Source organism: Chanos chanos, chromosome 3 (genome assembly GCF_902362185.1).
Source record: "Chanos chanos chromosome 3, fChaCha1.1, whole genome shotgun sequence".
Taxonomy (NCBI): Eukaryota; Metazoa; Chordata; class Actinopteri; order Gonorynchiformes; family Chanidae; genus Chanos; species Chanos chanos.
Window position 1 is genome coordinate 10,736,940 of NC_044497.1, and position 72,089 is coordinate 10,809,028.

The following is a 72,089-nucleotide window of genomic DNA, read 5'->3' on the forward strand; positions in this document are numbered from 1 at the left end:
CTTCTCAATAAACAGAGTAATCCTCCTTCTTCTGTATCCTGGATAAGGGTACTTTTTTACTCCCACTTATGGTGTAATTTCATCTTTTGCCTATTGGCTAGACCTTGGCTTTGCTTGAAAGTGCCAGTATTTTCAATTTTCAATCTGCAGATGACGTAATCTCTCCATGGATATACATTACATACATATATCTCGCACACGCACACACACACACACACCCACACACACACACACATATATATATATACATACATAGATACACACACATACTTACATATACATATGTAGGCCTTGTTGGAAATTTGTGTTGAAACTGTTGACTGACCATTGAGTTAAGCATTTTTGTCTGAAAACACAATGTTCAATGATCATTTTTTATCCTGAATGTTTGTGCTGATTTGTTTCTATATGCATATAATTAGAATACATGAATGTATGCTCGGATGTCCTATTCCCTAGAGCACTTTTAATAACAAATTCAGTGGGGCAGTTCTGCCACAGCGGTTATCTCAGTTGAATTGATAGAGATTTCACTGCTTTAATTAAAAACAACCTTTTTTTTTGAGTATCCCAGAATGAATGGTTTTCTTCGAGGTGTTTTGCATTCCTTGACATTAACGGTTTTTCATGCCGGAGCTAAGCTGGGCCAGCTCAATTCTGCGGATGTGGTGTTGCATACAGTAAGCCAGATGAGCCCTCATTTCAATAATTGTCATGTTGTCATTATTCAGTTCACAATTTACAAGCTAATGAGCTGAATTTTGAGTTGTTTGGTCACATGGTTGCTTTTCTCCTCATGTTTCTCATTGATCTGAAACATAAATAATATCTAATAGGATTAGACTAAAGTTGCATTTAGATATAAATCCCTTTTTCAGTATTCTGGTTATGTTAAAGTGGACACAAATTGCCGTCTGAAAGATTCTGTCGTCCTGCACACTCTACCGTTCTTTGATCATCGCAAAAAAAAAAAGAAAGCGGAAGAACCGGTGCAAGCAAATGGCAAAAACATGGCAACGCCAAAGCAAGTCTATCCTTACGTTACACCGGAACATTCTCAATGTCAAAGTTTGCATTTTCACAAAGCCCTATTAGAGAGCATGCTGTTCCATTATCAGCTCAGTCACCCAACACAGCTGCTGTGTGCCAGGACACTGAGGGAGGTTTGTTCCCTCCAGTTTGATTCATTCAGTGTTTCTTCACTGTCAGGTCAGTTTTGCCCGTGACACAAAACTGTGTGAGACTGCCTGTGAGCTTGGCACTACACAAAGCCCTTGATGCATTGGAGTACTGTCATATTTTATACATATCAGTGTTTGCATACAAATGTGTTTATTAGCATGCATACAGGAGACTCAGGTTCAAACCAGTCATGGATATTGTTACGTGAATGCTAGAACACGGAAATTGCTCATAGGTTACGAAATCTTTTTTTTTTCCTTTTTTTTTCAGCATGTAATGCAATGCATACCTCTGAGTCATTCTGATCGCCTGTGTCATCAAATATGACGATGACTAAACTCCTCTGGTCTCGGCCTGGATAAAAATCTTTGACAAAATATTGTTAAAATTCAAATGGAAGGATTCTTTTATTTGCCGATTCGTACTCATTAATGTATCATCGAAAACTTTTTCAAGGGAGAATAGCTAGAAAAAGCTTGATGTCAGAAAGGTCTACCAGGAGAGCAATAAGAAAGTGTAAAAAAGGAATGTTCAGAAAAGGAATCTAAATAAAAGTCACAGACATAGCTGCAGTGGTTTAGTTGCATACCGGTACACTATTTGTAATTCAGCTGTCTATGGCCTTGGGTATTTCTACATAAATTGTATAGTGATTCATTTCCTGAACAAAAAGAGTTTAAAAATACATTTGCCCTAACGTCAACTATTTGCAGATTCACAAATTTATCAAGGTTTTCTGTACCTGGCCAATGGTGTGTTGAGCTGTATTTAGGTATTCATGGCATGCTGATCATTTATATAAATCCAGGTAATTCCTAAAGAAAGAAATGATACAATTTTATCTTTTGATTTCAAATTGGTTGCAGAAAACTTATGTTTTCAGTTCAATCTTTTTGCTCACCCCACTACAATATAACCCCTTCAATAGATCAAGTGTGGGGGAGGGGGATACCGCAGTGAAGAAAACATGCCATCGAGGTGGTGGACGTGAAACGGTTTATAGAAACGGTAGTACCAAAAAAGGTGACTGTTCACACACATTAAAAAAAGAAAAAAATGCACAAGAAAAGACCCAGGGTTAAAAGAAAACCACCCTAAGTGCATTGCCTTTTCTTCCATTTATGCTGAGCTTAATAAACAGGAAGCTCACTTTTGTTTTAAGGAAATCATTACTGCACACATCAGCAGAAAGTTAGTAATTTGATTTTTAGGGCACCGTATTAGGGATAAATTAATTTTGCAGTTAATTAATCTATTCCGTCGAACTGTGGTGGGGAACGTGTTACTGAAAATAGGCTTATTCACTAATTTTCAGAGCTTGCATCAATACATTGTGAATTGATGAATGAAGTTACCACTTTTACGGCGCAAAGAAAAGACACTGCTTGTTCGTGAGGATAGTAGCTCACTTATTTGACCCTCCTGCTCCCGAATGGATTTATTGTGTCTTCATGCCTTGGTACTTTCTATTCCGTCCAAAACCCGCCATGTTCGCTAGCTACAGATTGTCCCTGTCAGTTCAGTGCTGCAGGTGCTGTTGCTCAGAGTTGCTGATGGCCGGGCGTCTCCTGACATCTATCTCCTCAGATTGTTTCTTCCATTTCCTCATAGAGTGCGTTTTCTGCTTACCTCTTACATTTTGCTGTGCTGCCGCTGTCTGAGGTGCTGGATCCTGCAGTCTGCCTGGGTTTGCGGTGCTTCTTAAAGAAACACCCTTTACTTTTACTCTGATAATTTAACGTCGATTTGGTTGGAGTAATGTTATGTGGTAATTGTTATGTTTTCCATACGTGACAGCGGGTTATTAAATGAATGGACGTAATTTGAGAATTAATGAATGACCAAGTGCCGGAAAGCGATAACGTGAATTAACTCTTTGTGGTTTTGAAGACCAAAAGCTGACTGACTGGAAGAGGCTTTACACATTTTACCGCCGGGGATCGGGAGAAAGAATGAAATAAACAGATTTCTTCATGTTACGAGTTTTGTTATCGAAGTTGGGTGTCCTCAGCATGCTGCGAACAAGTGAAACATCACAGAAAATGTGTTCCAGATGGATATACAAGATTCTCAAGGATTCTTCCTGAAATGTGGATTGAAGGATTGCCAAACACTCTTTTTATGAATATTTTCACCATAAGGTTGTAAAGGTGGAGCGATTAGAAGAAACTGATGACGGATCTATTAATCCATTTCGTGTATCAAAATCACCAAAGGGTCTTGGTAACGTTTGGTTTGAAAACAGGCGAATGTTTAGACCATTTGCGGGTTTATATGAAACTGGTGAATAATAGTTGTTGCTTTCTGTGGAAATCTGTTCTCCCATTCATCAGCAATTTGGGGGATCAGTGATTTAATGTTTAGTCTGATATTTGAATCTTAATCCTGAAAATTTGAAAATATAAGTCGTTTCATCTGAGATATTCCTTTATCTAAATGGAATTAGTTGGGATCGAAGCCCCTTGTAAGAGGAACAGACATGGTTCATGGACACAGTTTTCTTCACGGTGAGTCTAACTGTTAGGTACTTCTGCGGAATATATAATACAGTTTTCTTAAATATCTTTGACAATATACTCACCAGGAAGAGAGTTAGAGTTCAAATGCGCATTACACAAGTATTTTTGTGTAACCCCACGTAACTCTTCGCAGGCATTGTAATATCAGTGCAGTACTTGACATATGGTCTTATTTGATTTCACTCTTGATATGCACCTGTATATGCCAAATAGGAATGCTCTTTATTTGATGCCGTAATATAGTATGTCAGGGAACCGCCAATGAACGATCCGTCTTCAGTAAGTATCAACAGATACTTAGTGAGGCACAGTCGTGGATTAATAATATTCTCTTGGACACAAAGCATTAGCTCTTCCTCCAATAAACCTTTTAAAAGTTATGAAACAGTGATTTATGTGTAAGATGGACTTTGCAATGTCTACCATTTTTTGCCCACCATAATATTTATGTTATGTTGCAACGAGATGAGGTCATAAAACTGAAACGTACCTCTTCCTTGCAGTACACCAAGTAAATTCACGATTCTTGAAACGTGGCCCTCACCAACCTAGAGTTCTGCATTTCTGAGGACAAGTTTGAGCTCGAATAAAGTATAATTTAAGTTGAATTGTGTGGCAAGTCTCGGCTATTCAGAGCAATTTCATAAATCACCAGGAGAAATAGAGCAATAATATAAAGAATAATACAGAAGATATTCATTTTAACTGTCATTGTCTCTCATCTGTTACATATGAATGAAAGAGCAAATTACAACCTTCGCACCCCTTGGTAAAGTAAAATGATCTGGTTTTTTTATTTGCAGTTGTTGCAGTTGTTCTTATACTTGGGTTGTCTGGGGAAGCAAAGAAAGAAGCAGGTAATATCCCCCCCCCCCCCCCCCCCCCCCCCCCCCCCCCCCATAAAGTCATTATGTGATCCTTATTTCTGTTGTCTCCTCTCACAATCTGACATTTAATCTTACTGTTTTCAGTGAAAAATAATTCAGGTATCCAGCCAGCAGGTCAGTGTGGAACTTGGGTAAAGGAACCAGAGGGAGGATTGTTCACTTCCCCGAATTACCCCAACAAATACCCACCAGAGCGAGAGTGCATCTATATTATTGAGGGTAAATATTCTCATACATTTCAGATACTCCTTGTCTGAATCCCAGTCTTTGCACCATAACACTTAAATGTTTGTACCTTGTTTATTTATTTACTCCATTCATTCATTGGTACATTGGTCTTCGGAGGTATATATAACTGCAGTGGTCATAATACAAGCCCTCATCTTCAGATTCAATTAACTCTTAGTATATCAACAAGAGAATTATTTATGTCAGTTCCTTTGTTTGCTCTATTCTGAATAATTATGCTTTGTTCAGTGCAATCCATCTAGATGTCCTGTGATGTGATGTTTATGATCCAAATAAAACCAGACAGCAACCAATGTTTTTCAGTCTGTTTTGTTTGAACTGGAGGATACTGGGGGAAGTGGGGAGATTATGTTACAGTGGCTGTTTACATGATTAAATTACATGTTCATAACTGTGAATTTAAATGTTCACAATTTGCAATGTTTAAATAATAATATCATGTATTGCATGCATTTCTATATCTTTTTAAAGACAAATACGTTTCTTTTGCTGTTCTAGCTCCCCCGAGACAGTGTATTGATCTCTTCTTTGATGAAAAGTATTCAATAGAGCCTTCATGGGAATGTAAATTTGACCACATTGAAGTACGGGATGGACCATTTGGCTTTTCTCCAATAATTGGACGCTACTGTGGCCGGCAAGTTCCTCCATATATCAGATCCAGTGGCCGATACCTTTGGATAAAATTTGTCTCCGATGGTGAGCTGGAGGCCATGGGATTTTCTGCAAGCTACAACTTCACAGCAGGTAAAAAAACCAAAAACAACAACAACAACAACAACAAAAAACATTTTTTATGTACTTTTATCAGTCTGCTTGATTGACCATGTCGTCACAGTTTTATGACTCCAGTTAATGTACCCTCTTAATTTACTGGTGTTGAGGACATTAAGATGGCAGATAGTTTGTGGTCTTGCTGATTAATAGTAAAATGCTGAGATTTTTTGAACGAGGCTGGCTTGTCTGAGGCCCGTTGACATATTGAGACAAGGTCTAACACACTGAACCCAGGGCACAGTGTCATTTCTATGCCGTTGTCTTAAAGTCTTGATGTTATCGGTAACTGCTTGTCATCTTCACAGCAGGTAATATGTATGCCTGCATCAGCTGAAGAGTACACTGAGCACAATCTTTCTTTTCCATATCAAAACCCCTAATTGACCTTTAGTCTTTTTTCCTAATTGAAGATAAAAGTAAGTAATCTATCATAATTTACATAATCTTTTGACTTTCTACCGTAAAGACACGCTCAAGATTTGACCCTTATTAACACTTAAACCAGAGTACGTTCCGGTGTCTTATGATCCTGTCAGGTTCGACACATCATGGTTGCTAAATTAGAATAAGCTGAACAAATTAAATTTGTGAGCGTGTCCTGAGTATACATGTATAGCTAACAACAGAAATCCTCACGATAACTTAACACATTAATTTGCATTATATTCTGGTTGTCATCCTGAGTCATGTGTAGTGATTTATAGTGCTCTGTCTCAAATCGTAACCATGCATTATTAATGGTAGGTTTTACAGAGGTTGTGGAGAAAGTTGAATAGTGAAGCTGATAACTTCTGCAAAAGGTGACTATTTTTAAATTTATTACACACAGTTTAAAACGTTGCACTGTACACAGTGCCAGGGTTGCTGTGATACAGACAAGCCTCGGAGAGATGGATTGTGAGGGCATGGGTTAGATTTTTTTTGTTTTTTTTTTCCTTTTTCCTCATCATTTATAATGAAATTCTGACTCTGGCTTTGAGAAACTATTCCGTGTGTGCAGCTGGCTCTGTCCAGCTTGCTAGGGGAAGAAGCATAGCTTTCCTGTTTTGATAAGGAATATCTGTGGCATATGATTTACATAATTAAGGAGATAAAAGTCCTGAATTCACTCCACTCCATGTTCCGAAAACTGGAGAGTACATCTGCTGTAGTTCAGCCAATGGTAACACATGCTAATGCAGATGGCACAACAGATGAATGAAAAGCAGGGGAGAGGAAGAACATAAATCAAATCGGATGTGTCACACTTTTGGTCCCCGCATTCATGCCTTGTTTCAGTAGTCCTCAGAAACCTCAAAACTGGGTGCAATTGGAACTACACATTACCTCCTCTTTGCAAATGAAAGTGAGAACTAATGAATCATCGGTGTGAATGAACCAGACCTGAATACTCTGGAGACTGAGTCATGCTGTGTTATGACTCCAAATATTTGGTAGACATAATCTGCACTGCATTGCCTTTCCTTTTGTTCGGATGAGTAAATCGAACCAGACCTGTAAAAAGGAGATATTACTTCCAATACTAGATTCAGCTCCATGAACCAACCATTGTTGTCATTCATCCAGTGATGAAAATGCCTGAAAGGAAAGACCATATGAAAGTCTATATGAAATGCATCAACTGTCTTTGAAACCACAAACTGTCATAAATCGAGAGCCTGGCCTGTGGAGATTTGTGGTCTGAACAGCCGACCCGCTGTGATCATACAGCTGTCATCATCAGTATTCTGCTGAGAGTAAACCTTGTCATGAATCTGTGTTGTTCTCAACCATAAGAGCTGTGGTAACTGGCTTATGTAACAGGAGGCATGCGATACCAGCGTGCCGGGGACTGGGTGACTGTCCGCGTTGTTGCAGTTCCTCCCCGTAGTCTCACTCCTCCTCCGGGGCTCCGCTGACCTTACTGCACTTGTCGTTCTCGCTGAGATAAAGCCACGTTACAAGATAAGATCTAGCTGGGTTAAATAAAAGGGAATGCTTTCTCCATCATGCTTCCTTACACAGCTTATTGGGTGTTTGAAGACTTGCTCGGTGGTAAACAGACACAGCGGTAAAAACAAGAATCCAAGGGACTGCTGTCTTTATCCAGTGGCCATATAATAGTCTTGTCTTGAAAAGCCTCATGCGGCCTTTTCAACTTTTCAACTACTCTGCTCGGTAACAAAAAAAAAAAAAATCTCTCCAGTCAGTGTTGCTTTCAAGAAAGGAATGCAGATATAAATAACACTATATCAGCACTTTTAACAGCCATAACGTTATTCAGTGAAGTTTTGTCCCATAGAAACAAACAATAGCATAAGAAAAACACATGTTCACTTGTTTTGTTTTTTTTAGTTGAAGTTATGTGCAAATGGAACTATTGCTAATATTCCAATAATGTATAGACATCAAGCACAGCTCTAATGGATCATGGATGAAAAAAGCCTCTGCTTTTCAAGGTGCTACATGTACATCATTCCATTAAGAATTCCATAATGGCTTAGATTCTCAGCATTATATTCATCTTTTACACTTATGGTCTCTCAATACAGCACACATTCCTATGTGTTGCTTTTCAACCATAAGAAAAGCTAGTTTTCTACTCTTTTCATATATTGTGAATGGAGTATATTTGGAAATAAATAACCTCATATACAACAATCATGATAAGACCATGACTGAGTGAAAGCATTTAATCTCATAACTCGTGTCCCAAGAATCGTATTGGATTTAAATCTTTCTAATGACATTTGATATTACACTCAGAGTGGAATATATGGTCCCACTGTGCAGGAGGCCATTCCATAACATTGAGCTGTGATGGATTCAAACTGGAAAATTGAAAATTGAACCAAAGGAATGAACAACCCCCCCCCCTCACCATCACCACCACCACCACCACCCCCCTTTCAAGTTGTGCCATCTCAGCGCAGTTTGATTGGGTGGTACCGAAGTAGGTTTTTCTCAGTTTCATGATTTTCTGTGAAATGGGCAAGAATGAAGAGGTCTACTCTCCACCTGACTTTCAAGATCCTGGAAGTTTTAATAAATGATCTGAGTTAGCGGCAGTGACACTCCAAACTTTGGCACGAGGCACCGTAATCAGTCACAATTATTTCAGGAAGGGTGGACTCACTGGTCCCTCACCCCTGTTAATTTGGGAGATGAAGGACAGTACGCTGAATGTTGCTAAACAAATCAAGATGTGGAACCTGTAAACCACGCCTCAGCTTTAAACCTCTACATGTTCTCTGCCAGCAAAGTCTGGCTCAAGGGCTTAAAGCACAGCAGAGCGTGAAATGCTATCAGCACATAAAGTCTTCTCTAGGTTTCAACATTAATGTATGCTGATAATGTCTGGTTCTAATTCAGGTTTGTATTTACACAAAATTGGCAAAATTGTTTCACCATAAATATGGTATGTACGCTGTTATATCTCTACATCTACATTCTTTGAAAAACATAATCTTTCTTATTTACTAATTAAGCACTCATTTACTTCTCATGTTCCCTTTAGTATAGGGTCTCTGTTCCAGAATGCTGAAATAGAAAGTTTGTAAAGAACCTTTAGCAATGTGGTATAGAATATCATTCTGAGAGGCTATATGGAGTGTGGAGGTTGAATTTTACCAAGAGCATGGGGTGTAACACAAGCAAAATAGTTTCCCTGAAATCTCCACTAATCTGAAAAGTTGAGCATAAGGAATCTGTATGCTCAGAATGGCCCGCTATAATGATGTTCAGTGCAAGTTTTAAAATAGTTTGTCCATGTAACAGGGTTGTCTTTTATCTAGATGCATGGCTTACCCATATGCTTTTTCTTGTCTTGTCATGAAAAATGCAGGTGTGTCATGCAGTGGAGTTATGCTCAGTGGATGCCCAGCAATGTAATTTGCTAAAAAAAAAAAAAAAAAAAAAAAAAGCTATCAGCCTGAGATGTTTGGCACTTCAGATGTTTGGTAAGCAAGTTGATGCAGCCAAGGCGGGAAAGAGCACTCCCAGTTCTGTAGTGCCGTTTATCATTCTCCTACCTTTTTTGTGCCTGCATAATTTCAATAAAGTGGAGGGGCAGGTGCAGTCTAGACAGGCAAATGGACCATTGGTTTGGTTTAAAAAATAGGGTTCTCTTTTGTAATGTGAAGAAGGCCTATCAACCTTTCTGTTATTTCGTGATATATAATGCTTTCTCCTAATTTCATCTCTCAGAAGCAAAGCATCGTTGTTTGGATCTGGTGAACATCAAGTCTGTATAGAGAGATGGTGTTAAACAAATGGCCATGTGCTGTAGTAAGGAGAAATTGGTTGTGTTAGAATTGCAAGCACATCCACGCCAGCTGGAGCAGAGAGGTCATCTCCCATACTTACCTCTGTAAGCACACGGTCTGTTTGCAAGCACAAAATGTACACTGCCTTATCAACCCCAAACCATCACTCAAGGCAGATCCAGTGTGCATTTATCACCCCTGAGAACCTAACTTAAAGTAAGATTTTATTTGGGCCTTCCAGGTTTTATCTCTTTTATTTGCTATTCTTTTCTTTCTTTCTTTCTTTCTTTCTTTCTTTCTTTCTTTTTTTTTTCCTACAAAAGCCAATTACTCCAAAATCAATCTGTGAACTAGCACAGCACAAGCAGTCAGGCAGTTGTTGGCTTGGCGTAGAGCCAGTGTAGTGGAGGGAGAATTTTGCTGTGTGTCAAAATGATGTCATGAAGAAGATGTTGAATATTGATATGTCGGGGAAAAAGTTCAATATCTGAAGTGACTGTTACGGTATGTCTGGTCTGCTGTCCTGTAAAATGTCTTTCAAATGATTATGTTTAAGAAATGACAGTTACTTTCTCTAATATGAAGCAACTACCTTAACCATCACTAGTATATATATATATATATATATATATATATATATATATATACTTCCACCTTAACAGACTATGCAACGCAACATGAGGCTCAGTTTGGCTCCTGCTCAGACTTGCTCTCCAGTTTTCTCCAAGAGTACAGAAAATGTTTTGTTGCCCTGCAGTTAGGAGCCTTTGCAAATGGATCTTTTAAACTAATACAGTACTTGGCTTTTTATCCTTCAAGACATAATAGCTTGCCTGCAGTGCTCTCTCTCTGATTATCCTTCTGCTGTGTTCCGTCTCAGATTGTCATGCAAGAAGCTGTCTTTCTCCATTAAGCTTTATTAGGCATTTCACTATGTGTTTTAGCTCCACTTGCATTTACCAGTGTTTCTCCATCAGCAAATTACTCCCAAACATGTTTGAAGGTGGTGACTACCTGATTTGATTCATTTAGACTAAATATGTTTCAACATCTGTGACAGTCAGTGTTGTGCTATACGTACTCAGTAACATTTACGCTCTGGTTAGTTCATGGCTCAAATTGAGGAGGATTTCAGATGTAAAAGAAAACAAAATTGCATTTGACAGAAGGATAACTCAATATAAACAGCTTGCTTATATAATGGTCATAGGGCATTACATGGTAATCAAAGTCATGAAACTGAGCAAAGTACGTCGGTGATCTAATTATGTTTCCCTACTCCGTAACAATCATGATTGTACATTAAAGAAGCATACACGATGTGATCTTTAAGTGAAACCATAACTACAAAAGATTCTGTACTTGTAGCTGACAGTTGCACAGATATAGACATACTAATGTTAGAATGGTTGTGCACATTTTCACCCTACAAATAATAATGATAATAATCATCATCATCAACATCATGATCGTCATCATCACAAGTATTAATTAGTGCAGTACTGTGCATTATCAGACTGTCAATATTTATTTTCTTGTATGGTATTTCTATATGTTAAGCATCGTTAAAGGGCGAAATATTTGTCCTCAGATACTGTTCATATCTCCTGAAGTTGGAACACATATCCTTCTCTCATCATAGCACTGACACAGGTTGTGTCCGTGCACCATCCAGGTACTAAACGGTGAAACGTGAGTGGAGAACTCTTGTACTTGATATGTTATCTGAAGCTATTTAGGTTTTCCACTGAAAGAGATGAGTCTTTTTTGATGAGATGAGGTTTTTTTTGTTGTTGTTTTTGGGTTTTTTTTTAATCAAAGCTTTCTCCACTGCCCTGAAGTGGGTGAAGAGAGCCCACAGCATCTGGACCAGCCTGAAGCTCATTCATAATCATGATGGCTTACTGCCCAGTAGGGGTTAAGGCCTTGCTAAGTATTCTCCCATATGATGTGCCTTTCTATATTGACATGAGAAAAAGGAATACCCAGTGAATAACTTTATTGTGTTTGTAAGACGGTGCTAAACATTGTCACGGTATGATTCAGTGAGAGTGTGCGGGTTTTTTTTTTTTTTTTGTCATTATGCATAGTAACAGTAGGGAACGTGTGAATTTAAAATGCCCTACCTGAGCTGCTTATGCTGATTTTCTCACCGTGAATTTAACACTAGCAAGGGTTTTCCCCTTCTCGGCATCATTGCGCGTATTATCCCGAAACGGCAGTGATTCTTTTTTTTGTTTGTTTGTTTGTGTGGATGTTAGTGACTGGCTGTTTATGAAAGCGCAAATAGTCATTTATGCTGTCATTAGCTGTTTTCTCCTTGGCCACTGACCGTTAAGCGAACAAGTCCAGAAAGTCAATTAAAACAGAACTCTCCCAGTGGGAATATTAAGTCCCCTGAAGCGGAGCAGTGGGAGCAAGGACCCGGAGAGCCCCATCCTGATCATGTGAGCTCATCCTTCTTTACACACAAACACACACACACAAAAACACTAAACAAACCACTGAACAATATGGCTCTCCCGACATTTCATTTTCTGTTTGCCAAGCTCAATTAATCACACCAGTCCAACAGAAATCCAGCTCTCCTCTTCCTATTATTTTTAGTCCCTGAAAATATACAGCCATTTAAAGAGAGGAGCAGCGCTGTGCGGAAGAGTGAAAGTGCCTGATAACAGTTCCGGGCCAGTGTGTGCTTCCCCAAGGTCCCTGCTATCTGAATATTCATAAAGCTGAGCTGAGTGCCTGCACCATTTGTAAAAGGACAACTATCAGTTTTTAACATGTGGCTGTAAATGGGGCCAGCATGCCTCAACAACTGCACAGAGAATAAGCCCGGAAAAGTTATCTGCACAGCAGATATGTCCTGTTTAATGCAAATCATGAAAACACAATAGATTCTCTTAGTTTGACTGCTGCTTCTTTGCTTTCTAAACAAATATTTACAGTGCAGTCCATTCATTCAATTTATTCATGAAGACATAAGAACTATCATAGCCCACTGTCTTGATTTTGACCTACATAACATATTTGTAAGATTTACAAACCATTCTATTGTGTGTCTGTTTATTCACAAACGGTATTCAGTCTGGTAGATTAGCCCAGGAAAAGCTTTCAGATTTCCAGAGAGAAATGTTTTATTATACAGCAGGGCTTATGATTGTCTTTGACGCATTTAATCATGCATTTTAATCATCAGCAATTTAAAATGTATTTAAATGTATTTACAATATTCACAACATGTGGATGAGATGAGGTTCATACTGTAAACAATTGCTGAAGATTTTGTTTGTGAAAAGCAGGGGGGTGTAAAAGATAGATGAAAATACCCAACAATAATGCTCATAAAGAGTTTGGCCGTTCTTTCCTTTCGGAACAGTTTCTGTTCCTTTTGGAATTCTTTTATACAAGTTCTGAATTGTTTCTAGTGGGATACTGGACGACTTTTTAAGGAGGAAAGCCTCTTTGAGAGATAAAGGAGGTACAAGTATATTCTGTGTTCTGTGCTCCAAAATTTTCCATAAAGGTTAAGTCTCCCCTAATGTTTTTTTATTAGGGGAGACTGTATATGGAGAAAACTGAGACAATCTTCCATTTTGAACATCCAAAAAAAGGAATGAAAAAGAATATGAGGATGATGTTTAAAACTGCACCATCTGTTGACACAACCACCTCTCAAATCACCCTCATTTCATCTGTATACCCAAATGTTCTGGATATTATGAAATGTCGTGTATATAGATTCTCTGGAAATGGAGTGAATATACCGAATACTGGCATGTATAATAACCAAGGATTAAGTTGCAGCTTTGTGAAGTAAAGTATATACGGGGAGCACTGTATATACAAATATAAGATTAGAATTGCGTGCCATGTTGTATGCATGAGCTCACATTACACAGTATGTGAACATTTGACCTTATCATGGTGTTCATGAAACCATTCTGGAATCCCTGCAGCAGCATGTATGGGGCCATTATCATCTTGAATTATATGCACATTTTGAGAAAACAGTCTTTGAACCATAGGTTGCATCTGTTTACCTAAAATGGGGATATATTCCTCATCGAATCCAATGGCTCCCTCAAAATGACTTCTCATATAATAACAGATTCATGACCATGTTTAGCAGCTGGTAACAGCCAATATGACTTGAGAGTATCCTTTGGCTTTCTTTGAATATAAATCCATCTTGAAAGAGACTATAAGATGACTCATCAGACCGAATGACTTCTTCCCAGCATTTGGGGGTACAGATTTTTGTGCTCACTAAACCAAGGCAATCGTATGCATTGGTCATGGTTTTAAGCTGGTACAATGGCACCCCAACCATAAATACTAATTTTCTGAGGCTCATAATATATGGTTTTGTTTTGAATGGGTGAAGTGTACATTCAGTACATTGGGTGAAGTGTACATTCAATAACCCAAAATGAGGTAAATTTTTAGGCTGCTGTTCAGTGTTTTTAGCAATTATCCTCTTATGTGTCTATATATATATTATAGTCAGAGACATTTGATTCAGGACCACTCCTCCATGATTTTAAATGTAAGTTTAAATGTAAACTTTTGTGGTGATTTTCACTCTTAGCTATGCAACATTTAATAAGATGATCATCTTTCTAACCAACACTAACATATTTGACCTGTTTCAACCTTGAATCTGTTAGAGATCACATAGTACTTTAGAGACTGCTGATTGTCAGACCACTTTTATAGAAACATATTGCTAATTAGTAAAACTTAATATGATACACCTGCATAGTTGCCTCTGTTGGTTTGGTTCGGTTACTTTGAAGTTGAGTCATTTTTAATTTATCTCAGACACCCCCAGATGTCCACCATTTGCAGCAAATACTACAAAAATAGACAGGACTTGGGATTAGTGTCATAGATGACACATTTGCAGCATTATTCAAAAGATTTATCACTTACTACATGCACTGTTTCTATATCATGGCCTTTTCTCAAAACAGTTTTATATATAAGGGTTTGATTGACTTAAATTAGGATAAGTGGCTTAGATAATAAGAGAGAATGGGTGGGTGAATTGTACAGGCATCGATAGTAGAATTTACCATGCTAATATCATCTTGAAATCTTCACATGGAAGATAACACAATGTCTAAGATTCTTAGAACAATTTAAACATACCATGAGTTAAACTGTGATGTGAACTCACTACATGTGCTTACCAATATCAAAACTGAGTCATTTTGCAAGCAACCAGTATATCCTGGTAGTAGGCATTTGTCTGAACGAACACAAAGCTATTTCAAAACTATTTGAAATAGATCCTTTTATTAACAAATGGAGGTACTGTCTTCTGATTTAAAACACTTTTGCAATATCTGAGAGTGTTATCAGTCATTTCAACCAATAATTACATGATTGGATTGACAACATTGCCATGGCCAAAATCTTTGATTCATGTAGCCTCATATCACCCCATTCTTTCAAGCTGAGGAGGCTACGTGAATGTTAGCATGTAAGCAAATTCAGCCATCAAAGCCAGTGGAATGCATGAAGCCCCCATCTACACACTTGTTTTCAGGTGATGATGAAATAAAATGATGAAACCAAAGAAAATTGGTGAACTCTTGATTTTAAAGTGAACGTGCCACAAAGAACAACGCGTATCGTATCCCACAGATATACCCTGAGGACACAGAGCAGACAGTGAGCAAATCATAGTTTACCAGTCAAGAGTTTTCAGCTGGGTTACTTTGAGGACATGAGACACATATGCATCAAGATTTTGTAAAATAGCTTTGGGCTGGCCCCGTGGCTCAAAGACAAAGATACATACATGGACAATATCACCAGGGGCATGGACAGACAAAGCAAGCAAAGTCTAGCACCCACAGGGCAGTGCTGTGGTTAATTTAAAAGTTGGAGTTACCGCAACCTGAGGCAAGCTCTCAGCCAGAAACTCTGTTGCTGGTTCTTACATTCTGAAAATAGCTTCACAGCTTCAAACTTATTTTTTAGTGTGCGTCATATAACGATCAATAATTGATCATTCGTCATGTACTGATATGAAGAGTACCACAGATATTTCAATGAATGTGTTTTAAATATTAAAATGTTTGTATGTCTTTTTTTTTTCCTTAGTGTAAGGTGCACCTTATGACTCAATTTTGATCTAGCTGATTGAAGTCCAAATAGGCCATTAACCATGAACTGTAACGCTAGTCAGTGTAACAAATACTTCCTCTTACAAATAGGCACAAAGATCAGAGCCTATTCATCTGAAATAGTTCAACATGCTGAGAGCTCTGCTGACATGTAAAGCAATGAATGTATTAGTGCAGGAAATGTGTGCCTCTCTATGATGGCATACCTGAACTTATGTCATTAGACAAACGAGTTGTTCATGGTTATGTCGTATAGAGAGTGTGGGTAAATTGAAAGAGCAAGGAGAGAGAGAAAAGAAAATGGAGAATAAACTGCATTACTTATAGTCCTGTGTACCAGGCATTTTTCCTGTTGCGTAGAAAGAGACACTGTTGTAATCAGAAAGAAATTACGCTAAATGAAAAAGCAAATGACGCAAATAATGCTCTTTTAGTCAGGGTCATTTTTGTATTCCAGCCATGTTGCCTTCGACATTATATAGGGGAGTGAAGGCACTGAGCAGGTACTGAACAGTCTTACAACAGAGTACTGCTTCATCTGTAACTGGCCATAATTAGAAACACTGGGAGACTGCAAACACTGGGAAACTGAAAAGTATAATAATGGTAGTTTTATATGAAAGAAAAACTGTATCTTTATTCATTTGTAAATGCCTCTAATCATGTGCTGCTAGGAGCAGGGGCTTTTTCACAGACAGCATGTTTTCCACATCTCCGTGCATACAGCGGTTGACGACAAAGCCACACTGAAACAAAGAAATATTTTGATTCCGCCTCCGCTGTATAGGAGCAATATATAAGAAGCAGTGTATAGAAAGAGAATGTTGAGAGAGAAAGAGTTAAATGATTTTTTAAATGAGTACATATGTTTGTGTGTACTATATATACATTTATATGCCTCCCCTCAACCACATACACACACACACACACACACACACGCGCGCACACGTACACAGACAGACATATGTTCTTTTAAAAGAATTGTACATCTGGTCTTGGTATTTGGAATAACATTGGCTCAGCATGCATACCAAAGGATTGCCAAACCTCTCTTCAGATCCCCTATGGCTGTATTGATCAATTAAATATTGTATACAAGAGGTCAAACCCTGCTTGTCTGAAAAAATGGCTCACGAAGCAAAAAGCTGAATTTATTCCGGAAACGTCATGAATACGCCTGAAGGGAATTGAGCTTGTATTCAGATTAATGTTGCAACTGATGCTGAGTGGACATCTGAGATGCTACAACTAGTGTCTCAACCTACCTAGTTTTACATTAGCTAAATACAAATAAATTATATAGATGTTTTTAATCATTTGCCTCTATGCTTTATCTACTGGCAAAACCAAAACCAGCTATTGTTTTCTGCTTTTTCATTGGCTCTAAACAGTTAGGCTAGATATAGTAAACAATTTAACATGGAAAAGGAGGTACAACTCAATTAAAATGAACAGCTCACCCAGAGCAGAAATAGACGGATAGATTTTTTTCTGATCCCTTTGAAGGACTCTTTTAATTTCAGCATAATCTTTATTCCTACTTCCTAGTTAAGCAGGTACCTTAAATTAAAAAAAAAATTAATTCAAAGAAAAAAAAAGTAAAAAGTTTTAATTTTTTAGAGGAATATAGTTATTTTTAATTCCCTGAGACATTTCTGTGGAACATAGGTGATGTATAACCACTTCCATTAACTTTTGCTCCTCTGGTTGGTATAAATATGCTATTCAATTTAGATAGTGCAGTGAATCCTGAGTGGTTGTGCTTCACCATATGCTGGCTGTAACCTGCAACACTTCCCTCTCTGTGATGTATCGCCGCACATGACATGAGCTGATGTTCACCTATCATTCTTCAGAAAGCCATACTGAAATAAATCGAAAGTGTAGCACACAGCAACCAACGGCCCACAATAGCCCCCCCACCCCACCCCCAGCCATATGTAAGCATTAATAATGATTTGCTGGAGAGAGAAAGAGAGAGAGAGAGAGAGAGAGAGAGAGAGAGAAACAAATTTTGAGAAACATAGCCAGTCTCTCTCTTCTTTTTTTTTTTGGCATTCTGCAGCCAGTTAGTACCAGTGTATCATGTCAGAAAGTGGGAGAGAGAGAGAGAGATAGAGAGAGAGAGAGAGAGAGAGAGAGAGAGAGAAGTACAACAGGCCTGACTCTCTCTGATCTGAACAGCCTCGGCTTAATGCAATGTGCAAACAGTACAGTGTTTCCCCTCTATCCTCTGAGACTGCCAGATCCGCCAGTGGAAACACACAGTAATGGGCTCTATCAAAGTCAACCTGAATACTCAAACAATCTGAAACCCAACATCAAAGGCAAGTCAAAGAACTGGCAATTGTACTGGACGTCAGTTGTACGGAGTAATATGGGAAAGCTTAAATTAATGTAATTGGGCAACGGCTGGTTGTTTTTTTTCATTATATATTTACATTATGATACTGATGGAAGAGTGTTATAACTGTGAGCTGGGAACTGATATTGGAATACATACTCTGTAGTGCTTATTGTTTCAAGGAGAAGACCTGTGCATCATTTCTTCATGATGACACACTGACTTAAGGAAAAGCTTGAGCTGAATATGACAAGCTTTATTTTGATATAGTAAGTTGAACACTGCGAAATCTTTTGATGTTTGGGGTGATGACCTCCCTCTGACGTGTGCCATCCATAGAAAAATCGGTTTAATCTTGTGTTAATGTTGCGCTTAGAGCCAAAAATTTACTATGCTGATACACTCTTAACCTCAGCACTTCACTGATAGACTCTTTGTTTGTCTATGGACTTTTCTGTATGTGTGAGTGTGTGTGTGTGTGTTTGTGTGTGCATTAATGAATGGAGGTATAATTATGTACGTATAATTGAGAGTAAGAGTGAAAGAGTCCACCCCCAGAAAACACAGGGGCTGTGTGATCCACATCAGACATTCTCAACAGCTCGCATCAACACACATTCTCTTGTAATTGATTACACTTCTCTGTAGATTACTGAAAGAACCATCGCGCATTGAATTTCTGTTTATGCTATGAAGATTACTTTTCTATTTTAGGTAGACAAAATTAGAAATAATTACGTGCAGTTTTGCTGGGAAAAGCATAATTCAATATTGTAACTTGCCATCTATTTGTGAGAACAAATTGTTCTGACCTGGAAAGAAGGAAAGAAAATGAATAGACAGCTAAATTACATGTGTCTGATCACTGCAGTTTTATTATTAATGCCCTAATTTCACTCCCTTAATGAAAACATTATAAAACATCTCATTTAGTGTCTTGTAGACCTCCTCTGTGACAGCACTATTACCAAATGAACAGCCCCAGAGAGCTTGCAGTCACTCAAGTAAATGCACATACGCACATGCACACACACACACACACACACACACACACATACACACACACACTCACACTGTATTTATGTATTGATCTCGATAGGAATTGCTTGCTGTCCTGCAGCAGAGGAGCCAGTCTTGTTGTGATCTGTTCTAGCAGGCATGTGATGTTCTTGTTGGTTGTGTGGCTGACTTTGTGTGCTTGTTTAGCACCTGCTTGTGCTCGCCACACTGGAGACAGCGTTCGCTCTGCAACCTGTCACCTCCCCCACTGCCACTCAGCCTCTTGCTCGCCAGCAATTATCACCCAACCAGGCCAGTCAGGCAGGCTACAGGCCACCGCTGTGTCGCTCTGAACACACACTGCAACATGTACCCACTAGCCGAACCTGAAGTTACGCCAAAGCGCGTGCACAGTCATCCATAGCTGCGAGACACTCGGAAATACTGATGATTGGAATTTTGTTTTGTTTCGTTTTGTTTTTTTAAATTGAGAAATGTTAATTGTTTAATGTACTGTTTCCCCAGTATAGAAAGGGTTTACATTAAAAACTCCAGCTTTTCAACCATTTGGAAAATGCAGTCAGTGTGACTGGGGGATTATGAATAGGTAATTTCATAATTTTCTCAGTAAAAACGCACCCATTTCCTATTCCCCCATTAACTCAAATAATCAGCCTCATCTAATTGTCACCTTTGTCCTCTTACAAAGAAGAAATTGTTATACGAAAGCAGGTCCACCACATACAGATGTAGCAGCATCATAAGATTGTAGCTCTAGTGCTTCCTGAATGGCTCAGCATCACTGCAAAGCAATGCTGGCATCTTTTAGACCACAGGGACCAGTCATTGCTATTCAGAAAGTTAATGGCTTTATTCATTTAATGATAATCATCATTTGGTAATACAGTCCACAGGAATAAGATTGTTCTAACAGAGAATTCTCAGTGGCATTTACCATACATAAGACCACTAACCTTATAATTGTTGAAAACTCAACAAGGCGTAATAGAAGGCTTTGTCTGTTAACGTTACAGTTCGGTTTAGAGAGGTAGCGCTGTGTAACCGTGTTAGACAATGACTATAGAAATAACTTGCCAGTTTGAACAGAGCAACTAAATAAAACCAAAGTTTACTCTCATATTATCAACACATCAGCCCAGTGTAATTAGTCATCCGAACAGTGTATACCATACTACAAGCTCTTTCATAAGGAGAGCACATTTTTAAAGAGAGCAGGCAAAGGAAGAAGGGGCTCTTGCCAAAGCTGCATGCAGGCTGAAAGTGACAGGTATTTGCAAAGCGTGTGTTAATAATGTCATCATTGTTTCCGTCTGTAGAAAGGGGTGTAACGGTATTTAACTTCAAAAGCTAGGGAATTTCTGTGGGATCATTCTGACAGACTGTTTCTCAGAGTGAGGGATCTAACAGGCTTGGAAAGGACATCCCACACTTCTGTCTGTGTTTTTCACACTTCATACAGCTAGCGTGAGCGGCAAGCAAATGTCACATGCACTCTTGTACTCACAAAGAATCACTTTTAACTAAAGAAAAATGCAGACGTACGTGAACTTTTCTCTAGACCTTCACCCTGATGTTGGGAAAACACAAACAGTTTGGCTCACATGAACTCGTTGATAAAACTATGGGAGGTAGTCCCTGCCAAAATTGAAAGGAAAATGAAGACGGTAAAATGAAAGTTCAAACCCCGTTTTGTAAATTCTTTATCAATACCTGTGTGCACATATCCTGCCAAAATGAAAAATGAAATTAGATAACTCGATTTTCATTTTCATTTTCATGAGAAACACAAGTCTTTTCTGACAAAAATAAAAAATAAAATAAAAGATCTTTTTGTCATTTCACTGCATTAGTTAAACTTTTTCCTTCCGACAGATTTAGCGGTACAAATCAGACGAAATGCAAGCGAAAAGACAAAGTTGATAAACCTGTGGCAAAGTCCCAGTTTGCGATTTAATTTTCGACCTCAACACGCTATATCTGACAATATGAAAAGGCAAATGCAAATGAGCATTGCGTTTTCGTTTCCCACTTTGCCTTTTCATTTTCCAGCTCGCCCACACGTAGATATATGTAAATATATGTTAATTAGAAATGGGCATTGTTCAAAGCCACTGCAGCGACTGACTTGACCATTGCTACCTGCAGTACGTTAAATAAAGACAAATTATTTATAGTCTTCAAATGATCAATTAGACTATCACAGAAACAGAGATACAGCTGTGAAAAAATCTTGAAGTACTAAAGCAAATGAACAAATATCTTGCTTATGAAAGACTGCGACTTCAGCCACTATTGTACCTTGCGAATTTCGACCTACCACTGTTCGCTCTGGGGGCATGGTCACGAAACAGTAAGCAAGTTACCTTACTCAAAAGTTTGCGTGCTTAAATGAAGGTCTACGGTGATCTGTTTGCCCCTGTTCTGATGATTTGTCCTACCTACTGAGTGGTACTACTGCACATGCGCACATCACAATTATATCATGTGACTCAGGATTAGTGGGAAACTCATCATTTCATCCTATTTGGTGGAACGCTAATTGTTAGAAGGTTACCTGTAGGTTTATGTTGGTAGCACTCTCTGATAAGCTCTTTCAGATAATCAAAATACAATTCCTGTCGGTTTGTGTTGGTAGCACTTTCAGATAAAATAATTCAGACTATCAGAACATTCTATGATTATATCCTGGTAGTCTTTCTACGACGGACTATAAGGGCCACACTGAGGGGAAAAAATCTAAGATTTCAAGAATAAAGTTGTAATATTATGTGAAAGAAGTTGTAGACCTAATATTACAAGAAGAAAGTCATAATTTCCCAAGAAAAAAAGTCATAATATTACGGAAATAAAGTAATTTTACAAGAGAAGTCATAATATTGTGTGAATAAAGTCATAATTTTAGGCTGCATGTTATTTTAGAGGGGATGTATCAGAAGTGCAGCCTGCTGCCTGCTTTAAAATGAGGAACATGGAGCATCTTGTGAAGTTATACTTTTAGTATAGTGTTCACAAATAACAAAATACTTATATAACATCAGCACCATATTATCATAAGTATCAGGACTTTGAAACGATTGTTTACTGTGTCAGTTCCAAAGAAAGAACTGTAAATAAACTGTGTTTATTCCTGTGTCTAAGCACAATAAACTGTGCAAATTCCTCTCACCTGTTTTGTTGGTTGTTGGTAGTATATTTTCCTAAAGATTATGGGTTTTTTTTTTCCTTGAGTTTTTACGGTTTAATTTTTGCAATAGTTGGATTTTTTTCTTATAAAATTATGACTTTTTGTCTTGAAGAATTATGACTTTATTCTCATCAAATTACGAGTTTATTCTCATAATAGGCCTATTTTTACTTTTTTTCTCAATTACGACTTTATTCTTGTAATATTATATCCTTCTTCTCAAATCTCAGAATCGTAGGCTACTTTTCGGATAAGGTTTAGACTATCAAAATATGCTGCTTAAAGTTTTACGTTGGTATTGATTAGAGTGTGTTGATGGACAAACTAGACTACAAATTTACATGTCAGCCTGTAGGTCTAAACTAGACTGTATAAAGACATACAGCTTATGTGAATTGTGAGTAGGCTATGCCTATTATTAAAATTTACTTGACAGCATTTTCGAAATTGCTGTTGGATGAATTAATGAAAACAATAATCTAATTAGCTTAGAACCCTTTTCTGATCAGGTAGAAAAAAGAATTACAGACCTTCTTTTGCTTCTAAGGTAGCACAACCCACTTTCTGTAGTATTTCTCGATAGGGTAGCAAAGATCGATAGTTATACACTATCGATTTGCGCTATGGTAGGACGTTTCGATAAAGTAGGAAGAATCATCAGAACACCCCAACCAGAGCCATGGAGTGTTTTTTTCTACCTCTCTGGCCCCGACTAAGTTCATGTAACATGTAAACAGCAACCCATGTTGATGTAGACAAAGATGGTTGCCCATATATCTTTTAATCATATACATGTTTTCATGCTACATGTTGCTTTTAGCCTCCGCCATCTTGGTCAGACTTTATTGTTATCCCGCCTCTCTAGAGAATGTCACGTACCAAACACATCACACGCTGAACTGACTGGTTCTCGCGTGGTTCACATTTGCATAAAGTTGGGAATTCGCCATCTCAAATTCGCTTGCTTCGGCGAATTTGCTCCGATTTCCGCAAACTGGGACTTTGCCACAGGTTTATCACTTGCGTTTTGTCTGATTTGTACCATTAAATCTGTTGAAAGGAAAAATCTAACTAATGAAGTGAAATGGCAAAAAGATCTTTTATTTTTTATTTTTGTCAAAAAAATACTCGTGTTTGTCGTCAAAGTGAAAACGTAAAGCAAGTGATCTGTTTTCGTTGTTCATTTTGGCAGGATATGCGCGCACAAGTATTGAAAAAGAATTTACAAAACAGGGTTTGAACTTTCATTTTACCATTTTCATTTTCATTTTCATTTTGGCAGGGATTACCTGCCATATAAAACTGGTCTCTTCCCATACATTATTCAGACTATTTGGCAGCTATCAGTCATGTGATGCATTATAAATTTATATATGAACACCGCATCAATGTCGATTTTTTTTTAATGAGATTCAACAGCAACTGAAATAAAGGTTTCATTTTATTTTTGAGCTTACTGAGTTTATTGTTCCTCAAGATCCTCCAAATTATCATATTAGTCCATAGACTACAGAAATAACCATATTCAGGAGTTTGCCATGGAAGAAAATACACTGGGCGCAACGAAGTACCTCGAGATCTCTTGTGTATACGGAGAATAAATTTATCTAAAATGGATTTTTCACTCATACCCATGTAGTGTAGTATCAACACGTTAAGTTATATTTAGGTCATACATGCTTCAAAATTCAAGAGAGTTGGATGAGAGTTGCATGAATGACTCCAGTTCACACTGTTGATTTCATACCTTTCTGGAATTATCTTCACTTTGTAGATCCCATTACGTATGTAATCTGAATGATATTAAAGCTAAATTATATGAGGATTAAATTAGATGCTCGCTCACTTGGTCATGTAACACTCCATTACAATGTAACGTGCTCACATCCATTTCTGTGGATTTACCAGGCACTTGCTCACCTGAATCACAAATGTTTTTCGTCCTCTCAATGGAGAGCAAACACTCCTCTCCAACCCTAGCACTTCAACATAGCACAATGATTCCATTGAACACAAGTACATTAAACAAGACAAGAGCATTTGTTTGAAACCTCATTAAAGTGACCCTCACTCATGCAGTGTGTGAACCTCCTACACACTCTTTCTGCACCAGGCACGCTAAAATGTGAACCTCTGCGTAAGAGATAGAGCAGACATATGCTCCCATGCAGATAAACCATGTGCTTTCAGGTCGCCACATAAGTAAAGCAGATTGGACCCCCCCCCCCCCCATTTAAAGAGCATTCTTGCATTTGAATGAAAAAGCTGAGGTGGATTCGCGTCACTGATGCCTACTGGCATTTGCTTTGCAGAGGTATGGTAATGAACACAGGGCAGAGACAGACTGTGCCCTGCAGTGTCAACGTGATGTAGACCCACTGTATGTCAAGTGTGCCAACCATAGTGGAGGGGTCAATCCAAACCCAGCAGAGGCTGTCTAGACAAAACAGCAGTTTATTCATTGGAGAAAGTGCCTAAATTGAAGTGGGCAAGTTTGCACAATCTTTATAAGTAGAATGGGATGTTAGTAGAAGTAGGATACCATTAGATTTTTTTTATCTAATGTATTGTAGCAATGCTTTTGAATCTAAAATTAGTTTGGATACATTTAGAAAGTTTGGCTTTCGGTTAATGATATTCATACGTCATTCTACAAAATTACCAAAGTGTATTTGTTCTTCCAAAGTCTGTATTTAAACTGAACCATTAAAATGTTTAATGTTTAAATTTGACTCTATAAAATATTTATGAGTCATAATTTTCCCCCAGAGATGTGCAGTATGAATTGTTAAAGAAAAAGATTATCCCCCTAAAGATTTCACAATGAAGCGTAGCCATGCCATAACTTATCTATTTGAAAATGAGTAAACTCGTTTTATTACGAAGCCTGGTTTGAAGTTATAATCGCTGTTATGGCGCTACACTATTAAAAAGACAATTAGGAGTTTGCAGTGAAACTTTCAAAATCACTTAATTCTTGTTATGTTCCCATGCATTGTGATCAGGCATTAAGAGGAGAAACAGAAAACCAGTACAAAAAGATTTCCACTGATACTACTACACTCAGCAAACAGATGATGGACAAGGAGCTCATGTGTGCTCTAGACTTTTCTTTTTTCTCCCTTAGCTGGGTTGGCCGTGATGAATATATCTCCGATTTTCCTCAGTGAAACTAACAGTTTGTCAGTTCGACAATGAGCGTTAATTTCTTTATTAAGAGAATACGCACGTTGTATTCCACTCTGTTAATCGAATCTAAGTGTTAATGAAACTAAATGTGCTGACAGTTGTCTTAAAAAGCAACTGTGTTTGACTGGCGCTCCTCTGTGGCTCTCCTGACACACGTGACGTGTCCTCTGTTTCACCCAGTGATTAACGTTAATGTTCTGTGTGAAGAATAAATGCCATTAACTTCACGTCTGTCCCTCTGTCTTGAAAAAATGAGAACAAAATGAGCGCAAAATGAATGAGAGCTTAGTACTCCGTGTGTAAAAGAGAAACGCGTTGTATGGTGTGCATGACATGCAAATATTCACAGTGACTGATTTCACCTCTTTGAGATGCTGACGGAAAGCTGCTTTGGCTGCGTTTCGCGGCTGTCGGCTAGCCTCCCTAATGTCTGAGCAGTTCTGCTCGGCAGGGCTCACTTCCAGGCAAATGGAAGATTGACAGTTTTGGGAGGGGAAGGAGGCACAGCTGTCACCGCCAGCGCCGAACTGCTGTAACGCGTCAGGAAAGACCCCTTCCCACAATTGTTTTAAGAACGAACAAAGGGCAGAAATTTCAGACAAAGTACCAGTTCCCCTCATAAAATATTCATCTTACAATTAATCAAAGTTTATGGGCTTTACATATTACCAAACCTGATAACTGTGGCCTAAAATCACACATTCAGGATCTTAGACGGCTCCTAAAATAAGCAGTATTGAAGGATGTATTGTGCTCATATTTTGGATATCACATATCACAATAGACACATCCTGATAAATACTGCTTTGAAATTTGAAATGAACCGAATAAGAATAACAGTAAAAGTCTATTTTCTCTGCTGACGAAATAACACCGAACCTGTTGTTTCAGCTGTACCGTTCCAGAATGCGATTCCACAAATTTTAAGTTATGAAACCATGCATTTAGGATGGTTAGATATGAGGTGACTCTCATCTGCTCCCTCTGAAATGGACTGAACTGTAACCTTCATAAATTCGGTACAGGGATTACTTATCAGTATAGCGTCGCTGTGGGCCAGCTCCAGGACATCATTTTGATTCTCATGGCCGTGCAGACTTAAGTGCTGATGTGAGGGAGTGGGTTGGGGGTTGGGAGGGGTGGGGGGGGGGGGGTGAGATGTGGGGGGGTGGGGGGGCATGAGGATGAAAAGGAAGCACTGCCAAGGTCAAGCATAATGGATTTCTGCCCTGGTCTTACTCTTACAGTGTCTCCTATGAGATGGCCAATCCATAATGGTAGAAGCACAAATGTCTGCTCAGGTTTTATGGCGATGTATAAAAAAAAGGTCATAATATTTGGAAGAAAGAAATTTTCAATTAGTTTGATTCTTCTTAGGTTTTTCAGGGGGGTTTTTTTTCATTCTGTAGTGTTTTGGGGTTTTGTTGTGGCAACGTTCAGTTAGAAAGAAAAGGGAATGATGGACTATGTTGTCTTATAGGTCTACATATGTGTACCCTCTTGTACTTTTAGGAGCATCTGCCTCTGAGTTCACATCATTAGCAGACAGCAGGGCTGTGTTCCCTCCATACGGAGCTGTTCGTACTGAGAACAAAATCAGCGAGGGCATTAAAAGAGCTTAATGACACCTTTATCAAAGCAAGAGATGGAATTGTCTCTAAAGGGACTAGAGGATGTGTATTACTTTCGTTGAAACGGTAGAAACCAAGCCATTCCGCTGACATGAGATTGAGTCGATACTTGAATCCGTTGTTTTAAAATGAATCGTTTTTATGTGGCCTTTGTCTGATATGGCTGCGCTTAAGTCCTGTTAGACATGCCATGAGCCCGGAACCAGTCCTTCTAGAGCTGTCACACACTAAGTGGCCCACAGAGGTGGACTCATATGAGTCATAAAGGTAATGAAATCAGCACACACATGACAGACTGCCGCGGACAACAATCTGTCAAACGCCGCCTAATGAAATCCGTTGCCTTTGACAACGATTCCTCATGTGTTGAGCTAATGAAATTTGCTCCCTCACACGTAATCGTATCCCACACATGCACCGGCAGTCAAGAGGAGGAGTGACGGGAGATTCTGATATTTGAAATAAGCCATCGAAAATTGTCGTCTCTCTGGCGTGTAAGCGATGCAGAGGTGTTATGGGGAAATGCCACTGCGTGAGGTGACTGGGGAGAACTGAGTAATTACAGAGAATATTCAGAATCATACTTGTGCATACGTGTGCACACATATACATGTGTGTGCATGTGTGTTTGCATGTGGGAGTGGGTGTTAGTGCATAGGTACCAACAGCGCTGTAACACTGATCATTCTCTTTTGAACTCAGCACTCCACAGTCCAACTTCAGACACAGACTGTATCTTTCTCACCCTCTTTCGTTTGCACACCCTGACACAGAAACTTTCTGGCCTTAAATAAAACAGGACAGTTTGAGAAAGCAAGGATTTGTGATGAACATCTCAGCAGAAAAAAAACGAACAAACAAAAATGGAGTCATCCTCTATGCACTGCCCTGGCTGTGCTGAGCATGAGCCCTGACGTCAATAAAAGCAGAATTCATCAATATATGTCAGCAGCTCATGGTTTTGGGGGTTTTCGTGATCTGAAATCACAAGCCTTTGAACAAAGTTAAACTTTCCAACAAGTGCAAACCAGTATTGAGTAGTAGCTTTTTCTTTTTTGTTCAATGCAGTCTAAAAAAAAAATGAAATCATGGTGCTGGCCAGTTTTTTTAATTTATTCATTTTTGTTCTTTCACTTAGCTGTTAATATTGCATTTTTGGGTTTGTTTTATTCCCTGAGTCATCACTTTGATACTTACATTGTCCGTTTCCCAAGTCACCCTTCTTGGCCAGAAATCAAAGTGAATGAGAAGAGAAAGAGAAGGAAGAGAAAGAGAAAGAGAAAGAGAAAGAAGGAGGAGAAAGAGAAAGCCCTTTAAAGAATAAACATGTAACGTGACAAAAAAAACGTCATAATCAGATCAAACAGACGCTATCATGTTATGTCTATAGAAAAAAAAAAATGGAAAAAATTTATAATGTGGTTCGTGTTTAAATGAGGATTCATGAGTCAAGCTAAAAGAGATTTTTAACGCCTCTAGTATTTCACGTAATAAACAACAAACACCTAATCGCACACTGTTATACCACTACGTTCACCCCAGGAAATCACTTGGAAAGAAAAACATAAACTGACATTCAATTTTCAAATGTGTGAGTGTAGCGTGTAATTGTGCTCTGCAGCAGATGGTTTTCAATATGGTCTTGTCGTTGGGTGCTAAATATAGTGTCTTTAATTGAGCTCTCCGAGTTTGTGTTGCCATGTTGTCCATCCATGATCAATTTCCCTATCTACACATTAAGTGACAAGTTCCACAAAAAACTTTTAGAAGTAAATGCTGTCATTTAAAGCTTGTGTCAAAGATTTACTTTACATTCGTGTTCAGCATACACGGTCAGACTGGACTTAGGAGTAACTATGATTCATTCAGTTACGTTCAAAGACAGTCGCTTTGGATAAAAGCAAAAATAAATGTAACGTACATGTAAAATGTTGTCTTTTCTTAGCTTTCAATACCGATTGCGCATTTGCCATCAACAGTGTACCATCAGGAATTGAAGACAACATTCGGTCCATTTGCTACATTACACTGTCTTGTCAGAAACAAGTTACAACGATCATAAGCACACCACATGGGAATCTGACTTGAAGTAATTATCTGAGTTGGCTGAGACTAGTTCATCTGAAAAGGCTTAAATGCTCTGATTACATAGCACATGCACAAACAGGAGACCCACGCGATGCTTTGTTTTCAAAGCCATCAGTAGATTTTAACATAGTATGTCTTAGAAGCATTATGAACATTTCAGTTCGGCAAAATCTGTAGAGAATAATGTTACAGTGGTCTCTCCTCTGACCAACAGTAACCTTGATTCGTTATCTCCCTTCTGCTAACAGAAAAAAAGGAGAGAAGACATTAGAACCAACGATAGCATATGGACATTAGCATTCTGAATTTCATCAATTTAGAATTGGCGTTATGGAGCTCTGGGACGTGGAAGGGAGAGGAACATGCAGTTGAGTGAAGCCCAGAGGCTCAGTGATGACACTCCAGGAGTTATAGCATAAGACTGTGTCTCTCTGAGTGTCAAATGGAAAATGAGAAGATTAGTTCGTAGATATCGTTGGAAATGTGAAGACAGCATTCCCTATGGAATTTCCATTTTCTAGAAACTACAGATAAAACCAGAGAATAGTATTGCTGCTGCTGTTGTTGAGTACGTAATGACTGTTTTTTTTTGTTGTTGTTTGTTTTTTTAACTCAGACCAGTGACGGTTTTCTATTTCATGTCATGTATAAAGGATGTTACCTGCAATATACCTGAGTTTGTTTCTGAGCTGCGTTTACAGTACCCTGGCTTTGTGATTGATGTGAGCCATTGCTGAATCACTCTTACGCTAAATTGCTACAGAAGGAAACTGACAGGGGCTCTTTTAAAGATGTTTTCACCCACCATGAAACTTAGAAATATGTGGTTTGAGGTGGGGTTTTTTTCTTTCTTTTTTTTTTGGCCAGCTGTCAGTCCAGAAATCTGCACCAATGTAATATTCTTAATGCAGCCCAGGAATCCAATTATTCATTTTTCTGGCTTCTCAGGCTTTCAGGCTCTTTTCCCCCTCTATCCTGTTGATGCGAAGGTGTGAGTTTTATGTCTCTTGCCAACCTCAGCTTGGGACTGTGTCAAAGCAGAGACCCTGCTCCTCAGCTAAGCAGTGGCTGACACAAGAGGTTTGAGGAAATGACTGATGTGGTCCTGCGGGGTAACTGCAGCACCCCCCGCCCCCCAAGCAGCAGACTAGAGTTAAATAACATGGGCCGATGTGACTTCCCTTCTATATCAGATTCCAAGGATGAACATGGCCTCTTTCAGGCAAACGCTCACTTAACCACTGCCAAGTGCGGCACACTTCCAGAGCCGCTTAGAGTCTCTCTCACAAGCACTTGATTAATCAACTTCGTTTTGAAATTCCAAACATCACTCCGCAATGGAGAATTTCACATTAGCACTGCCTAGAGTCTGCCGCTCATTTTGTGAAATGATTCCGTGGCGTTTTTCTTTTTTTCCTTTTTTTTTTATTCTTGTTGTTATTGTTTCTTAAATGAATGCCCCCTCAAAAGGGAACGTGTATTTTGTGTTTGCCGTTTTAGCTTAAAAGTGTGGATAAATCTTTACATTTGGATTTACCGCTGGATTAAAGGATTTAGAATTATTTTGTTAAATCTGTGCCCCTCTGTTTTTTGTTTTTTTTTTTGTTTATGTATCTTGCGCAGAAGCTCAGCGTTAAGTAAATGGTTGGAAATGCAAATGTCTTTGAATGCATCACCCGTTTTCAATAAGCCTGTGGCACTACCAATGGTACCGAAAATGACAAGAGTCTCAGGAATGCTGACTCCACCAGAGATTTTGTGGCGTGAAAAGAAATACAATCTAAAAAAAATGTAATCAGACATTCTAATTACCTCTTGGCAGTATCCTTTAGAGAACGACACATTCTCAGTCCTCTAATATGCATAGTGCTGTAATGAAAAGGCTGTAGTGTGGTATTGATTTATTGCATGACTAGCTAGATGTGAACTGTGTTGATTGTAGCTGTCAAGAGGCATTAATTTAAACAGAAACACCTGCATGTGAACGACTACCTTGTCAGTATTTTGCTCTGTGTGAGCGATTTACCAATCTGGTTATAGCAGTGAGCATTGGATGGCATTGACCAGTATCAGAAATAGATCCGTTCCCGGTTCTCCGGAGAATGGGAACGCCAAGCAGTAGCCGACCCAGGAGTGTCTTTGGCAAATGAACAGCTTGATCAATGATGGGAAGGGATCGTATCCTCTTCTCCAGCCAGGAGAGCAAGACAAGGTCTGTCTCTGTGTCACCATCAATAAAACCATACTGTGAGGCAAGCTTGTTTCCTATTTAAGCTAACAAGTCCGGCCAGAGAGAAAGAACTTGCATCTCTCTGAATTACCAGCAAAATGTTGTCACGGCGTCCGCTGTCTCGCGTCATTAAAAGGACTGGAAGAAAACATGGAGCTTTGAATGTGCTCTGATACACGGATGTTGGATACTATACACACACAACGCAGCATAAAGTCTACATTGGCCATTTGCCAATGAGTGCACGAGAGCTTAGCTGGGGTTTAGATCCTGAAGAACTCTCTGCTTGCTGCTGCGTAGACCAAATATCCGCTCTAATTACTGTTTAGGGCAATGCACCAACACACTCCCAATTTAGTTCACTGTCAAAATGAATAGCGAATATTATCTTTAACCGTCAGATGGTTTTTCATCACTCACCAGCTTCACCCTGCCATCTCTTCCACTCCTGTCATACTCTCTCTCTCTCTCTCTCCCTCTCTCTCTCTCACACACACACACACACACACACACAAACATACACAGACACACTCACACATTTTCATTGCTTTTGCACATTCAAAATTCGCATGCTCTCTAAATGGATTTGTGCATGGCATTCCATCCTTACATGGATATACATTACAATACAGATAGTGCTGCAGGAGTTCCCTTGTGATGCTGAACAGACCTTGTGAAACAAAGCAAAGCCAGCTCCACAGCTCTGACCCCTGCCTGAGTCTGTCAGGTTGTGCTGTCTGCCATCAGGCTCTTGTGATAAGCCTCTGAAGCATGAATCAGGCAGACAAGGGGAGGTTTAGTGCTCATTCCAGCTGCACTTGGCGCTTATTAATTGAAGTAATTCATTAGTTTGATCAACCAATTTAGCACCTTGGAAGATATTAATCAGTTGCTTATTTAAATGTCACCAGGAAACAGCTGAAGTGGAATGAGGCCGCTGGGAAATGAAGGCTAGACTGGTAGAGGTGGTGTGTGTGAGAGAGTGTGCATGTTCAGCAGCCATTCAGTGCATGGAACTGCTGGATTGCCATATTTGGGCATGACAGGAAGCAGACTGCTCCCTTGTCTGTAATCAGTATAAGTACATAATAAAATGAAATATGATAGAGCTTCAGGAGTACAGGAGTTATGATGAATTTGTAAATACCAACCGCAGTAGTTACTGTGGCAGTGAAGTCTGTCGTTTGTTTATTTCCATCTCAGTGCAGTTCTAACAAACAGGATTATTCATTATTAGATCCATAAGCTGTTCAAAAATCATTATGGTGGTTTATCATCTTTGAGGAATGTGTGTGTGTGCGTGTGTGTGTGGGCGTGCGCGCGCGCGTGTGTGTGTGTGTGTGTGTGTGTGTGTGTGCGCGTGTGTGAGTGAGTGAGTGTGTATATTACGTGTTTGGTGACATTCATGTGTGCATAATGTCAGTGGTCAATTTCAGAATCAAATGAAACTTTTTTTTTCACCTTTTTTCTGTTGTTATGTGGGTAAATAATGTAAGCTTCACAAGATTATATTCTAAACCAGGGTTTACCAACTGAAGCAGCACGCAAACACCATGTGAATCAGGAATGGGGTGCATGTATTCAACTCACATAGATGCTCCCATTGATAGCAGAGGATGCAGGAAATAGAATGTAACACAGCCTTCTTTGGCCAGATTCTATCTGTTTAGGATGCTGAGGACGATGTTTACAAAGGTCACGCAGAAGGTAGGGAAGGATTCATGAGTTCCATATTCGTCTTCACTGAGCTTTAAACTAGGTGTATGAAACGCCTAGAAGATTTATGTTTGGTTGGCGAAAAACCCTAGAAAGAGGAGACATAACTCGTAAGCCTTATTAGTCTGGAACGTCTAATGAAAGCCCCGGATATGTATTAATCATTTAATTGCAGCCGAATTTTTTATCTGAGATGAAATTTATTAGACCCATCAGTTTATCGTTTTAGATTCCGTGTCTAATGCCACATCACCCAAAGCATCAGGCTGGTAGATTTAGTGACAGATTTATGTCTAGTAATAAAACCTTTTTATTTCTTTCTAAAATAAGAGAGTTGTCGCATCTTCAACAAAAAATTAGAGAACCACAGTCCAAATAATGTAATCTATGTAGTTTTGTGAAGCAATGCGGCCACTGTTTGTTTTACGTGTTATCTTAAGTGATAAATTTATAAATATGTATTTTTAAATATATAAACATATATGTACATGCATTGGTTTATGGTAAAAGCTGAGGCCGAATCTATGCAGCTTTTCTGTTGACGGAAAGTTCAGCATTACCTCATACGAGCTTTATAAATTATACCATTCCTCAAAACAGAGAAAATTGAAAAGCCACACGAGGACACAGTAAGAACCCTGCTAGCGTTTCCAAATCCCCTCCACTCACCCTCACCCCCACCCCAACCCCAGCTAGATATTCGAAATAGACCCATTGTGATACTGTGCTGAATAATACATAACAAGTCAAAGATGGAGAGATGCTCAGAGAGGAGATCCTGAGATTGGATACTGCAGGCAAGCACTAAAGTAAAGTAACAATGCGCATTACAACGAGAGGGTGAGTATGACATCTGTCTGTCAAACAGTCTGTGAGCTGCGAGCTGTGATCTCTGCTGCCTTTATAGACAATTAGTCATGAGGAATTGACAGATCTCATTTCTGTGAAGAGCTTTCGGTCTTTTGACGGCTGTATATCGATAGATTCTCTGTCTTTTGCTCGTTTTATTTGCAGAAGGGGTTCGCGGGTTAACCTTTTAGAGCGATCTCGTATAAAACAGTTTTAAACAGTGTCTTAGTGAAAGATCTGCGACTGGGAACCCAGGGGACCGCCTGGCCTTGTGGTTTAAGTGATGCCGTAGCCAAATAATAAATCAACACTGAAACCAGCTCACCTGACCTGAAGGCCATTGTTTAATTAACTGTCGGGCCACTTTGATTTTCCCATCCCGCAGTCCCTGAAAAATGGAATGGAAGTCATTTCTTAGAGGACAAAGTACACATACGGAGGCACGCATGCACACAGACACACACACACACACGCGCGCGCACACAATTGCACGCACACACTCACACACAGACAATCTCCTAAGCCTAACTATGTGCCTTGCTGATGATTTTTTGGTCTCTTTCCTCTCTGATTGATTCTACTGGAATTGTAAATCTTATCTGTCATTTAGAAAACAATGGCATTTACAACACCCTCATTCACAGCAACACACAGAGGAGCTGTAGAGCTTCTCTACCACTCAGACCAATCAAAATGAAGCTTGTAGCTGCCCCAAGCCTCTCCCAGCCACGTCAGATAGAGGACAGTTCAGGACGCCAGTTTCACAATCCCACTCCACTAAAAGATCAATTTCCAAATGGCAGTTTTTAAGCGCTCCTTAAAAATAGTACTGTAATTGCTTTCGTGGAACTTACTGAACTGGAAGAGAGAAGAGCATAGACTCTTTAGTGGACTGCCTCTGTTCTACTCTCTCAAAAGTTCTGATGATTTTGTGTCCGCAATGCCAGTTTCAGAGATGCAAGACTTACATTCAAGGTATGCATTCAGACCATCTGTAACAGCGCTGGTGACAGAGGTTTCAGGATCAGCTGGGCCTGCTTTCAAGGCAGAACAGAACTGGATTCAGTTTCAAGAGACAGACTCAAAGCATTGGACTGACTGTGAATGTAAATTGGGAGCTCCATTCCCGTTTCCGCACAATTTCCCCCTTTGATCACAGATCTTATCTTCACACTGCCAGTGAATATCATTTGACATAGCGGGGGGGGGGTTTCCTCCTTTTCTCTCTCTCTCTCTCTCTCTCTCTCTCTCTCTCTCTCTCCCTCTTTCTCTTTCTCTCTTCAGCCTTAACATTATCCATTTCATTCTTCTTTTTAGCCTGTTAGACCTAGGTGGGTCATGGCCTGATCTGAATTCCCAGTGTAGTCATTGAGCAGAATGAGTCGCGTAAAATGTTCGGCTTGGGAAGGTGCTCACACTGTGCAATCATCTCCATTTTGAAAGTGCGCTGCCGTGCGTGCTAATGCCCCCGAGTCCACTTTTGGCCAATCAGAAAGAATGGAGGGGCGTCATACAGTCTCTGTTCTTGCATTAGAACCACTTAAAACGGAAACTCCTAACCTGGCTCCCACAAGGACCGCGTTCAACATCAGGCAGTTCAAGTCAAATGTGTTTAACAACAGTTTTTTTGAATGTCTTTCTGTAAGTTCCATTCTGAAGCGTACTATAAAAGCCATAAGTAAAATGCAGAGCCCTTAAGAAAGCGAAGTGTAAGACAAGCGTCTTCCGCAGCTCAGTTGACTAATCGATATCAGACCCACGTGAAGTTGACCCAGTGGAACAATTGAATCGTCTCCGAGACATTTAGAGGGACGTTTATCTATTGATTGTATAGAATTTAGCTCTGTAAATGTCACTTTATTTGTCTTTTAGTACCATAACTAAACTCTGAAATGTTGTCCATGCTAATAACGGTCAGTACGATTATATGTCCAGAGTATGTCTTGGCATTGTGATGCATTTAAGACCGTGTAATTGCCTCGTTCTGTTTGTACAAGGCAAGGTATTTGAACTATCAGAGAGGTACCAATGTAAACATCCACTGATGTTTTACAATCAGAGAGACACTAGTGGACATATAGGGACTAATGTACTAATGAAGATGTTGGAGTGACTGATGTTGGAGTAGGTTACATAACATTCAGGGGTCTGGGTGCGCAGTCTCCGAATCACATTCTGCCAGCGACGCAGGCACTGAGGGAGGGAGAAGAGAAGACGCAGCTTGGAAAATTGAGGATAGAGGGAATTCTTTAACATGGATGGTTTGATCAAAGTTAATTCAAGCCTTTTATCCTAATGGTCTTAAATTTAGATCGAACAAATCGTAAGGTTAAACACAGTTCACGTTTACCCAAACTCTCACTAGGTTTTTTTTTGCTTGTTTGTTTGTTTGGTTTTTTTAACTACAATTCCAGATCAGTTACTCGAGCAAATCGCTGTGGTAAAAAAGCTGTACCTTTATATTCGCTATTTCTTACACATAACTACATTTATACTGAATTCCACAATGAATATGCAATATTTTGTGTTTTATGATTAAAAATGAGTGTGCTTCCTTTTCAGATCCGGACTTTAAAGACCTGGGAGCTCCCAAACCTCTGCCCTGTACGTAGCATTTACTCCCCCCCTTAGCACCTTCCAAATGAGCGATGCTCATCGCTGATCTGTTTCCCTGCGGTCTGACTAATCTGTTGCTTTCTGTTTTCTCCTGGTGCAGTTTGTGAATTTGAAATGGGAGGACCCGAGGGGATTGTGGAATCTCAACAAATCACCAAAGATGGCAAGGCCTTACAAACGGAGGCGGTGGACTGCAAGTGGTATATCCGTGCTCCTCCGCGCTCTAAGGTAAGTTCCAAACCCTTCCCATAATGTTACAGGCATTCAATTATTCACTATGGCATACAATTAAAAAAAAAAATGAGGCTTTGTCTCCACCCCCACCTCCCCCCCCCCCCCCCCCCCCTCAAAGCTGTACTATATCATACCAGCTCATCAAAATGCCTTCCACAGGTTTTCACACTTTGTTTAGTCTGGCCATTTTGAAGATGTCTGTGAGCCAAATATTTGTAGACATGGTATTTTCTTAAGTGGAAAAATGTCTGATTCTGACTGGCTGACATAAAGAAGAAAAACAGAAGCCATTGAGACACACTGTTGATATCATGGCCGTTGACAAATACCAAGGGCAGATTTTGTGCTTGCTAAGGTCAGACAGAGAACAGAAAAGCTTATTTGGGGTCAGGCACATTTTTTAATCAGAGTCCTGTTGCTGGGAGAAAGGTTTACTGCTGATGAAATAGCACTGCCTTGTTTGTTCACTCTGTGATTCAGCTACGCCTGTATGTTTGTTTTCTGTAGCCTACTTTTCCCCCCCACACTCAACAAATTGTTATAGTACACAAATTATTTCAAAGATTTTTTTTTTTCATCTTGTATTTTATTGTTGCTTGTGAGAACTACAGAATTAAAATGGGAAAGGACTTGGATAATTATGTTGTCCTAATAGCGGGGTAACTCAGGGTTTAAAAAAAAAACAAAAAAACGCTGATACAACAGTAACAGTCCTTTCACCGGTTTATTCAATTACTTTTGCATAACCTATCCCTCACTGCAATGTACAAACAACAAGGAAACTCCATCAATTATTATTAAATAACATGTCAGAAAATGACCAACTAAGATTGGTGATGCGTAGAAAACAAGAGAGAGAGAGAGAGAGAGAGAGAGAGAAAAAAAAAGGTTGTTTCTGTAAACTCTGTAGCGGTTGATATTTACTGTTTTCTCTCCATTGCCTGGAAAGTGCTGCTGAGGGCTTTAAACGACGGGAGAGGCGAGGGAACCAGGCCTGCCGGAGCTTTATTGGAGCTCTGCGGTGTGGCCCTGTTTCATCTCCCTTGTGTTATTGCACTCCATCAATTCCCCTTTTCCCACACAAAGCCGCCTTATTGCCTGTTTGGATCCGTACTACAGCTAAATTCAGTCTCAGTTACGTAGTCAACCAAGGACCTTATCAATGATTACATTCCCTGCTACAGTAAGTGGGCTCCTACCTGTCTTGTCTCCCGTGATATCCCTCTGTCAGGGCTGAGAAAGGCCCCTTTTGCTGGGAAACAGTGGCAAGAGCCTCAGCTTGCAGGAGCCGACTAATAATATTTGATTTTAAATGTGATTTATTGCTTCATCAATTGATTTTGGTGTTATCTGATGTCCTTCCAGGCACTGAAATCAAAAGCATATGTCCTGGTCTCTGTGTGCAGGGGTCTTTATGACACAGTCAGTCAAATACATTTTTATGATCCAATATCGAGAGGCAAGTGAAAAATGGATGTTTGGGTTCATGGTCATTTTTCTTGGGATGGCACAGAATATTTATTATAGACAGTCTGGCCCTGCTTAAATCATGTGATATACTCAATAAGGCCTTACCGGTTCCTTTATTTTGCTTAGTTGCTTTCTTAATGGATTGTTGCATGTACTGTAAAAATGAGCCCTGAAAATTAGTTTAAAAAGATAAAAGATTGTGTGGATCACTTTAAGGTGAGGCAATTCTGCAATTTTAGGTATAATGAACTCATGTCATTTATAGTGAACTGGGTTCTTTCTTTTAGGTAAAATTTTCATGTTGTTTAAATTTATGAAGGTCCATGCAAACTGTTTATAATTAACCTTTTGCTTATAATGTTCTTGCTTATAAGAGAGATATTCCAGTTGTATGTCCTAGTTATCCTAAATTTGAAAAAGCAAAAGTGTTCTATATCTTAGAATTCATAAATATGCATGCAAAAGACTGCTCTAATAGTTTAAGATTCCAATCTGGGATTTCCTTAACAAGTAGACATTTTAGAGTTGGGCATCTTTATCAGTCAGTAGAGTAGAATTTCAGTATGTTTCAAAGCCCTGTATTTTAGAGTAAAACAAAGCAAGGCCTACTTAGAACACTGTGCTAGCCCTCTTGTTTAGTCCAACCTCTGTCAGCTGTTGTTATTTCATCCTCAGGATGGTCTGAAGTCACACATATCTGAGTAATCAGATTATTTCTTGCTATAAAGAGCAAATCTATGTACAGTATGCTAAAAGAACTTATATTTTCTCAGTACACCAGCATACATTTTATTGTTATTATGTAACAATACAAATGAAATCTTAGTTCAAACTGTACTGTTTGATGTTGATGTTAGAGTAATATGCATTTATGTTGCACGCATTATAATTCTATTTCTTAGTCTAATTTCCTATCAAAGTCTCATTTCGATTGCCCATATTTGAACAGTGAAACATGTACTCAGAGGAAAACTTCTGTTTTGGTCAGCAGTCAGAGTTAAAAATTTAATGACTCTTAATCTCTGTCATGTTTGAGCGACTGTGACAGCCTTGTAGGACTGTTTGTACTTGGCACAGATGCTAAGGTGACCAGTGGGCCTGCTATCACGTAGCCGCTGTGTTCAGATTGCTATTCTCTCTTTGCCTCTCTAAGGCCCTCATTTTTCTCAGACAGTTAGTCACATGGGTTTCCAACCTTACACACACACACGCACAAGCACACACACACGCACACACAAACAGACAAACACACACACACACACACACACTCACACAAATACACACACTCACACGCGCGCACACACACACACACACACACACACACACACACACACACACACGCACACACAAAAGTTTGTACTCATATCCTACTGGGGACTTCCCATTGACTCCCATTATTCTGCAACTAAAGAATATCAACCTATCCCTAACCCTAACCCTAACCTTAACCTTAACCAAAGAAATGTTTTGAGTTTTTGTTTTATCAGTAACAACAATACAGTTTAGAAAAGCATAGTTCTCCTAGTGGGGACCAGCGTTATGGTCCCCCACCATGCACTTTTTTCAGATTATGCTACCTTACTGGGGACTTACCAGTCCCCTGAAAGATAGCAATACATGAGGCTCACACACACACACATACACACGCACAAACACACACACATACACACACATAGACCACATGACACAGACAGACCACATGACACTTGCTCTTGATTTGATTTATTGTCTGATAGGGGTTGAACATTTTCATTTTCATTTACTTACATGTCTCATCCACAGGAATCTTTCAGTTCCAAATAGCCTTCCACTTCACACATAGAACAGCTACCTTCACAACATCGTTCCAGCTGCCTGGAACATCAGCTGGCACAGGGCACAAATTAGTCAGCACCAGGGACGTGAGCTGCACCTCAAACGCACCCCCGCACTCAAAGAGATAGCAGCCAACCTCCCCAAAGGTTGCTGCCTCGACGGCCAGGATTTGTACTGTAGTTAACGCATTCAAAGCAGTGGTAGAAAATAAATAATTGAAATACTGTAGCTAAGGAGTCTAATTAGAATGTACTTGAGCAATCAAGCACAGGCTGGGAGATTGAAGGAGTGTAGGGAGGGAAAAATTTAAGAGGATTCGGGGCAGGGGGAGTGAGGAGAAGGGAGCCCGATTGACTGAAGAGCTGTTTGCTGTTCAAATTGCAATGTTGTGGTTTTTGGGATTAGACATATAACAAGAGCCTCTGGTTTTGGTGACTTTGGTAAAGCCTTTGCCCCTCCTTGTGTCCAAAAGGATTAAGGTTTTATGATCAGATCGCTGGATCTGTTATGTAATGGCATGCATAAGATGCTTGGGTCGGACGGATATTTGCAACCATTTGGAAATGCGTTATCCTTCGCTCCTTTTGACTTGCTCTTTCTTTTTTTTTTTTCTTTTTTTTAAACTTTCTTTCTTTAGTCCTTTTATTTGCATGTTCTGTTGGGAAGCTGTGTCTTGGGTTTCTCTGTGTTCCGCTCAGGTGAAAAACAATTGTTTATTTGTGGTTTCGTGTCAAACAGGGGGTATCATATGCAAATTTTCCATCCAGTTTTGTTTCCTGTGAGGTATTTAAACAATTATTTCTGACAGCTTAAATGGGTCAGTGGTGTGTTTTCATATATTTTTTGGTCAAATATTTCTCTCTCTCTATTTTTTTTCCCCCTACTAATGTTGTTAAGATTCAAATACAAAGAAATCAATGCAAATCTAGCCAGCTCCTCTGCAGAATGAGTGTTTGCAGACCATGTTTCGCTTATCTGATTTATTCATGTGAGTGTTTGATGCTGTAAACCGATTAATGTCCCACAGCTAATTCATATTAAGGAACTCAGTAAAGAATAGTTTAGAGGCAAAAAAAAAAAAAAATAGAGAGAGTTAATTCATCTTCTCAAAGCCATTAAATTCTCTGTTTGTACACGTGTCGCACACAGTTCTTTTAACCTGCCGGATGCTGTGCCCTGCCGAGTGCCAAATGTGTGAAATGAGCTGTGGGGCATTTCAATATCTCATTTTTTCACAGATATATTCCACTTCAGTGTTTTGCCTTACATACAATCCAATCATTCGTTCCATTGGAGGCAGGCTTTGTGACGCCCACAACATTTAGGTGAGGCTGATGAAAAAGAATTGCGGTGAAGTGTTCCTGAAAAGGTTGGGGTTCTGCAACCCATTTGTTATGTTGAAAGCACGTGGGTGTATCATACAGAGGACAAACCAACCACCCCCCCCCCCCCACCAACTACAGCTCTTGTGACACCTCAGAACAACCCTTCCCTTTGTCACAACGTTTTTTTTTCCTGCATGAAACATGAGCAGAGTTCAGCCCCATTGTGAAGAGGATTTTTTCAGCACTGTGTGTGGGAAATGCTGAGCCTTACCACTCGGTTCTCCAGTCCGGTCTAGATCTTGGCAGACTGACATGGGAGGCCCTGTCAGCTTTCCACATGGTTGATGCTCACTCTGAGGAATTAAAGCTTTCCGTCTGCTTGTCATGATGGAATGTTGAGAGCTCATTAAATGTAATGATAGAGCGCCATGGGCAGTGGACTCGAACCAGGCTGCCGAGATTCGGCCACCCCAGTCTAACGCACTAATGGCAGGTTTCACTTTCTGAAACTGTCAAGTGGTGTTACTTTGCCAATCATTGTGGAAAAAGGTTCATTAAAACAGTGTATTTAATATTTCAAACTGTGAATTTGGGGCTCACCGACGTGGATAGGTGTGAATTTGGTCTGATTAGTATTATATGAAGTGAGAACAAAACTGACGATTAAGTCTATCACCTTCAGGTTTTTTAGAATGCCTTGCGGGTTTACGCCGAAGTCCATCTATGGAATGGCTAGCAGTTACCCGAGAGACTTGTTTGTGCGCTGACTGCATTTCCTTTTTCTGAGTACGTGTTAAATATTGCCATTGATTTCAGGTATGTCTGTAAAGTAGTTATTAAACAGCTTTCTCATCTGTGAGGTAACAGTCAAAATGATGCTACAGTAATGTAAGATGTGCATAGGTTATACTGTGTCCGTCTAAACATTTGTAACTTTTTCTTAGAGTGTATGAGTGCTTGGCTTGTACTAGTGCACCTTAAACGTGCTGAGTGTATTTGTTCTCTCCACTTGATGCATATTTGTGATCTATGCCAAAGTAATCATTTCTTTTTAGTTCAATGACAATTCAGTCTGTCTCATTTAAACCACACCAAAACCACTTCACTCGGTCTTTGTTTCAGTTCACAAACGAAATACGGTGTACAGACAGTTCTCCATGCAAAGCCATACATATCTATTCTGAAAGCAGATACATTGTCAGATTCTACCCAGACCCACACATTCTATACTACTCAACATCTTCCATACCACCTTCCTTGAGCTCATCAGATCTTAAGATTGTGTGTATGGGTTTCTAAACAGAAGTGACTGTGTCTTCAGTTCTGATACCAAGGTGTAGTTGGTCATTAGAACTAAATCTCTCCTTCCCTCTCTTACAGATCTACTTGCGGTTCCTGGACTATGAGATGCAGAACTCAAATGAGTGCAAACGTAATTTTGTGGCCGTGTATGATGGAAGCAGCTCAGTGGAGGACCTGAAGAACAAATTTTGTAGCACAGTGGCTAATGATGTGATGCTTGTCAACGCACTGGGTGTGATCCGCATGTGGGCAGACGAGGGAAGCCGAAAAAGCCGGTTCCGCATCCTGTTCACAACCTTCCAAGAGCGTAAGGGACCCATGATTTACACACATATCCTTTCTCTATCTCTCTCTTTGTCTCTCTCTGTTTCACACACACACACACACGCACACACATGAACGCCCTTTCTCACATTCATACACGCACATACAACCCTTGGTCACATATACACACACACATACGCATAAGCCATTTCCCACACTCCCCACAGTAGTACATACATACACACACCCTCTCTCACACACACGACCAAGCAGCAAGCCAAGCAGGACCTCAGAGATAAAAACAACTCAACCATAGGTTCTTTTTAAGGGAAGCCATTAACGGAGCACAGACCCATCCATTTAGCTCACCGTGTTTATGGCTTTCCATTGACCAGAGACTGAAATGAACAGCAAATGTTGCAGGGGCCAATAGCATTAGCCGCTGAATAGGTGTCATCTTGTAATAGTGTTTAATTTTACAAGCCGTACATCAGCGCCTATACCGCTGCCATTGCAAGCAGGGAGTCAAATCGGCAAAACAGTATTCCTCCAACAAAGGGAGAGAGAGAGACTATTACCCTCCTTTCAATTTCTCTCTCTCTCTCTCTCTCTCTCTCTCTCTCTGTCTCTCTCTCTCTATGTAAAGTATAAGTAGCTAGCAAAGGCCCATCAGTCTTGTGTGGTAGTGCGGTACTGTTCAAAGCCCTACCCGCGACGACTGGGTAAATAGAATCGGCTGTCTCATAAAGGCGCTCATTAGACAATAGAATGAGGGAGTCATTGATGTGCAGGATTCCAGGATTGCTCTTTTCAGGGATGAGCCACATCCCCAGGGAACCAGCGTTCTCTGGGAGGCCAGCCACCCTTGGCTCTTTGATTCAGTGATCCACTGGCACACACTGCATCCTTCCCACACTCAAAGCAGTCAACGCGGGTTTGGCTGCAGAGGCAGGAGAACGGGGAGAGAGAGAGATAGAGAGAGAGAGAGAGGCAAGAAGGTGAGAGAAGGAGGAAGATAAAGATAGAAGAGAAAAGAAGAAAGAGAGAGGAGGAAAGAAGAGGGTAAATTAGAGAGGAGGAAGAAAAAGGAGAGAGGGGAAGGGAGAAAGAAGAGGAGATTTAGGGTGGATGTTAGAAGCAGAGGAGATGGAAAGGAGAAAAATAGTAAAATGAGGGTTTAATGCTTGGTTTGCTATACTGTGGATGGTCGGAGCCATCATTAGAGTCTGCTGCTGGGATCAAGCTACTCCTGCTTAATGGTCCCACAGCCTGTAGCCCCTGCATCCTGTCGCCACGGCGATCCCAGAGCATCCGCAGAGCTGTACCAATGCTGCTCAGCCCAATCATATCACAGCTGACTGTGACTGAGTAAGATTAAAAGGAAATAGCAATAAGACCCTTTCTTCCTGCTACTCTCTGGCTGTTTGAGCTACACTCTGGCTATAAGGCAGGCGTAGAGTGGGTCTATGGCATGGTCTCAACTTCCTTTTCCTTTTATTGTGTTATTTCAGTTCACTTTAGTGCATATTTGAACAGTGCGGTCATTGTGCTACAGCCTGCATTTGGGAGGATGGCATTGGGAATGACAAAGTCATTTAGAACTGAAGGCTTTGAGAGTGAGAGAATCATATAATGCTCTTTGTAAGGTGCGTCACTCAATGAACCTAGGCAGCTGCGTTCCTGCGCCAGTCTCCGTAAGTTCAGGAAGGTGGATTTGTGTAGGAGCTAGTGTCCTTTGTGCAGCCTATCCAGTGAATGAACAGAGGAAGTGCCGTTGCCGGGGTAACACCCCTGCATAAGTTGTTCAGATACACACTCTCTCTCTCTCTCTCTCTCTCTCTCTATGTTTCTCTCTCGCTTGCTCTCTCTCTCTCCCTCTCTCAGCTGATGGGAAGACCACCTCCTCTATAGAGGGGTCAGAACATTTGTCTAAAAGACAAAATGCAGCATTACATCTGACCTTTAAACTGAAGGAAATCGTCAGCAGTGTTGTTTGATTCCAGAGCTCTCGGTGATGACATAGGTTTAAGATGTGGGTGGGTGACATTTCAGCTCACAAAAGCGCCACGATTCACTCATACACAGTGTTTGGAGATCTGTAATCTCATTCAGAGCCCCTACTACTCCTCCCAGCACTACACACGCTGATTTTTGAAGTAGCATATCGACTGTTCTATTTCGCCAGCCATGCAAAAGACTTTCTTCTTTGTCTCAACAAATCACACCAATGGCATGGTCCTTGTGTGTCTGGTGTAGGTACACTCAATTATTATTTAATTTATGCACTGGGCAGCAAAGGAACATTGCTGTTCAAGGTAAAGGCCACTTTTATTATAAGATCACTGAAAATAAATTTCTCTGGGGATTAGTCTGAATCCACCTTTTAATGAAGTCCAGTTTCATCTATGTTCACTGATGAAGTAACAGAGGGCTGTAGTGCCCTCGGGTGGTAAGAAGGGGTACTGCACTAGAGTATGCTTAGAGGCATGGGGAGAATACTGAGTGATGAGTCATCCTAATTTAAACTGTTATTATTCACCTGGGATAAGCAAGTGATTAAAAAAAAATTAATGTATCACTGAGGTAAGTCATTATAACCTTGAATCCTCCTGTTTTTTAGGGAAGAGAGACTTTATGTTTCATCTAATGGCTGGCTCCAAGTGTTCCAAATGGAGTCCCGTCCAATAAATAATCTGTCAGAACATGATCGCGAAAAAACATGCTAACAGCATTAGTTCATGTCATTACTGTTGTATGAGGAAAAAAGGGCATTTCACCCGCATGGCTGGGTGGTGCATTACTGTGAGTGGCGAACGGAGGAGTAGAACCTCCCACTTTGAAAGTCACCTTGGCTTTTTAATTACCCGCCTGATGCTCGCACTCCACATATTATGAGAGAAGCTTCACTGGATCACTTCCTGTTGGATCTCGCTTATTTCTCATTCATCACTTTTATGATGATAGTTGTCACAGACTCTGGTGTTTTAGCTGCGAGTGTTGCCAACTATGATAGATGGCACAGTGATCAAAATGTAGCTTCCAAAAAACGTAACATAGGCCCAGGATGAGGAAATATAATAATGAGCTTGCAGTCTGAACACCTGAATGATGGGAGTAAGTCATGATGAATGGAGATCAAAAAGGGAGGGCTGATTCACTGTCTGGAGGGCGCTGGAGGTTAGAAGCTCCTTCTCTTGACCTTAGTGCTCCAGTTAATAGATTTACACAGGGCATGAATCCAATTTCTAGAAATGGGCTTGCTCCTACTCATATCTGAAGAGATGAATCGAAACATAAAATGCATAGTTAAAAAGTAATGTCAATTTATGAGATTGGATGGTCTTTAACGATGTGTTTAGAAATCTATACATTTTCATATGTAGCTTAACTCATGCAAGATGTGTGTTGCTTTATGTTTTGCGTTTTTGTTTGTTTGTTTGTTTGTTTGTGTTTTGGGATGGTGAAATGTCGCACAACAGCTGTTTAAATGAAAATGAATCAGATTTTTGATTTTACTTCTCCTCTCGTGTAGCTCCGTGTGAGGCAGACACTTTCTTTTGCCACAGCAACATGTGCATCAACAACACACTGGTGTGTAATGGAATTCAGAACTGTGTGTACCCCTGGGACGAAAACCACTGCAAAGGTGAGCGGTACTTCCTTTGTTTTGTCATAACATGCCTGTTTTGGCAATCGTTTAGTGGTTAAGGAGCACATTCAGACTCTGACCTTAGTCTGTTCCTGATGGAAGATCAATAGCTATGACTAAAGAGAAATGCATTGTGTGTAAGTGTGTGTGTGTGTGTGTGTATGTGTGAGTGTGTGTGTGTGTGTGTTTTTCCTAAGGGTCTTGTTTATACATGATGAATGATCAGTGAAATACTTCCTTTGGGTTGAAACTGTGGGCCTGAATCAAGACCTTTATTGCAAACACTATATTGATGTTTCTCTTGTCTCCAATGCTCCTCTTGCCGTTAACCTTAAGCAAACTTTTAGCCAAGAAAATGTCCTTATTAGGGCAGCTCAAGAACCTCTGCAATGGTAGACACTGATTAGCTTTGATAGCACCACACTGACCTCTTTCAAAGGTGTCTCAGAGAGAAAAATGATAAGAGTGCCAACCATTCTCGTGTATTAGAGAAGACCTTTAAACAGCGAAGAGATGAATAAAATGCGCAGTTCCTGAAAGTGCTCACTATGGCCCCATTTCTCCTGTTTGTTATCCAAGCTACATTTGCTGGAAATGTTATTGTCAGCATAATAAGAATACTGCAGTGTATAGTTTGCTTTTGCAATATATGGATGCAGTTATTTATTTATTTATTTACCTACTAATGTAAACACAGGACTTTGTTCATATGTACTTTCTTTTGCATTGAAATGCTACAGTCTGTGTTCGGTATGAAACACTGAAAACAAGAAAGCATTGAAAGAATTTCCCACTGTTAAAGCAAAGTGTGTAATACGATGGAGACAATCACTATTTTACACAAATGTCAGATGGTTTCCATTTGGCTCACTTGAAACCCTGTGATGTATAACGTTTAAACTGAACATAACCTCATGTAATAGTCTCATTTCCCTAATGCAATGCTATAAACTGAACCTAACCTTATAAAATATTATGGTGAGGATGTCCATTATGTCTGTTTGAACAGAGAAGAGGAAAGCAAATATTCTGGATAACCTCAACAACACTAATGGCACCATCATCGGGGTAACATGCTGCATCGTCATCATCCTCCTCATTGTGTCGGTCATAGTGCAGATTAAGCAGCCAAGGAAGAAGTACATCCTGCATCGTGAGGACTTTGACCCCACAATGTTCCAGGAGGTGTTTGAACCCCCACATTACGAGCTGTGCACGCTACGTAGCGCCGCGGCTTCGGCTGACCTGGTGGACCTAACCGAGGACTTTGAGAGCTACCACAAACTGCGACGCTCTTCCTCGCGCTGCGTTCACGACCACCACTGCGGCTCGCAATTATCCATCGCGAAGGGTAGCCGCACCAACCTGAATACCCGCGATGCAGCCTCAGCCATCTTGACAGACATCCCACCTCAGCCCGTGAGGCCGCTTCTGCCCGCCAGCAACCGTCGTAGCATCCTGGTGATGAAGCACAGCTACTCGCAAGAAGCTGCGGACGCCTGCGATCTGGACGACGACCTGGAGGAAGTGCCTACCACCAGCCACAGGTTGTCCAGACATGAGAAGGCAGTGCAGCGGTCAGTATCCATTGAATTTTGATGAAGACCAAATCTCACTCTAGCACACTGAGGGACCACGTTTTTGCCCAGATGTTTATTTCTTTCCTTTCAATCCCCTCTTTTGATGTTGTTTTTTTATGATTTCTATATTTTTCGCCCCTTTCTTTTTTTCTTTTTTTCCTATTTTTGAGGTCACTGCTTACATTTTTTTACTTTGATCTTGCTCTTTTTTTCATACAGACCTCCACAATCATTCATGAAGTTTTTTTTTTTGTGATAGGGAGACCTAAAAATTTTGACTCGGAGAGGGTCTTTGTTTTGGCTGAGCTAATGCTCCAGCTATTTTGCATGCTTAACGCTTAATACTAGCCCAGGTTGGGTTTATTATGGCTAGAGATCCATTTAATGATGTTAAATTGCATTCTCTATGGTGCATGAAGAGTGTTATGGATCTTAACTCCAAGATCATCAGAGACCTCTTTTTTTTCTGAGGTTAATTTTAAATAGTCTGTTATAAATTTCTCTTAACACTAAACACAAGGGCTTCATATATTTTTCTGAACAGATGTTCATGAAATGCACATTGATTCAACTAATATATATGACAAAAATTCTAATACTTGCAAAATGGCATTTTTACACTTTACACCAAGTGTAAATTTTTTCTTAAAAAATATGACATTCTGTTTCCAGAAATTCAGACTTTTGGCATAAACCTGTTTTCTATTAAGTATGAAACTGTACTACTATTACACAGTGACTCCTTGAAATTAATTGTTTACAAGTCCACACAGGGGTATCAAAGTACTTTTCTGAGAGGAGGGTTTTGTATTGTGTGTGTGCCCCAACTGTGTAATTCAATATTCCCTCTCTTTTCTGCATGCTAGGATGCTGAGACATGATACGTTAATGAATTGTACTGCTTCTACAGCATTTAAACTCATTATGCAAAATAAGATGATATTAAATGTAATAGCCATGATATTCCAGGTTCTGCCTCATTGGGTCTCTAAGCAAACATGAATCTGAGTACAACACAACTAGGGTGTAAGAGACAATCTCAAGGTAAGCTCTCTTAAATGATAAAACAACATTTCTCTATTTTCTTGTGTATTCGTTTTAGTAAGTGCCGGTGTGTTGTTGAACAATACTGTGTTTATTTTTATTTTTGTTTTCGTATTCATGTTCATTATGATGGTTATCATATGTGTGACCATCTTGCTTTTTTTTTGTGAGGTCCTGTGATATTTTGCTGTTCATTTATGCTTGTTTATGTTCATTCATGGATGTGACCATATATGACCATTTGTTCATAAGCATGGACATTATCAGTTGATTTTTGTTAAACACACCAGACTTACAAATATGTCTAAATTTTGAACTTTACAAATGTTTTATCTCTAGCCGCATGGGTAGAGGGTGATATATAGGTAACATTTTCCCTTGTCTACAGAAAATATCAGGAACACACTGCTAGGGTTATACTAGCAAAAGAAGTCAAAATAAGAGAAATATAACGTTATGCATTTAGCTTTAGGCATAACTGACACATTGCTCTTAAAAAGTACTTGCACAAGATATTATTCTTCGATATATCGTGACACAGTATTGCACACTCTAAATGCATCACACCAGATTTTGTTTACGAAAAATAAAAACAAACAAACAAATAAATAAATAAGACCAGTTCCTGCATAGTGTTTCTAGTCATACACTGATTATTCTATGTTGTGTCTATGTGAGGCATATTGCTTTATGTCTGTTATATCACTCTGCGAAATGTGTAATGTTTGCTTCTGTTCTACATTGTGTTGCATTGTCTCCATCATATAGACTTCTTGAAAATAGTGCAATCCTGGATCAGTACGAACGGGCTTCAATGAAATATGAAAATATGGACCGGCGATATACACCAGCATGACGATACATGGACATCTTAGTAACAACTATCAAAATATAATACACATGTAAATGTACTCCGAAAACAGATATGGGTAACTGCAAAAAAAAAAAAAAAAAAAAAGACTTTTATTATAAATAACTGAAATATCTGGACCTTGATTGTAGGTGTAGTACGTTTAAATTCATTTGGATGTAGATTGGCAGAGTGTTAATTTAACTGACCGAATTCAGCTCATTTAATTGTTACCATACACTGTTAAACACAGTTCTGTCGTTTAATTTGTTTCATTTTCGATCACATAAATAATTGTGCTTGTTTCTGTTTCGTTGATGTTGCAGGGCATGCAATTTCCATTTTTTTTTCCCAGCCTGCTCCACGTGGTTGCAGTCAGGTATTAAATAATATGAATAATAAATTAACCACTAATTAGCATATTTATAGTCTCTATCAAAAGGTTATTACTTTCATTTTTCAAAATTTGATTTTGCTATGAGAATTTAAAATGTGATTATGTAGCTTCTGCATGCATTTCTTTTTTTATATTTCTTGAAAACATCTAATGTCAGTGACTATGCAGACATGACTCACCTTCCAATTGATTTATTCTAGTTATTAACAGGTTTCAAAGTAAAATGAAAGAAAAAGCAAGTAAATAATATGAGGGAACATCCTTAATATATTCAACTGCAATTTTAGTAGCATGCATGATAACAGCATTACTAAACTGTAATTCATAAAACTCCAGAAAAAAAAACAGACAAACAGATTGTTTCCTTTTTCTGTGACTATTTTGGCAACTCCTTACATTAAAGTTGATTTTTTTTCAGACAATAATCTTAAAGGGACACGCAGTTGATGTTAGCTACATTTTTGTAGCCCCATAACCTTTGTACCCAAATGAAATTTTTTTTATTGGAGTCATTTTAAGCTGGACCACTTTCAACACATAAATGTGAAAAATTGATGAGTGCTTTGTAAAATAGTAAAAAAAAAACTGAATAAAGCTTTTGATTGGTTTTCTTTTTGCTCTTTCACTACATTAGTATCATACTTTGGTCAGTTGTTCTGTTCATGAGGACAAATACAGACAGTTGATATACAGGCAATCCAAACAGTGGTTACATAGAAATTATGTTTTCCACTAATGCTTTCAGAGGTTGTTTTACTGTTGCAGTAATATATATCCTATCTAACATGAACTACTGTAAATGCAAAGTCAAAATGGAGCATCACTCACTTCCATGAGATATATATACATATATATATATATTGATACTTTCCCCCACAAAACAAACCACACAGTACTGTTTCTGTTCACCTCTCTCTCTGTCATGTTACTTGCTTTATCATTGTCGGTATTTGCTTAGATGTTGTGTTTTGAGTCATTTTATGTCGTTGTGGCTTTGATGGTTTTGTCAGTGCTGTGTTTGTGCTAAGGATGTCTTTTGTTTGTTTGTTTTAGTTTGGATCATTTGATTATCTATGAGGGGCTGCGATATAAGAAATGAATATTCATCCAATTATGTGCTTCATTAGAGTTTCCTGGCCTCTATTTTGGATTACATATTCCTCTGAGACTGTTTGGTGCATACCACGCAGAGGGGAGGCTTTTACCATGTCTTTGTTAGTTAAATGGAATATACTAGGAAGGCAGCTTTGACGAGATAATGTCTGGTAAGGTTCAACAAACTATCCAGAGATCTGCCTAGATGAACTCACAGGCAACATAAATTTGACAACATAACTCAAAACTTACACGTTTAATTTGACCCCTTGGAACTGTCATTTTGTACGGCTACTAACAAATAGTTCAGTGTTCAAAGTTATGATTGTTGTAAATCGTAGTTTAAAGCTTTTTTTTCTTTAAAAAATACAAAACCATAAACCATAAAGATATAGAGTGCCTGTACTGACAATATGATTCAATCGACCTAATAGTGTTTTTATTTTTCTACAGGCATTTACACCATTCACCTGCACCTTGCCAAGTTTGACAGCTTATGGAGCTAATTGTAACATCTTGAGAGAACTGTCCCTTTGAGTGACTTTACCAGTTTACAGTATTGTGATCAAATCAGCTTTTTTGTGAATGCGTTGGGTCTTTAATTTGAGGAAAGATGCAGAGCACTTACGTGTGCTCGTCAAATTGTAGAGACTGTGAGGCCACTGAACACTTAATGCATTTTTAGATACTGGACTGAAATAAGAAAGCAAAGAAGAAAAAGAGAGAAAAAAAATGTATGTATATTTGCTCATTGAGTGGTATTTGAACTGGTTATTTGATTCTTTTTTTAAGTTTTCTTTGAATTTGTGACAACACTGATGTAATACTGAAAAAAACGAATACTTTTGAACATGAAATGTATTATCTTTAACAAAAGTATACATTGCCCCTGACTAAAGCAAAGAACAAAAAAAGGTGAATGTTTTGGGAATACAAATTACATTATTTGATCTGGCTAGATGAAGCAGACTTTTAATATTTGGTCCCCTGCAGTTTAAATTAGAACTGACATACAGTAGCTGTGGTGTTGATCCCGGAACTCATTCTTACTTAATTACAGTTCCCCTGTCACTGAACATTTCCAATTGAGTGGTATATTGGGGACACATGTTCCTATGGCAGTTACAGAGAAAACCGTAAAGTGGCTGTGTCAATGTAACTCAACATAGGAAAACTTTGCCCACCAACATTTTATATATGGTCCTATTGAGTTCACAGAAACAGAGCACAGAACACCAGGAGAACATTTTTTTGCCCCAGTTGTAAGTCTTATGTATGTCTGAGGCCTATTTACTTGCAGGAAAATAATTCTTTTTTTCGTAGCAACTTAAATAAATGCTGGACAGAACGTTTTCAATAAACTGACATCTGCTAATTTGTTTGAACATTGATGATTGAAAATGTATATCTGTTTCCATAAACATAACATTATGGCCACATTTTCATACTTCTTCAAAGCCTTATTAAATCATCATATGTTGAACAGTCTGAAGAAGGGTCATCTTTAGAGTATCTTGAAGGTAAGTAAAACTTACAAAACTTTATTGGATTATAACATGTATCAAAAAGCAACCAGAAATATACACTCTGTGTATATTAAGGAAATTACGTTATTAGTTACCTGATGTTTATTTTCAAGTGATTCAGAGGAGCAAAGAAAGGAGGCCTCAAGATTTCAAGAATTCACTCCCTTACATAAGAGTCTTATTAAAATGCTTCGTTGAAAAGTTAGAAGAAATAGAGCCTATAGTGAATAATTTGTACCCTTAGAAAGAGGGGTACAAATTATTGATAGAGTATCTGCCAAACTCTACAGTAGATCAGCTCAGGGTCTTATCATTTTCTTCATCAGTTAATGCCACAAGATTCAAGGATTTACAAGATTTGAGGCTGTTAAGAATACTTCTATGAAAATATCTACATTCATTTTTTATTATGTTTGTTTTGTAAAGGATTAAACATACTTGCCATGTAGATTGAGGAGTTTCTGATAGGCTGAAAATGAGCAGTGCCACACTACCGCAATTGCATTTTATAACTTTTGCAATTTTTTTTTTTTTTTTGAATTTCTGGGGATTTTAATAATTATACATTTCTTTTGTTTCGGCAGAGTTCAGGTCTGAAATTCACAGAAGTATTCCATATGTAATGATCATCCTTCCAGCTCTATATTTAATGGAGACAGACTCTTTCCTTTACCCTACCAGTGTTCCTGGCATTGAGGATCAGGCAGAGGAGAGTCCAGACCCCAGGTAATTTCCCTCAGCTCTTGGTGCTGTTTCCTGCAGACATATAGGAAAAAAAGAAGGGGGCATTCCAACACAGATTCATGAATTTATCATGGCCCCCACTGAGGAGTTATCCCCATACTGACAGTGAATACTGTCTGCTGCTAAAATGCATGCTGGAAACAAGATGACTGCGGTCTCACCTTTGATACATCAGGAGAGGGAGAGGTGCTTGGATGATGTCCAGTACACTACAGTCTAAGGTTCCAGATCAACTCTCTCGGCATGGCCGAGGCCGTGCAACTTCCTTCCTACTCACAGAGGCGAAGATCCAGACCTCAGACAGTAAGCGCAGTTACAACAAAGAGGTGGAAGCTACATCACCACTAACGCACCTTAATAAGCCATAAATACTACTCACTGAAAGTAAGGGAAAGGATTTTGAAACATCACACGTCCCTGTTGATGATGTGAATTCAGCTGTGCAAGCTATTTCATCGAACAACATGCCCATGTGCTGTGCCTGTTATCACGTCGGTTGAATGACCTAAAGTTAAACTGTTCCTTGTAGGTTGTGGACGAAGCGGAACTATTACAGTGATTCGAGCAGCTCCTATTATAGATAAACTACAATTCCCACAATTCTTGTAGTCGGCGCATTGTGACGAATATCATGCGCCTAAGGTCTGTTAGTACGTTAGTAGTAACCCTACTTAATAACCTTAGCAGGTTATAGAAAGAGATTTGTGTTTAGCACGTGAGACAGTAGCTATAAAACTTAATTTGCTGCCGATATCAACTGAAAGTCTCATTAACATGTGCTTAATTTAGACGATATTGTTTGATGCAAGAAAACGTAACCTTGTCACTAGCTGTTGTCAACTAGCAGTGAGCTGACGAAAGGGTTCGACATGGCCTATTCTTTTATATTCAAAATTGCAAATCCCAAATTTCAGTTTGGTAGAACAACAAAAAGTATACTGCAGACATGTAACCGGGTGAATAGCGTCTTGCCAATTCATATATCGTCCGTTGCACAGAGACCTGTCTTGCAGAAACTGACTGAACCATTACCCGACTTGTCCAAACTGACGTTAAAACATAGTCGGCTGATCCATGTCGGCAGCAGGTTGCGAAATACTGGGGAGTCCGGTCAGAAGGACTCTAGTAAGGTGTCTATATCGAAAAGCCAGCCGCCTCCTCCTGGACTGTCAGCGACACAGAAAGGTATTCAAAAGATAGATTTTTCACTGTGAGAATTCATCTCAGAGACTTACTGTTAATATCTTCTCTTTCACCCCCACAGTTAAGCAGGCAGGCAAAGATTTCACTTACTTGATAGTTGTGCTCATTGGCCTTGGAGTAACAGGTGAGGTCTCTATCTTATAGTAGTCTGCTTGTGACAGAAGTATTTTCTTTTTCATGTGTATTTGTACATTGTCATGATGTGCTAATGAATCCCAATTCTCCCCTTTCAGGTGGTCTTTTATACGTGGTTTTTCAAGAATTGTTTTCATCATCAAGTCCAAGCAAAATCTATGGGAAAGCTTTCAACAAATGCAGATCACATCCTGAGGTAGCCAAATTGTATTATGTAAATAATGCCAGTAGCTTTTCATTTGAATTATATGCTTTTTTAGGTACATGTAGCTTATTTATCTCTTTCTAATGACTGTTCTTTTACAATTGAATATTTTTACATTTGAATTCTTTTGGGCATGTATAATCTGCAGGTCATTGGGGCCTTTGGGGAACCTATTAAGGGCTATGGAGAGACCACTCGCCGTGGTAGAAGGCAACAAGTTAGGTAAGATCCCTCTACTCAGTCTTAAGTACTCAAACTTAACTAGCCTAATGCCTAAGTTGTCTTGACTTTGCTCTGTTTCTGTAGTCACGTCGAGTACCTAAAGGATGGACTAAAACACATGAGGCTGAAGTTTTACATTGAAGGCTCAGAGCCTGGAATCAAAGGGACTGTACATTCAGAATCTAAAGAGGTAAGCATACGCTTTTAGAAGTTCTGGATTCATCAGAGGAACCATATCTACTGAATAATTAGGAGAATACATTTATTTCTCATTCTCTTATGAGTCAGTATGGAAAAAAAGGTTTTCACTATGGAAACAAGATCATAAAAAAATTAACCTTTTTTGAATGTACATGCTGATGGTTGGTTTCTGCCTCGACATTTTTTACTTTCATAGGCCACAAAGGAATGGTACATCAACACTAAGGAGTTTGCTCACAAGAGAGATATACCATGGCCTAACCATTTAATGCATTGCCTAAATGTAATTCATGTTGTTGGTTGTTTTTTTTTAAAGAATATCATGGATCCGGACATGTAAAATAGCACTTGCATTTAAGTAGACATTGTTCAAATTAATTAAATGAGTTTCTTTGCTCTCCCTCATTTGACAGAATCCTGAAACTGGAAAGTATGAATTCAGATACATATTTGTGGACGTGGACTCTTATCCCAGGAGGACAATCGTGGTGGAAGACAACAGATAGGAATATGAGAGAGAATCCACTCATCTGAGTGTGTTTAATTTTTGTAACACATTTGTATAACGCTTTGATTAGGCCTAAAGGACTGGCCATTTTCAGCATAGCGTCAGCAAAGTACGATGATAAACGTCAGCAAATGAATGGAAATGAAAAACAGCTGCGAATTATCTGGAGTAAATTTCACAGTTTTTCAGTATGTCTGAGTGATTATGCAGATTATGTGGAAGTAATTTTTTTTTTTTCTAACAAAAATTGACCACCAGAGTTCTACTGCCAGGAATAGTTAGCTCAGCTTTTTACAGATGGATACCACAAATACAGATATATATATTTTTTCCCTTTGGGAATCTCTTGACTAATGAATATTGCTCATTAAAATGTTGTTCCATGCTGTTTTATAAGTCCTTTGGCTGAATGATCATGTAAATTTTGGTGATCGGAGAAGAAGTGTATACAGAACACTTGTACACAACCAAATTGATAAACCTCATGTTCTCAGGGAACATATATACAGTTTGACTAATGTCAACAGGGAGCTTTATTGTTGGAAGCACAAAGTCATTGTGTTTTAAGAGTAAGATGTTAATCATTTCTGGGTTTTTTGCCATCGGTGTGAAATTCCATCCATGTGACATTGTTTGCACCTGTTTGCCAGATGGTTCTCTGACATTCATGGTAAGTTATCATGAGTCACTAATTCTCGCTGTACCTGGAGAAAAAGACTATGTCAATAAACTGGCTGTATATTGTTGTGATGTATTTCGTTTCTTTTGGAGAGGGGCCAATTTTTGTCTAGTGTGTCACATAGAAATGATTATTTACGTTTTCTGACTGAAATGTTTTGCATTAACTTAAGGCCATGCATGTGTTTTTGGTGCCCTAAACCCTTACTTGATTTAATGTTTTGTTTCTACTGTTTGTAATTGTTTTACATGAAGCACTGGGGATTTAATCCATGGCCGGCATTTTAAAGGGCAATAGGTCGTATACAAGACATCTATGCTGCGCTGGATTGCAAAGTTGGAATATTAGTTAAAATGTAGTGTGTAACTGTTGAAAGATGCCCATAAACAGATAATATCAAATAATACAGAAACCAGAGTGCGTGTAATGCAGATACACCTCAACAAGTCTTAATTACACTCTGTAGGAGATGCCTCCACAAGTTTTCTGAGCGACAGAAATATGCTGCTAAGGTCTGGTAGATATGTAAATACTGAAAGGATTCTGTTTGATTAAGTATTTGGTTCATCCCAGTGCTCAAAGCAAAAAAAAGAAGGAAAGAACTGTGTTTTCAGATTAGTAGTTAAATAAAAGAAATTTAACAGTAAGACGTGATTCAAAATATTATGGCATTATTGACAGGTGCATCTGTCATTGACACCTGCATCTGTCTATTAAGTGTATACAGTAGCACCAAATGGTATACAAGCAAAGTGTGTCATAACCTTCCCATGAAGTTTCTCTAGACCAAGAGTGAACACATCACTAGTGTTAAAACAAAGTGAAGGCTCAGAAAAAGGTGTGACTCAGTAGATGGAAACATTTCCCTATTTTCCCCTCATTTTAGTGCCTCAGAGTAAAATTGATATCTCAAAACAAATAAGAGGTTATACTGTATAAAGCAGTACCCATATTCTTTTTGCAGCTCTGATAATGTTGGATACATCATCAAAATTTCTTTCAGTAGGTCTTCACTTTCTGCATGCTCTGCTTTGGCAACAAAAATGTTTTACTGAGAGACAAAACAGTGGATCTACATACACCTGAAATTCTGGGTCCTTCTGAGGTCAGCAAGCTCCTGTCTTACCCTCACCATCCTCCTTTATAAAAACTCCAGGCCCTCTCCATTAGGACTACACCTAAGGGCTCCACATACCAAAACTAGCCCAGCAAAAAAACTATTTTAGCCCTTGTGACAGAGCAATTGTACTTTTTAATGCAAATTTATAACCTCTGCTGTACCAATACATACGCAAATCACTCAGACATAAAACACAGGTACATTCACTGATATGCACATACATTCATATTCAGGGTCATTGTAGATCGCAGTATAACAGACAGCACTTGAATTGTGGCTGCTTGTTTGTTGTACTTATGTAATTATACTACTTGCAATTTACTGACAACTGGACTGTCATACCAGTGACGGTAATAATAGGTGATGGGTTAAGCACAGAATGATTTGTCACTGAAATGTAATTTGTTCTGACATATGCCAAACTATTTCCCCTTGGGAATGACAACTTGTATAATCTTATTTAATATGTACTAGTGACAAAAAAAATAGTAAACAGGTGTAACATGATCCTTCAGTTGAGCTCACAATGGATTTTATGGTCATTTATGAGGTTTAAGTAAAAGCCTTATAGGAGGAGTGTACCAGTAGATGGAGACATCTCTCCATTCTTCTCCTTTGTCTTAAATTGAAAGTGACACTTAAAAAACACGTGGAGGGATTAAAAAAGGGCATAAATACATTCAGTATGTACTTTTGATAATACATTAAACAAATTCAGTAACCACATTGCTATAGACATGTAACTTTATTGAAAAAGAATTCAATTTAGAGCTTGAAGCGGCATCACATACTAAAGCATATATTATGGTGGGTGTATAAGCTTTACTGATGCTGATAATAGCACAATATTTTTTCGTAAGTGTGTGGCTTTGTAATATTAGCTAATTTTTCCAATTTCCAAATAATAATTTGATTTAATCTACGGGTGTTCACTGTTCATTAATGAGAGTAAAATTTAGTAAGATAATAAGGACAGCCATAGGGTTAGGTTATTTCACTTTCACTTAAACAGGGTAAGGGATAGAGAAAGTGTGGGCCGCACCTCTTTCCGCTGGAAATCTATGCGTACCTGACGTAACTACCCTGAAACGTAACGATTGGCAGTAATGTCCAGGAACTTCAAAGTAATGAAAGCTTGTGAGAGCATAGGGAAAGAACCAGCCAGCTAATAGCATTTTGAGCCATTTATCGGACTTTTTCCCCATGAACTGGAGGCGCACGGCTCTAACTACAAACGCAAATATACATAATTAAAAAAAGTTATAACTGGAATCCAACTACCACAGGCTCATGGAGGCCTTCTGAGGAAAATCAACTTCTTCACGGTGGTTAGCAATTGCTAGTGTGCCTTTAGCCTGATAGCCAACTAAGCGTAGCGTTAGCTAGCTAGGACAGTAGCTAACCTAACGCGCTTTGGTAGCGATAGCCAGTCTGTTAACACTTGCCAACTTCTCAAAGATAAACAAATGACATGCTAGCTAGCTAGCTGACCGTGTTTTGGGGTGGCACATTTCGTCAAGGTGAGTAACCTTATTAATATCTCAAATGTTATTTAATCATTTTGTTTCAAGACAAAAGTTTCAACCGAAGTGCGCTATTTAATTAGCCAGCTAACCATATTCAGTTTGTTAGGTAACCACTTTACGGACTTGATATATGTATATCTAGGTACTTCCCAAAGTATACGTCATAGCGTAAATTATTTGACTCTCACATTTCAGAAGAATATCCAAAAGTATGTTTCCAGTTAGCTAACGAACTGCTGCTCGTAGCGATGATGATTAATAAAAAAAAAACGTGTTATTGCTCTTGTGTGCTGATAGGTAATGGTAACGTATAGGTCACTCACTGTGATATCTGAAATTCTTTGATTTTCTTTTTAAATGTTTGACCTGATATTTCCCACTTACATTGCCATACAAACAGCAAATGTTCACAATTTCGTTGTTGTCTACTTGTGTTGAGGAACTCGTTTGGTTTCACGTAAGCAATTTGAAGAACGGGAATTTAGTCGAGTGTAGACTTAAACTCCTTACAAACTTTCTTTCAGTTTTTTCATCTTCTTCTTTCGGATAGGCCCGTTGACGTGTTATTATGATAAGCGTTATCTGAGCTGAATCATGGAGCTCTACTGGTACATGTAAGTTTTCAGTTTTCATATTTCCTGTGCTCTATTATATCCTTGCATGCTTCACATCTTTAAGTACTTAACTGTCACAGAAACACACTAGGAACAGTGAGCAGTTGAATTCAACCTCTGCATTTGACCCATCCTATACACACACTAGGAGCAGTGAGCACACACACATTAGGAGCAGTGGGCAGCATCCAGGGACCAACTCCAATTCTCTTGCCAGTGCCTTTGTCAAGGGCACTGACAGGAGTATTAACCCTAACATACATGTCTTTGATGATGGGAGGAAACCGAAGCATCCGGCGGAAACCCATGCATACACAAGGAGAACATGCAAACTCCACACAGATAGGACCTGGTATAGCTGGGATTCGAACCCTTCTGGCTGTGAGGCAACAGTGCTAACCACTGAGTCACCGTGCTGCCCCATTTTATTGAGTTTTCTGGGTTTTTATAATGTTATGCGATATTACTAAGTACTGTTTTTCGAAAACTAGTCGTGATGTTGACCACTATTTATTTATTTATTTATTTTACTTTAAGTTTTTGTGAGCACTTTATCCAGTGGCAAAGAACAATGGCTAAACAATGTCAGGTCACTATGAGCATTTCTGCAGAGTGAAGCCGAGGAATCATTTTGATGTGTGTTTCATTTCAGAGTTGTCATAATATTCATCATCATAAAGATTTTCTTCTACATCTGCTGGTACCGGTCAAGGCAGCGACAGCTTGCAGCGTACCTCAGCAATCCTCGCAATGCAGAGATCGTTATTGTAGGTGGACGAGCTTATCTGCACCAGATGTTTGAAAGGCAGAATGTAAGTATTCCCTCTGCTGATTCTGAATACTGTGCTTCAGTTTAGGAGTGTGAAACTGTAGTGTGGTTATGGTTGACATTGCGGAAGTCAAAGATATCAGTTCTCAAATTAGTGCAAGTTAGAGAAGCCTTGCTTCATGTGTGTGTTCCTCTGTTTGAGCTTTTCCATCACTGGCTGGTATGCAGCACTTGTTAAATATAACCTACGCCTGTGAAAAAGCTTGAAAGAGCCAGGGCAACCAAGCTGAATGGAATGAGAGTGGAGTTCTAGGAAAAGTAGGCTCTGTTTGTTATACGATGTTTTAAGTCTTGGTGCTCGCCTTTATTGTAGAAATGCACCACTAGACCTGTCGTATCTCATTAAATAAGAGAAAAAGCTGTCATAAGATTTCTCATTTGGCCTTTGTGAAGTACTTACCTCTATTACTGGGTTTCCATGTCTTTAACTATGCCTTGTCCTCAGTTTTAGTTTTATTCTGTCAAGGTGTGCTTCTCCATTTCCTCTGGAAACAGTCACCAACAAAGGGTACTTCATTATGGAGACTGATGTAATCTTTTTCTGCTCATATTCACTTTGTCTAAATGTTATATCAACTCTATACATATTGGTTGACTTACACTGACTTGCATTTAGGGAGATCCCAACCACAGACAAGCAAAATTGATCAAAGGACAAAACCAGAAATCCATGTGGCATGAATTAGGGCTAATGGTCTCATCATATTATACTGTGCATACATACATATATTGTGCTGTCTGTACAGATGTTACCCAAGAAAGATTCTTTTACTACTTAAAATTTTCCCAGATGATAAATCCATCACACTTATTCTATCTAGGGCTGGAACAGTAGCTGTGCAGGAAATGCCCCAAACTGAATATGAATGTCAGCATTTCTGATTAAAAAAAGTCTAATTACACGTAAAGTGTGCAGTACTTAGGCTTGTCTGCTGATAGTAGGGATGTCACGAGAACCGATATTTCGGTACCAAGTCGATGCCAAAATTCTGAAAACGTGACGGTACCTGTTTTCAGTGACAGAGTAAGAGGCAGTAAGACAGTAAGAGTTGTTTATGGAAGTGCTTTGCGTTCAAGGCGGATCATCAGGGATTAATTGTAAATTCACAAAAACCAGTATGCGAACGGTGCCATTGAACTGTTCAGGCGAAAGGAGGAAACACTTTTTTGTTTTTGTTTTTTTTTGAGAATCGTGGAATTTTACTGGTATTGGTATCGATTACTAAATTTCTGGTATCGTGACTTGCCTGCCTGCTAATACAAATTTGATTGTAATTAGTTTGGCTTGTTCCCACGCAGTTGTTTGAATTAGGCTTTTCAGCAGTTTGTTATTTTGAAAGTGGAGATCCAACAGTGGGAAAATTGGTTAGCCCTACTACAGAAGTTGGGTTGGTTACAGTAAAGTGTCCATTTTTCACTTGATATAACGTGAGCCGAAGGAACACTGGGGTGCCCGGGAATGTTTGATGGCAAACACAACCCAGTGTTGAGGAAACATATCCAATCAATGTATGTGTTTCTTTTCTTCACCCTGGAAATGTTCGCCTTGTCAAAGCATGAGCCCATAATCCACACATGAATCCAATTTTTGAAAACCCTGTGGATGATGGATAGAGCCGTAACTGTGGAAGGACCAAATGCCAAATAAAATACAGAAGTCTCTTGAGAGGCAGAGCTGCTGCTGTCTCCTATTTTAGGCCGTTTGTCTTCAGTATTCACAAATTCGACCATTGTGGTAGGACAGAGAGAGCTTTAAAAGGATATCTTGACTCTGGCCCTAAACCGAGTTGAGAATTAAATGTGCTTCACAAGAAGTTTCGGTTGAGTATACTCCTCTCCTCTTCACTGAGGGACTGACTTAATGCTCGGTGCTGTTCACGTCCCCAACTTTCTATTTTAATAAAAGATGACCATCAGCCGTTCAGCCCCCATTTTCTCTCTCTCCGGCAGACACGTTATCGATGCTGACCATGTTTTTAATTACCGCGTTGACTGGAATCACACATGAAACACCGGGCTCGTTTAAATGCGCGTCGCGTGCCAGCTCGAACCAGTTCTTTAAATGTGTGATAGCACGGTGGGCGTTTTAACTCCTACTGCTGCTCTTTCCACAGACATCAATCTGGCCCAGCTGGTACGGCGTCCAGGACGACGGCTCGGTGGGCGAACCCTCAGCCTCTCTACCGCCGGCTTCCTCCCTCTCTCATCTGGACATGCCTCCTCCATACGAGGCCGTTTCTGGAGGTAAGAAACTCTCCCTGTCACTAGCTTAGTCACGCAATACTCCTGGCCTTGAGCTCCTTGTTATGTCTGCCACCGTAACTCAGACTCTTCAGAAAAATACAAGACTGGTTCAAATATACAGATGAAAACATGTCGGGGTTGTTTAATAAACAGATAATTAATCTGCAGACGTTCCCCAGGCCATCTTAGCTAATTAATGATGATGCATTTGAAAAGTTGCCCTTGCCTTTAAACGTGGAAAGAGCCGGAGGGCAGATCTGTAAGGTCGTCACTCAAAGATCCAGTGGATCTTGGGCTTCCACAAAATAACCTCTATTCCATTTCTCTGAAACAGTGTTTGCCGCAGGCAATGTTTAAATGTAAATGATTAAATGTTTGTTGAACCAAGCGCTGTTTTGCTGGTAAACGACGGCCCCGGATTGGCGGTCAATGTCCAGACATATGTTATTGTGGTGTTCGCCATAGACTTGTTTGAGAACCCGCATCACTGATAGGAATTCAGACAAAAAATAAACGTACGGCAAAGCAGAATCCCTAAACACGCATAACTAAGACCAGGAACAGCTGCCCGGATAACGAGAGATGTTTTTCAGCGCTTTCCATGATCCGGGGTTATAGAGAGGACAGACAGAAGTACTCCTCTTTGTCTCGGGATGTTTTTGTTTTTTTTTTCTTTTTAAGCTGAAGTGCCAAAGAACAGTATTATGTCATTGGGCGAGATAGATTGTTTGCGGTCTGTAAATGGTTAACTGACATCATTCCGCAATTACTAAGAACAGGTGGAGGTTGTTATTGTTATCTTTTTGACTCTGAAATGGAATTAAATGGATGCTCTCCTAACAGACCTATACTTGTTGGCATGCCATGTTAGCATCCCGGTATTTCCATTACAAAACGGTAAGATCTGAGATGGAATCCAGAGCTTTGTGCACAGTTGTTTGCCTGTGTTTACTTTAGTTTTTCTTTGGCCTAAGTAATTGTTCATTCAGCTGTGGTGTGTGTTCTATGGTGATTCTGTGGATTGGCAAGCACACAGCTGAGTCTCTAGTTAAAGCTTGGTCAACCCACCATTATACAGCAGACTTGGCCTGACTTCAGTGTGCCTGCTAAGGGCCCGCTTTTTAATGTCTCTCAACCATGAGGACACCTCGAAACAAATCATTCATTAAACTGGATATAGAGACTGTGAGAGTTGTCATGGAGACAGTTCAAACACTTTTTACTTTTCCCTCCTTTGAGGGTTTTCATGGATGCAATAACAAGGCCTGAAGTTTCATGCTGTGTCGATTGGGCTGGCAGAGAGGTGTGTTTCGGCCTTTGCTCACAACCACGTTTTGCCATATGAGCCTATTTGCTTTATCCTTAAATGACACTCAAGTGCTCAGGTCACTCCCGTATCAAATTGCTGATTCGCAGTAAACCTTCAACCAGTGAAATGAGATCATGATATGATTTTAGCCTAATTGCCATTCATGGGACATGTTCTTAACCTTTTCTTCTGATTACACAGGATTTCCTGTTTATTTGAACTGAGTGACAAAAAAATCTTGAGCACACAGTACAGCTCAGTTCAGGTCCATTTTAGTAGTGCTGTGACTCTGTGGTATGAACCAGTCCACGGATAAGAACTGAAGACAGTGAGCAGGAAATACTCCCTGGCTAGAGGGAAGAGACACAGAGGAACTTAAGCTGTGTTATGTGTTTGGTCAATTTTGCTGTGCATTCTTCAGATAAACATTCAGTCATGTAATATTCACACCACCAGCTAACAGGAAATCGTACTGTACGAGTCATTGGTACATGACGCAGAGGGTTTGCCTTATCACTCGTTTTCTGAGGACTGAACTGAATCAGGACCCTTTATCGTACATCTTGTTCTTTGCCAACTTTGAAATTAGACTATATGGACTATTCTCTAATGCAGGTAATTAGGATTATTTTTCAGAACTTTAAAATCTATTTAGCGCAAAGTGCTCTTTGATCTGAAGAGTGGGAGATGCAATCTGCATAGCAGGATGTGGTTTTTGTGATATGACATTCAAGAAGCAGAGCTGAGTAATTGTGCTCATTGTTTCCAACCTTGGAAACACAGCAAGGTAACGCAACGTGGAATCTCCGCTTTTTTTTTTTTTTTTTTTTTCTCTCTCCCCGTCTGAATTTCCTGCTTGATCTTGACCATACATGGTGATGCCATCTCATTCAGCATTACAGTAAAACATCCTTTTGTTTGGGGTTTCTGTTTAAGGAAGGTTTGAGCTCAGAGACTTCCTGTTTTCAGTCGAAAAGTCGTAGCACAATGTAATACTGATAAGAGGGTTGGTCTAAACTAACAGATCATCCCGTAAAACTCAAAATATACACTCATCTGTTTGTGTACAGGCAGGACAATGAAATAGGTGTTTCTTTTAGAGAATGTGCAGTGTTATTTTAACAGAATTTTTGAGCGCTGTAGTATATTCATGAAGACAGTGTTAACGTATTTGTTCTTATATTGTGTGGCAATAGACAGTTTAGAGAAAGTAGCTAACATGAAACCAAGTCAAGTTCTTCATTAACACCTTTCTTATCCTCTTTCTTCTTTAATGGGGAAGTTCACTCTTGTTGAGAAATGGCTCCGTTAATTTTTTTTTTTTTAATCACTTTAGAATTATTTTTTCCTTTCACCGAAAACATTTATTTTCTTTAACAACGACTCACCACACACTGAAAAGTACATTGATTTACTGTGGTCTTAATTGTCAGTGCTGTGTCATGGCTTGATCAGCACACAGTCACACATTAACTAGTAAATATGCACTAAGTATACTAATGTTGGTGACTGAAATAAAGTGTTAGAGAAACCTCATTGACAGTTGACTCATCTCAACTGAGCTAATTACAAGTAGGCAGTTTTCAAAATATGTCCGTACAACAACACTGGTGAACTTCCCCTTTAAATCATCTGTGTTCTGGGAGGGTTTGTATTGGATGTTTGAGTTTGATGTATGTGTTCTGTTTGTTTCTCATTATACAGCTAATGATCTGAAGCCTCCTCCATATAGTGAGTATGCCCAGGCTGACAACACCGATGCCAGTCAGACCATTACTGTTCCCGAGAGTACCGACTCCAGCAGCATCACAGAGGCTCCGCCTCCCTACACGCCCAGTGCCAACTTTCCAGCCAATCAAGCAGATGCCAGCCAGGCCCTGAGCCAGTCGCAACCTGAGGACAGAGTTAGTTAGATAGCCTTACTTAAATGTTGTCCTCTTATGAACACAGCCATTTGTACACTGCAGTTTTAGGGACTTAATATGTTTTTCTACTCGTTCAAAAAATTGATTTGCAAAGAGGAAAGATTATCATAACGGTGTGAGCTTTGTGAGGAGTTTGACCCCTTAATAGAGCCACATTAGGAGGGTTGTGCAGCTCTAAACACACACGGTAATGCAGCGTGGAAAGTCAAACAGAGCTGACTGCCCCTCCCTGCCTTCTTCTCTCTCCCTCAGCCGTGCTGTAATCCTCACTGATTTAAAGGGTGCTTTCAAATCACCCATGCCTTATGGTCGTTTCTACCCAATTTACCAGCACCACCTCATCACTCACCCACAGTAACCTAATCCTCTTGTCTGTTTTGTCTATCACTCCCCATCATTTACGCTCAGTTATTTGAAAGAAGTGCCATGGATTTAGCACAGAGTTATGCATCATGTTCCACATGTTTAGTTAATTGTTGTATTATGAGAGTGCTGAAGTTGTATTGCCTTTTTTTTTTTTTTTTTTTTTTCTTTTCTTTTTTTTTTTGGTAATTGTAAATAGGACACTTTATTGACCCGTGAAACATCAAAGGAAACATTGCTAAGACAATTTTGTTGTGTAGTAAAACTAACTATACCCTCTAAGGGCCTAAAGGGAGAGGTTGAAGTATAGGGGAATATCTACAGTTCCTCTATGACCTCATCGCAGTGTGATGACAATTTAAATAGTCTTCAGAACCTTGTATGTGTCTAGTTTTTAAGTCACTTTTTTGGTGGTATCAAACAAGGTTTTTAAAACCTAGTATTGTATTGATTACAAAAGGAAGTTATCTTTGTGCAGATGTAAAGATCATGACAGCCTTCCTTGTGTTGTATTGATAAATGAGTTGCAGTAAAAAAAGCAAAAAAAAACAAACAAACAAACAAATCAGTAATGTGTTCAGGTCAGTCAAAGCCCTTATATCATTCAAACAGTGCGTATGCAAACATTCTGTCCTTTGTTTGATAAAACAGACGTATGTTTCTTCTCATGTACATGTTACATGTGGTAGTGAGTGTTTTCAGTCGGGTTTTGTTTGGATGTGAAACTTATCAGGTTAACATAACGGGATCAATACTGTCTGTAGTGCTTTTGCTCTTAATACCATAGGATATGTGAGAATATGATCCACGGGTGCTTGTAGAATTCTTGATTAAAGTTGTTTTTTCTTCTCCTTACCTAGACTTGCGAATGAACTTACAGTGGTGTAAGAATATAATCATAATTCATATGAGATTGCTAATCCTTCTCCATGTCATTGCTCATTTAAGATGATATATTGTATATACTATTTTTGTATTTATGAAAAAATGCATCTCTGAAATAAAAAAAAAAAAAAATAGTTTGAAAACCGACCAGTTTACAGTCATTGACTGAAAAGCATTTTTGGGTCTGTTTCTTCTGATTTATTAGTGATGTATGGCTGTAATACATTGTAACTCGGGGGTTGAGGACTCTGTAGCTTATTCAAATCAGTTTCTGAGACGTGGGCCTGTGATGAATGTGTTGATTTGTCAAAATGAATGTTTTGTGAGTGAGTTATTACTGAGCCTTAAGTCCTGTTCCATGAGTTACTCTCCTTAAATTTTATTATATGAACATGAAAAAAAATAAACAGAAAGGCTTCACGAGTTATTCTTTTCCTGAATGCCTTTTAAGGCTGACCCCTAAGGTGTTGTGCAATGAGCAGTGCCAAACATGTTTATTAGTTTTGGCGGTGTATCAAATGCATCAGCAGCTATGTAACCGTGATTCACATGAGTCCACACCAACGGAAGAGTAAAAGCTGTTGTGCTGAGTGTTTTATAATTTGAATTCCTGTAATAATTAGGAATGTTGAATTTATTGACGGTACACATGATCTGCGTTCCGTAGTATAGCATTTTCCCTTTTTTTTCATTTTGTTTGAAAGGAAGATTGCTGACATCTAGTGGCCACTTATTAACAATGTCAGTACCTGGAGCAGTGACCATATTTTATAGACTTAAGAATTTCATCATTGTGGTTTTCTTAGGCATGCAAGCACTTTTATTAATTGCTCTAACAGAAGGGGTGTTGCGCCTTGTATCACTGTGTTAGACACTGGAAATTACGTTCTGTCTTTAGACAGGTGTGCTGCAACTCATCACACCAATCACATTTACCCAAAGCATAAAAGTACTGTAAGCTTCATCAAACACTGCCTTTTGTTGTTCTTTTTAAAAACTGAAATGGAGGCTCTGATTTTATTATTATTATTATTATTATTATTATTATTATTATTATTATTATTATTATTATTGCAGTGTGTCCATTTGTGTCTGAGGCATTTGTAACAAAGTAAGTCTATAGAATTCCAGACCACGAGGGTCACCGAGGAAGCCTATGGAGCCAAAGAATTTTCACAGGTAAGAATGTCATTTCCACACATTTTCCAATTAAAAAATAAATATTCTCGTTGATCTGGTGTCAGCAAAGAAGCCGTGTTCACTGGTTGTCTTGGCCATTATTACCTGTGGATCTGCTATCTGATGAGGCATCGCTTCCCTTACCTCAGCTTTGTCCTTAATGATAATGAGCTGTGTAGTCAGCTGTTCCAGTGCAATTTCAGCAGATCTGCTTAATGGTCAAACTCTTCCTTTCGTCTCTTCATACCTGTTTCCTACCACTAGAGGGTAGTAGCACATCACTGCTTACAACGTGTAATGGGGAAACATCACTCACAATTCTATAACAAACTCATATATCTTCTCACTAACCAAATAACGGGACAGTTTTTCAAGTTTTATGCAATTTTTTTTTTCAGTCTTTTTCTGTGAGACTCATTTCCATATTCATGAACATGCTGAGTTGTTGAACTCTTCTCTGCATCCCACTCTTGTGTAGGATGGTGAAGTTTCTGCAGATTCAGAGAGGTGGGCGGCTTCTGGAATTTGACTCAAAGCGAATTTTACAAGGCAAAACGCAATCTGTACAAAAAAAAAAAAAAAAACCCTCATCTGAACCACTCGATGCAAAAACCACCAGATCTGTTACATTTCAAAGCCGCTTGTCAAAAAATACACCTGACCACCCTGCGTTTTAGCTGTGACCTCTCAAGTTTTTTAATGTTGGGTGTAACCTCTCTCTGACATAATGTGGAGGCAGTTTTTCTTAGAAACGGTGTAACATACCGAGGCAAACAATGGCAGTCTAGGCCAATAAGCATTCCATTACCTCAAATGCATTTATTCTGTGTATATTCTATGATTACTGGCCTTTTGTGTTTCAGCAACAAAGAATACACACACTAAGATGTAAAGAACAAAGAACTCACACAGGAAGAGGTAAAGAACAACTTTCATGACAGATCATTGCACTACGAATCCTCATTCCTTCTACAAACCTTTGCTGGTACACATATCCATGAGTGGGAAATCTGAATATTTTAATGATGATGAAAATATTCTGGTCTACCTTTGGTGTAGGAAGAATTTAATATGCATATTTTGGATGCCATTGCCTTTCCGATTTTATTAATTTAAACAGGGACCGAGGTCTTTCAGAAAAAAACAACAACATTGAATCAGATTTTAAAAAAGAAAAGAAAATGACGGATAAGATATCCAAATCACTCTTTACAAATGTTAAAATTAAGGTATACTGCCTCTATAAAATATTTTGTGCTTTTCACTTTGTTTTAACCAAAAGGTCTAAAAAAAAACTGACTTATACTTTGACTTTAACGGTGCTGAATTTTCTGCTGTCCTACACAGTGAAATTACCAGTGACATCTCAGTCACATTCTGAATAATCCTAAGTCATCAAGCCTGTTTGTCTATCTTGTGAGTAGAAGCCTATGCGCTCACCCACACAAGCCCTGGTTCCTTTAACAAATGAGTCCACCAGGCTATCAGTACATGTCTGTGGATTATAGGTATTATAGATTTAAGGATTAATGTCACAACCAAAAAAGCCCAAAAGTCAACAGCTATACAGGAGTCACTAAACAGCATGCAGTTTCTGTTTCTCTGATGGACGTTCAGGTTGATTCAGTGATTCCAGAACTCCAAAACCAGGCAGGTTAATAGGAAGACACAAGGCAGTGTTGCATAAGTGGTGTGGAGGGTGGGGTGTGGTGAGGGAGGGTGGGGTGTGGTGTGGAGGGTGGGGTGTGGTGAGGGGGGTGGGGTGGGGTGAGGGGTGGTGGGATCGGGTCGGGCAGAGGGTAGCCTGTGAGATTACGCCTCGGTCTAAGTCTCTCTGTGATTACTATGCTCTCAGATATGCATTTGAAAAGCAGAACATCTCAGCGCTACAGGTATTAAAGCATCATGCCAGGTTTAAGAAAAATGTACTCAGACTTGGAACTTTTCCTCTGATCAGAGAGAGAGAGGGAAGCACTATCAAACGCCATGACTCATTAAGCCTTCCAATCTGTCGCATCCTGCCTTTTGGAGGGTCCATTGCTAGCCAGTCTTTTCCTCTTTTACTTTTTATGGTACATCATGGTCATAAGCATGTGTTTTATCAAGTGTTCATTAGGCCAAGGATTATTGGATTAGAAGTAAAATGTCAAATCAGAATTAGCTTCCACTGAGGGGATTACACATGAGACTTTACACCAGATTTAAATATTGCCACCCTGCCGAGGAGGACGAAGGCACTGTGGAATTGTTTAATTTCTTCTGGCTGTTAACGATAAGGATTCCTGTGTGGACGTAGTGAAAAAAAAAAATTGTAGAAGTTATATTTCATAATGACTTAATACCTTAGTTATTTTGCACTAACATACACATTCTTGTAGACCTGAGTTCGTATTTTAATATGCAGCCACAGACCGCATTGTCTTGCTTCGCTACATAGTTTGGCAAGTACACCTCACACTGTGCAGGTACTTCTGAGGAGCTGACTTTTAAAACAGAGCGCCCATGGTTCTCTTGAAGAAAAGTTGGGAATGAAAGAACCAAGATAAATCAGTCTGCCTCAGTAGTTTTTTTTTTTTTAAAAGGTTCTGAGTGAAGAATGTTCCGGTTCGTACTTGCAGTAAAGGGAGTCAAAGCCGGACAGTCCGTTTTTGCTGAGGAGCCTGATGTTCTACGGTCATGACGGAGGGCTGAGTTTCACCTGGAGTCATTGAAAGTAAGAGATGTTCGGTGTCTCATTAGGTCCTGTTTTATAGAATTTATGAGAGATGCCCCAAACAGATTGTCT

The 72,089-nt window shown here is 39.2% G+C and overlaps 2 protein-coding genes across 5 annotated transcripts; both read left to right on the plus strand.

The window, feature by feature from the left end:
* The first annotated feature begins 3,640 nt into the window (after positions 1 to 3,640).
* On the plus strand, positions 3,641 to 50,401 carry neto1l (neuropilin (NRP) and tolloid (TLL)-like 1, like). Of its 3 annotated transcripts, XM_030769678.1 has the most exons (11): positions 3,641 to 3,689; positions 4,505 to 4,558; positions 4,673 to 4,807; positions 5,336 to 5,584; positions 36,809 to 36,850; positions 36,963 to 37,090; positions 43,087 to 43,315; positions 46,805 to 46,918; positions 47,931 to 48,272; positions 48,306 to 48,498; positions 49,471 to 49,531. In XM_030769678.1, the coding sequence occupies exons 1-11, from the start codon at positions 3,662 to 3,664 to the stop codon at positions 49,529 to 49,531; spliced, it is 1,575 nt and encodes a 524-aa protein (XP_030625538.1). In that variant the 5' UTR covers positions 3,641 to 3,661. The 3 variants fall into 3 exon arrangements, with proteins under 3 accessions (XP_030625538.1, XP_030625536.1, XP_030625537.1); XM_030769676.1 differs by lacking the exon at positions 49,471 to 49,531 and adding an exon at positions 50,314 to 50,401 and having other exon boundaries at positions 3,662 to 3,689; positions 47,931 to 48,498; XM_030769677.1 differs by having other exon boundaries at positions 3,662 to 3,689; positions 47,931 to 48,498.
* Positions 50,402 to 54,339: 3,938 nt separating this feature from the next.
* timm21 (translocase of inner mitochondrial membrane 21) lies at positions 54,340 to 57,374 on the plus strand. 2 transcript variants are annotated; one of them, XM_030769212.1, is made up of 7 exons: positions 54,340 to 54,460; positions 55,156 to 55,342; positions 55,422 to 55,484; positions 55,594 to 55,691; positions 55,849 to 55,922; positions 56,007 to 56,112; positions 56,537 to 57,374. In XM_030769212.1, exons 1-7 carry the CDS (start codon positions 54,401 to 54,403, stop codon positions 56,627 to 56,629), a joined length of 681 nt encoding a protein of 226 aa, XP_030625072.1. In that variant the 5' UTR covers positions 54,340 to 54,400; the 3' UTR covers positions 56,630 to 57,374. The 2 variants fall into 2 exon arrangements, with proteins under 2 accessions (XP_030625072.1, XP_030625071.1); XM_030769211.1 differs by lacking the exon at positions 54,340 to 54,460 and having other exon boundaries at positions 54,826 to 55,342.
* The last annotated feature ends 14,715 nt before the right edge of the window (positions 57,375 to 72,089 follow it).

Bases quoted from the DNA above. Each gene is read 5' to 3' on its own strand.
- timm21 (XM_030769211.1), top strand. From the start codon at position 55,027: ATGGCCTATTCTTTTATATTCAAAATTGCAAATCCCAAATTTCAGTTT. The intron at 55,923-56,006 runs GTAAGATCCCTC...CTGTTTCTGTAG, and splicing joins GGTAGAAGGCAACAAGTTAG to TCACGTCGAGTACCTAAAGG. The intron at 56,113-56,536 runs GTAAGCATACGC...CTCATTTGACAG, and splicing joins TACATTCAGAATCTAAAGAG to AATCCTGAAACTGGAAAGTA.
- neto1l (XM_030769676.1), top strand. From the start codon at position 3,662: ATGGTTCATGGACACAGTTTTCTTCACG. The intron at 4,559-4,672 runs GTAATATCCCCC...TACTGTTTTCAG, and splicing joins GGAAGCAAAGAAAGAAGCAG to TGAAAAATAATTCAGGTATC. The intron at 46,919-47,930 runs GTGAGCGGTACT...CTGTTTGAACAG, and splicing joins GGACGAAAACCACTGCAAAG to AGAAGAGGAAAGCAAATATT.